The following is a 72,089-nucleotide window of genomic DNA, read 5'->3' on the forward strand; positions in this document are numbered from 1 at the left end:
AATTTTATAAAGTTTTGTTGACAAATTTTTGTCACCCCAAAATTTTTATTTTCAGAAAATTGTACGTGGATGTGAATATCTTCAAGAAGTTTGGCTCTAGGAAGAACTCCAAGGGTGTTATTGGGGAGTCTTCTGACAGTGATCTCCACCCTCGGAGCTTGGCGGAGGTACGGCTATGCGAATGGCTGCACACCCCGTTCCTGGAAGAGGCTGAAATTCTTTAGGAGGTCATGCAATATGTTGCAAATGCCGGCCTCACCGACTTCATCACAGATGAGTGTGACTAGCACCAAATCCTCACAAATATCTTTGTTTAGAGTTTTACTTTCGTGCCTAGGAATAATCCTCCTGAAGTGAGCTTCGATTTATATGCTAAAAACCATCAGATACCACTTACTGAATTTTGTGATATATGCTTGATCCCTTCTGATGGGAGCTTAGCCGAGCCTAGGCCGGCTAGGTTTGATGATTTTTATCGCACTTTGATAGTGGGAGATGAGAGAGGGGTGTCAGCCACTACAGCTACTAGCATACACTTTCCTGCCGTACATTATTTTGCTTTATTTGTTGCTAAGTGCTTTCTTGCTAGAAATAAAGTGGGTGTGCTCAGTGCACCAGACTTTGCTGTTTTACACCGAGCACTAGAGGGCGACAACACTCATAGCTTGGGAGCTATTATGGCTCGTCTCCTCCATCTTAATAAGTCACAGGGTGAAATACATGGTGGGATTTTTGCTACTCATTTGGCGGCTCACTTCGAGGTTGAGATACGCCCTCATGATTACCCTCTGACCAAGGTTTACCTAGACCGGGAAGCCATGGAACACCATCATTTTCTTGCACAAGATTATCCCGATATCCCCATTCCTTATAACCTGGGTTTTAGTGTTAAAACTCGTGATATTATTCCACTGCCTGCACCTGCTTTCTTTGATTCTGCTGCCAGGGGCAGATATAGGATCATGCCTGCGGACATCATCACCTACCGGAACGCTCAGGCTGCTGCGGAAGCGGCACAGGAGGAGCCTCCGCACTGGGATGACTGGATGCCCGCTCTTCAGCACCCCTACTACCCTCCAGGCTACTGACCGACTACCAAGTTAGGCCAAAAGCCTAAGCTTGGGGGAGTACGTGTTTCCACCAACTTTACATTCTTGTCTATTTATTCCATTTGTCGGAGTCCACACTTTTTCATTGTATCATCCATGCTTAGATTTATTTTCTTGCTTTATTCTTGTGTGTTTGATAAACTTTAGGAAAAACCAAAAAAGTTATAGTTAATTTACTTTCTATGCATGCTTAGTAGTATTATTAAAAAGAAAACCCAAAAGATTTCCTTGTTCTTCTTTTGCTTGTTGGGAGCTTTCTCGTGTAAATAGATTTTTCTCTTTTATTTGCTTGTTCAAGAAAACCAAAAACTCTAAAAATATTTCAGTGTGTTTCTCTGAATTTCTTTTCTTTTTCTTTGAGTTGTACCAAGGAGAAGACCACAATGAAAATTTTGAGTGGCTCTCATTTGAATAATTATTGAACTAATAAAGACCACATTTTACCTTGTCTTCTCCTGTTGAATAAAATGTTTGCAGATTCCAGCTTAGTCCACGGCACTCTTGCACTATTATTATTATTATTATTATTATTATTATTATTATTATTATTATTATTATTTTCATATCATTCGGTCTTGCAAGTGAAAGGCAATAATGACGACATTCGATGAACTGGCCATGGCAGAGAGAAACTGGTACGAACTCGACTTGTTCTGTCTGTGTAAATATGTTTAACCTAGTATCCATGATTCAACCCATTATGATTAAACATGTTTGCAGTGACAATTATAGATTATAGCTTCCCATGCCATGCATAAGTAGCTGGGAGTCGATAATGATTTATCTTGGATATCAACATTGTGTTAAAATGATTGTGATGTAGTATGATGATATGGTATCCTCCTCTGAATGTTCAAGTGGCTTGACTTGGTACATGTTCATGCATGTGGTTGAATCAAAACCAACATAGCCTCTATGATATTTATGTTCATGGTGTTCATATCCTACTCATGCTAGTGTCTAATGTTACATGCATAATGCATGGTTATGATCGTTGTTGCTCTCTAGATGTCCGCTTCTCAATCTAAAATAGCTAGCCTTCGCCTGTACTAAGTGGGGATTATGCTTGTACATCAAAAACCTTGAACGCAAAGTTATTCTAGGTGAGTCCACCATACCTACCTATATGCGGTATTACCCTGCAGCCCCAAGTAAATTTGCATGTGCCACCTCTAAAATCTTCTAAAAATATCTGTTTTGTGTGCCTGGATCATTCATGGAATGACAGGAGGTGGTCGGTATCTTCCATTCTAAGCGAATTATTCTTAGGTCGAGTGTTTATTCGCTCGCCTTCGCACGATAAAAGGGCGGTAATAGGGATGCCCAGTCCCAAACTGCAAAATACCAAGAGAGTTAATCGCTCGAATAATCAAACAAAAAAGTCCCAATTGAGTCAAAACCTTTACTTCTATCGCTTGGGAACCGCCACTAGCTTGTTGAGCACGGATGATATTGATAACTGATAGTCATGAAGTAAATGAGAAGGGTGCATGTCCCAAAATAATCATTTACCTCTGTTTTAAAAATTGAGCTCTGGCACCTCTGCAAATCACTCTTCCCTCTGCGAAGGGACTATCTATTTAGTTTTATGTTGTGTCATCACCTTCTAAAACAAGCGCTAGAAACTGAGAAGAGCACATTTGTCATGATTTATGCATTGTGTGTAGCTAATGTTGGGTGCATAATGACTGGATCTTTTCTACCATGAATTACAATGTTTAGTCGCTGCTTGAACTTTGGAGGTGCTCTGCATTAATGTTTTGCGGTCTAAGAAATAGCTAGCGAGATACCACTATTGTCATATTATATCATGGTTGTTTTTACGATGTGTTGCCATTTGTGATACCTTATTATTGCTCGCTAGCTAATTATGTCATTGATATGAGTTATTATAGTCTTTAAGAGTTATTGTCGACATGGTTAGTTATAATGTTCGCTGAAAACCTGGGTGTTGTTTAAGCTTATTTATGCAAACAAGAGCAAAAGAGTTCGTAAAAGTTTTTCTTTTTCACTTTCAGTTTATCAACTGAATTGCTTGAGGGCAAGCAAAGGTTTAAGCTTGGGGGAGTTGATACGTCTCCAACATATCTACTTTTCCTAACGCTTTTCCTCTTGTTTTGCACTCTAATTTGCATGATTTGAAAGAAACTAACCCCGGACTGACGTTGTTTTCAGCAGAACTACTATGGTGTTGTTTTTTTGTAGAAATAAAAGTTCTCAGAATGGAACGAAACTTTGCGAGGATTTTTTATATTTATAATTAGAATTTCTAGAGCCAAGACCTGCCGGAGAGGGGCACCTGGGTGGGCACAACCCACCAGGGCGCCCCCCTCTCCTGGCGAGCCCAGGTGGGTTGTCCCCACCTGGTGGCCCCGCTGACCCTGAAACCAACGCTATAAATTCCTATTTTCGGAGAAAAAATCAGGGTGAAAGAATTATCGCGATCCATGAGACGGAGCCGCTGCCAAGCCCTGTTCTTCCTCGGGAAGGTAGATCTGGAATCCGTTTGGGGCTCCAGAGAGGGGGATCTTCATTCTTCGTCATCATCAACCCTTCTCCATCACTAATTCCATGATGCTCCCCACCGGGAGTGAGTAATTCCTTCATAGGCTCGCTGGTCGGTGAGGAGTTGGATGAGATTCATCATGTAATCGAGTTAGTTTTGTTAGGGTTTGATCCCTAGTATCCACTATGTTGTTAGATTGATGTTGCTATGACTTTGCCATGCTTAATGCTTGTCACTCTCGGCCCGCGTGCCATGATTTCAGATTTGAATCGTTTATGTTATCATCATTATATCCATGTTCTAGATCCGATCTTGCAAGTTATACTTACCTACTACGTGTTATGATCTGGTAACCCCAGAGTGACAATAACCGGGAATTCTTCCAGTGATTACCGTAGTTTGAGGAGTTCATGTATTCACTATGTGTTAATGCTTTGTTCTGGTTCTCTATTAAAAGGAGGCCTTAATATCCCTTAGTTTCCAATATATACCCCGCTGCCACGGGAGGGTACGACAAAAGATGTCATGCAAGTTCTTTTAATAAAGCATGTATGACTATTTATGGAATACATGCCTACATTATATCGATGAACTGGAGCTAGTGCCGAATAGCCCTAGGCTATAACTGTCAGATGATGAATATCATCCAACAAGTCACCGATCCAATGCCTACGAACTTTTCTATATTGTTTATGCTAAGTTACTACTGCTATCATCACTGTTACGCTTGCTACAAAATTACTGCTATCACTGTTATTGTTACTATTGCTGATGTCACTACTATCAAAACTATCAAACTACTTTGCTACTGATCACGTTCCTGCAGATAATTAATCCCCAGGTGTGGTTGAATTGACAACTCAGCTGCTAATACCTTCAAGTATTCTTTGGCTCCCCTTGTGTTGAATCTATAAATTTGGGTTGAATACTCTACCGTCAAAAACTATTGTGATCCCCTATTCTTGTGGGTTATCAGACGTCATCACCTCGGCTAGCATGGTAGGTTCGTTCAAGACCATTCTCGACTCAACTAATAACATCATTACAAGAAACCCAAGGGTCCAGGAGCGGTTTGATCTCCCCTATCTTCTTCACCGTGACCCTGATCACTGGCGCGGGGATGACAGAAGCCTCGCCTTGTGCAGTTGATGCCGCTTGATAATGATACATGTGATGTTAAGACGCCATCGCTTGAGCATAAGGCTTGGGCAGGTGCAAATGGAGATTGGGTTGTTTATATTGGGTACAACTGCGAGTGGGAACTTGTGAATGTCTACACTCGTCACCGGGTTCCACTTCCAAAAATCTCAGACTGCCCTGAAGTTGAGCACACCGGTATTCTACGTACGTTCAAATATGATCATGGTGACAGTCATCTACGGAAGATAGCAATTTGTCCAGTTCCCAACCGCTCTTGGGATTACACGAACTATGAAGTTGTTGCTATCTTCGACAAGCTTGTTGCCATCCTTGCTTCCACGACTCGATGGATATTGCTAAAAAAATCAATTTTTGTACACAGATGAGTACTGTGATGCAATTCAATACGAGAGTCTTGTGTTTGCTGCCACCACTCATGGCGCTGTGTTTGCATGGAATCCTTATGGTTCCGGTACGTTTGTCTTCCAGCGTAATTATAATTGTTTCATCCACATGCATGCATGTTAGCTAGCTAGTTTCCCTTTACTAATTAACCTTCTTGAGTTTCCAAGGTCCTGTGAACATTCCACCACCTATACTTTAAAAAAATATAACTAAGGGGGAGATGACGATGGTGATGATCACGAGCATGAGGACGAGCAGGACCCATATACTCAGTGGCGCCTAGCAACTTATTCCGATGGATCACCTCTTCTTGTCTGTATACAGGGCACTGATGATGTTACTAAGGAAGAAGGTGTTGTCTCGCATGGTCGCACTCTCTGGACCTATTCCAACATCCATTGTAGGGTATTCGGGATGGATACTAGTGTGCTAGCGCCAACACCTTCTCCCTAGTTCAGTATTGATAGTCTTGGAGAAAACTCGCTCTTCCTTAGACAAAACTATCCAATGACGGTGAAAGGCGATCCAGCTGCTGCTGACACAATGTTACTACCATTTATGAGGAGCAATTGTATCTATACCTCGGACATTGCTATGCTTCCCTACCGTGGCTATCACAATATGGGTATTGAAATAGGACGCTTCAGCCTGGATGATCAGTCCTGTGTTGGTCTCGAGATTGACAGTAGCTGGCCCTTCCCAAAGAATCACTTCTGGTTCAAAGAAAGTGTTTCCAACACCGACGAGTGGTTGAGCTGAAGTTCATTTCATCGCTTTCTTATTTGTTGTGTGAGAAAAACTTTACTGTACTAGAATGTTTTGTTGGAAATGATCTATAATCCAACATGTATCCTCATTGTCGTGTGGGTTGATGACTTGTTGTATGTAATCAATGGTACATTTGCATATGCGTCCAACAACTCACACCTACTAGTGGTGTCCATATGAACAGTGCTAGCGATTTTAGTTGCAAAAATTTGATAGTGCTAGTGATTTTTAGCTACATATTTTGACAAATCGCAGTGTTACGAGGTTGACAAGTGGCAATTTTACTAGATAAACAAATGGAAACATACCCAATATGACAGATGCAAATCTTACCCAATTGTTTCTACGTGGTTACACACGGGTCATCCAAAACAACCATTTGCATTGAAGGGATGCACAAATCCTGCACTGCAAATTTTCCCTTGACTTAAGGGGGAAGACCATAGCTCTCACTTTGCATACCGGTGTTCTATCTAAAACGTTTGCGATCAAGAGTTGCACAAATCCTGCTCAGCACATTTTTTTGACCTTGGAAACTGCAGGGCTTACACCCCACGGCATTTTATTAAAGCTGAAGCAAAAGATACAAAAGGTTCCTCAAGGAGAGGAACAAAACAAAAATAAAGGGCTATACAAGACAGGCTATACTAATCTAAGAAGAAGAAAAGCACTAAAGTCTAAAACAAAGAAAAATATACATCTGAGGAGCACCTCAAGGAGGTAAAAATCAATCCACTTGAGCAGAGCATCCCTGTATCTGGTCTTGATCCTATGGGAAAGGAGGGTCATGTCATGAATAAACCCATTCCCCCACTGCCTGAAAGAAGGGCTGATATGTCTGAAAGCCCTGTCATTCCTGACTTTCCAAATGTTCTACCAAGCAAGGAAAACCACTTCTGAGAAGAAAGGTTTATTAAAATCTTTCTTGACGTGTAGGGCAATTTGTACCATGTCATTGATGTCAACCAGGTGACTTGTAGGTAATTCCAAATTCTCATAGTAAAGTTGCATTGGAAGAAAAGATGGTTCCTGTCCTCAAGCACTCCAGCCAGGCAAAGAACACAGCTAGGTCCATCATTAATTTTCCAATGTCTACGCTGGATCATATCCTTGGTGTTAACTCTGTCCATAATGACCAGCCAAACAAACATTTTAATTGTCATGGTGCAGCAACTCTTCCAAACCCAACTCAGTATGGGATTGGCAATAACTGGTTGATGAACAAAATCATAGAACTTTTTTGCTGAGTATTCAGACTTCTTCCCATGCCTCCAAGCCCAGATGTCATTGCAACCATTGTCCAGAGAAATCTCAGCCAACATGCTTGATAGTTGGTTGAACTCCTTCAAAGCCAATTCAGACAGAGGCAAAGCAAACATGTGTTGTAAATTTCCTGCTTGTAACACTTCCATGACAGAGAGATTTTTCTACAAACAGAAAGATAAGAGCCTTGGAAATCTGTCTTGAACAGGGATGCAGGACTTGTCAAACTTCCAATGATCTGACCAGAAAAGCACAGAATCTCCTCTGCCAACTGTGATAGAAGTAACAGCCCTAAATTTGTCCATTAATTTGCAAATATCCCTCCATCAGAAAGAACCACAGAGGATAGTATCACGAGGAACTCTCTAGAAGTAGTAAGGATCCCAAATCAAATGAACCCATGGAAAATTTATTCAGATATTTAAGAAGCAAAGCATCATTTTGGAGTCCCAGATTTAATATTCCAAGTCCCCCTTAAGCTTGGGTCTGCAGACTAGAGGCCAAGTAGCCAAAGAATGCCCCTTCTCCTGGCCATATTTCCTCCACAAACACTGTCTCTGAATTCTTTCTAACTGCTTGAGGATACCTTGTGGTATTGATAGACTACAGAGGAAAAAAAATAGGCAGTGAGGAGATAACAGAATTTACCAGCTGCAGCCTACTACCTTGTGGCAGAAACCAAGAGCTTGCAGTTAGCCTTCTCTCCATGCAGTCTACTAAAGGTAGTAGATCAATAATTTTGGGACGAATGGTTACCACAGGAAGTCCCAAATATGTGAAGGGCATTGAGCCTAACTGGCAACCAACCTAACCAGCAAGAGCAGAGGCAACAGAGGTTTCCACATTAATTGGATACATTGAAGATTTGTGGAAGTTAATTTGCAAGCCAGATGCCAATGAGAAAGAATTCAGAACTGTTTTGAGAGCCTCCAATTGAGCTGAATCAGCAATCACAAATAGCAAAGTGTCATCAGCATACTGCACCACTGGATAATCAGGATCATGTGTTGTCAAAGGCAAGGTTAGCAAGCCCTAACGCAGGAGATCATTAATCATAGTCTGCAAAAGATCAGCAGAAATTACAAAGAGTAAAGGAGAAATAGGATCTCCTTGCTTCACACCACATTTACGCTTGAAGTTCTTTCTAGGTATACCATTCAACAGAATGGAAGAAGTTGCAGATGATAACAGTTGTTGAACTCAGGTGATCCATTTGGTGTCAAAACCTTTTGCCACAAGAATCTTTATAATTGTCTCATGCTGAATAGAATCAAAAGCCTTTTCAAAGTCAAGCTTGAGCAATATGATTGGCTTCCTTGATTGGTTGCACTGATGAATATATTCAAAGGTCCATGCAATACAATCTTGAATTGTTCTTGACTTAATAAAGCCATACTGATTCTTATGAACACATTTGGTGATTTCATCTTGAAACCTATTAGCTGCCAGTTTAGTAAGAAACTTCAGCCCCACATTGGTTAAAGAGATTGGCCTGAAATCTCCAACAACCTCAGGTGTTTGATTTTTTGGGATCAAAGTAATGAAGGCCTCATTGAGATTCTCCAAATGAGTAGTTCCTGCATGAAATTCCTTCACCAGCCTAATAAAATCACTAGAGATGCTAGGCCAACACTTCTTCATAAAAAGGCCATAAAAACCATCAGGCCCTGGTGCCTTATCAATGGGTAATTCCTTAATGACTTGTTCAATTTCTTGCACCTCAAAAGGTTTTGTGAGCACCTCAAGCCCCTGCACTTTTGGAATAATAGAAAGAATGTCATTGCCCAACAAAATTGGCTTAACAGTTCCCATTCTTCCCTTGAAAGTTTCCAAAAACTCCTTGGCCATTTCCTCATGATCTAAAGAAATTGTACCATCAGACAGCTGCAGCCTAGCAATAGAATTCTTCCTATATCTCTTTGTTGCCATGGCCTGGAAGAATTTTGAATTTTCTTCTCCCACTTTGATATATCTTATTGTGCATCTTTTCCTCCAGTACAAAAATTGCAAGTGCAAAAGGTGCTCATGATGCATCTTTATCACCTTCCTCAAATTAAATTCAGGTTTAGATAAGGGCCTCAAATCCTCCAAATTATCTAATCATAAGATTGCCCAATTGCACATCTCGATCAGTGTTTTGATATGTGACAGTCCCTTCTGCCATTTCTTGAGTGCAAACCTCAAGGATTTCAATTTGTCCACAATAACTCTAGAGATATGAGTTTTATGAGAAGTTCTGTTCCAAACCTCCTGCACACAATCCATAAAACCAGGTTGATGAACCCAATAGTTTTCAAATCTAAAAATATGAGATTTTGGGATGTTGGTGCTGATAGATATTAAACAGGGAACATGATCTAAAGCAGTTCTAGAAAGAGGTGTAACTTGCGTCATGGAATACTGACGGATCGAACTAGCAGAGGTGAAAAACCAATCCAATTGTTCAAGGAGTGGAATATCCTGCATGTTTGACCAGGTAAATCTTCTACCTTTTAAAGGGAGTTCCAGCAGTCCCAAGTGTCCTATGATCTCATTGAAGATGAAAATATCATTAACATCTCAACCAGGAAGATTTTGATTATCCATGGATCTTATGAAATTAAAATCTCCCAACAACATCCATTTCTGCTCAGGTTCTACCTGAAGATTGTAGAGCCAATTGACAAACTCATCCCTCATTACACCTTGACAAGGTCCATAAACATTTAGTAAAAAACACTAATCACTATTATGCACCGATGTGAAACTGATCACAATACCAAAGGCTTTTACTTCTATTAAAGTACCCCTAAAAACATCAGAATGCCACACAGTCAGAATACCTCCTGAAGCTCCCCTTGAAGGAGATTCAATGAACTGGTCAAAACCCACAGGGAAAATGCTCTTAACTAAAGAACGAGGGCAATCTGAGAGCTTAGTTTCTTGCAAGCAAATGACTGCACACTGACTTTGAGTAACTTTCCCTCTAACAGAACGCTGACGTGTTTCAGAATTTAAACCACAAACATTCCAATAGAGCACCTTCCAATTTTGCATGAGCATTCGATTCATAGAATAACCAAAAACGAGTTTAGCAGAAATAGCATGACACACAATACCATACATCCCATGTCATAGCAGACAAAATGCACCCAGTTTGGACCATACTTCATAGGTTTCAGAAAGACATAAAAGAAAGCAAACTTGACAGGCTCGCTACACCTAGATAAAGTTCTAAACATCAACATTTAAACACTAGAGGAGGAGGAGTCATCCTTGGGGTTAGCCATAAGCGTATCCCTAGAAAGCAGGTTGGGGTCGACCTCCAGCTCCACTCCAATAGCTTGCAGCACTTTGAGAGGCGTGTGTGGAGGAACAACTTCAGACTTGTCATTGCCACCAGCATCTTCAGTATTGGGTTGGGCCTTCGCTTCTATGGGCTTGGACCGAGGATGCCTTTTTGTGGGCTGGAGGGAGAGTTGTTCAAAGCTCATAGGTTTAAAACCATCCAGCTTTGCCATGCTTCTTGTACACCTCCTCACTGAAGTATCCACCAAAGGGGCAGCAGTCTTCTTTCTTCCTCTCTTTTTCTTTTCCTTGGCCTGCGAGTCAGCTGCAAAAACCACAGAAGAGGAAAGAGATCCCAAGTCATCAAGCACAACATCTTCAGTTACCGTGTCACCTTACACAGCAACTCCAGACACACCATCATCATTAGTAGACAAAACATCCTCAAGTGGACGGTCGGTGTCAAAACCGGCGGATCTCGGTTAGGGGGTCCCAAACTGTGCGTCTAAGGTGGATGGTAACAGGAGGTAGGGGATACGATGTTTTACCCAGGTTCGGGCCCTCTTGATGGAGGTAAAACCCTATGTCCTGCTTGATTGTTCTTGATAATATGAGTAGTACAAGAGTTGATCTACCACGAGATCGGAGAGGCTAAACCCTAGAAGCTAGCCTATGGTATGATTGTATGTTGTCCTACGGACTAAAACCCTCCGGTTTATATAGACACCGGAGGGGGCTAGGGTTACACAAGGTCGGTTACAAAGGAAGAGATATACATATCCGTATTGCCGAGCTTGACTTCCACGCCAAGTAGAGTCCCATCCGGACACGGGACGAAGCCTTCAATCTTGTATCTTCATAGTCCAACAGTCCGACAAAGGATATAATCCGGCTGTCCAGATACCCCCTAATCCAGGACTCCCTTAGTAGCCCCTGAACCAGGCTTCAATGACGATGAGTCCAGCGCGCAGTATTGTCCTCGGCATTGCAATGCGGGTTCTTCTCCAAATTTCGAATGTTTGTTAAGCAGTGTCCGGCCCCATAAATGTTGTACCTCTTGGCTTCTGCGCCCAATAAGGGCTATCTTCCACGCGTCAAATGAATACGAGGCGCCAGGGCGTTTTTACATTCACCCCCCTAGCTAGATAAATAAATTGTCTATTAAAGGGATGGAGATTCTTAGATCCAATCCATATCATCCTTCCCCAGCGAGAATCCATCGGAGCGCACTTTGGAAAAATCCACTCCAACATGGCCGACCTCCGCAGCTCCTCCTCCCGCCCCCGTAGCCCTAAGCCCGGTGATTGGGAGAGGTGTTCAGTCCCACATAGTGGATTAGTCGAACTGCAGACTAAGGGATTTCTCCCTCCAGCGTATATGGTTCCCGTCCGAGCCGGGCTCGCCACCTACAATGGCGGGGAGCAAGCGGAGAGCTTCCCAAGCCCCTCTACGGGGGAGCAGGTATGCCTTGTTCCTTATTTATTAAGGGGACTCGGATTTCCAATTCATCCATTCCTCCACGGGCTCCTGGAGTTTTACGGCCTCCAACTGCATAATTTCACCCCTGCTTCCATATTACACATCGCCGGCTATGTTGCCCTCTGTGAGTTATTCCTGGGCTGTGAGGCTCATTCCGAGCTGTGGAAAAGGTTATTTTGCCTCGTCCCCCACACACAGGAGGGGTCACTTTATCAAGTGGGCGGAGCCGAAATATGGCGCATCGCCGAAACCGGATACCTGTTCGGTACTCCGAAGAAGACATCCGAGGACTGGCCTTCGAAATGGTTTTATATGGAGGACGTCCCCCTTCCGAACCCTGTTCGGCGGGGTCTACCTGAGTTCAATAATGCTCCTCTGAAGAAACGCCGAAGCTGGCGCCCGCGGAGCCCGCAGGAGGAAGATAATGGGGAAGTACTTTACCTGATAAACCGGATTAAAGCGCTGGCTCAATTAGGATTGACAATAATCGAGGTTATGTCAATATGCATAATGCGGGGAGTACATCCACTTCAATATCGAGGGCATCCCCTGTGGTGTTTTAACGGGGAAGACGATGCCACCCGTTGCAGGTGCAAGGGTCTGAACAACGCTGCTGCTTTAGCAAAAAACCTGTCCGAGCTATTCAAGGGAGAGGAAGAGGAGTTCATCCGCATCAAACCACGGGATGGATTCTCCATGTACAACCCTCCAAGCTGGGTGAGTTATATCTCCTTACTCCCATTCTTCCCGCATTCTTTGTTGCAGGTATTCACCTTGCCATTTCACGGCAGGAACTACGAAAAGCCATAAGGGAGGTCAACAGCCCATCCCCACAACCAGAGGACCCCGACCGGGCCCTCGGTCCCGGACTCGAAGAAGATCCGGACATATTCGTGGAGCTGATAGACCGGCAGTTCTATCAGTTGAGCTGTGATGACGCCATGGTGGCCATTACGGCCGACTATCCCGGACTACTCCCTGCGTCTCTCGTAAGGAAAAACAAAATCCCAACTCCGAAAACTAGGATCCCCTTTTAGATACTTCACCTACCATATACATATGGTGTTTTACAGGGAAGGCATTTGGGACGCCGTGCTGAACCCGCAGCAACTCGCCAACAGGAGGCGCCGAGGCCGGGTAGGCCAAAAAGGAAGGCGGTCAGGACGGAGACCCCGGCACAGAGGTATGACAAAAACCCCGCTCCGTGGTTGTCATCTTTCTCAAAATGTAATGACGTCCATGTTTCTTTAACAGAAAAAACGCTCGCCGGAATATGTCCGGTGAGGCTGCCGATCATGCTTCCACCAGTCGGGCTCCAGGACCGGACATAGAGGCGGAAGCCGACATGGGGCGTACGCTGGATACTCCCCCTACAGAGCATGCAGATAGACTATCCGCTACAAATTCAGAAGTGGAGAGCGCCATGAATCATAGGCGTCGCCGGGCCGTACTCAATGACGCTTGCTTCTCATCAGAGGCATTTGATACCTTCAATTCTGGAGATGCGTACTATCGGGGATATACCCCGCGGCGTAAACCGGCCGGAAGTATAACCTGGCCGGACTAGGCGTTTCATTGGTAAACCGCCAGAGGATTGGCGGTTTACGTGATTGGCGGTTTACATGTCTGGCGGTTCATGTGTCTGGCGGTTCACTGGTATGACGATTCACGAGCCTGAAGACTCATTGGTGACCCAGCGCGTGTTCCAGATGGATGACAAGGCCCAACATGCCGGTTTATGATAATGGTGGGCCGGTTTAAGAGGAAAGGCATGAAGAACATTTATATTACAAGGAGTTAAGACCTGGACTTGTATCCGGTTTGTATTAGAGATAGACTAGTCCTAATCCTAATAGGACTCTACATGTAACCCGCCCCTCCAACATATATAAGGAGGGGCAGGGCTCCCCAAAAGGGACAAGATTCACAAGTTCCACAAGTTGGACAAGTTAGGTTTAGACAATAGCTCTCAAGAGAGAGCACTCTTGTAACCGTGATCATCATCATCAATAATGAAGCAGGATGTAGGCTTTTACCTCCACCGTGAGGGGCCGAACCTGGGTAAAACATCGTGTCTCTCGTCCCGCTCAACCCCTCTCAAGCTACCACATAGATGTGTTGGCCTCGTGACTAAGTCCTAACACTAAGTACATCTGCCGTGACAATTCCACGACAGTTGGTGCCCACCATGGGGCCTGCGCACGGTGGTGTTAAGTTCTTGGAAGGCGCCATCTCAGGCATTGAGAAGCTCCGTCCGGCTCAACGAAAAAGTTCTGGTCGGTTTGTCGGAGAGTTCTAGCCGGCTCGCCGAAAAAGTTCCGTCAGGTTCATCGAAACGTTCCGCCGGTTCGTCGGAAATTGCCGGCCGGATCATTGAAAAGTTCCGACCGTCTCGACGAAATGTTCTGTCTGAATCATCAAAAAGTTCCGATCGCCTCGACGAAAATTTCAGTCCGAATCGCCGAAGGGTTCCAGCCGCATCGCTGAAAGGTTCTGTCCGAGTCGTCAAAGAGTTCCGACTTCGGCTACAGAAAAGTTCCGAATTATCAAATACTTCCGGATTAGCAAAAAGTTCCGGCCGGATTATCAAGAGGTTCCAGCTCAAAAGATTCCGGATTATCAAAATTTCCGGTTGGATTATCGAGAGGTTCCGGTTCAAAGGTTCCGGATTATCAAAAGTTTCGACCGGGTTATACAGAGGTTCCAGCTCAAAAGGTTCTGGATTATCAAAAATTCCGGTTGGATTATCAAGAGGTTCCGGTTCAAAAGTTCCGGATTATCAAAAGTTCTGGCCGGATTATCAAGAAACTCTGGTTCCAGAAATTCCGGTTCAAAAAATTCCGGCCAGGCTATGTGGAGACCTCAGGCATTACAAGACACAGAACCAATCAACTCTTTTGTCAAAACAAAAGTAGCACTATGCATTATCCGGCGCCAGCATCCGGAAAAAAATATCAGGTGCTATCGTTTCTATGTATTTTATCAGTACATGTTAATTCATCCGACAACAATTACTCTGGCTGTAATATTTTTACGCAGGGCAACTATTAAAAGAAAAAGGGGTGGTGTTATACCACAGATGCACGTTCGGCTGTATCACGCGGCTTCACGGACAGGGTGTCGCGGTCCAGTTTACGTCAATGTACCGGCTGACTCGCTTGTCTGCACCACCTTACAACACCACGGACGACTCGCCCGTCCGCCATGGCCAGCGGTTCATGCGTCCACGCCGGCTTACAACATGGAGGACAACTTGCTCGGCCACACCGGATTACAACGCCGGGCCGACTCATCTGTCTGCTCCTACGGTTAACTCGGCCGTGATTAATTTTAGCATCACTGTGGTGATCATCAACTCGATGGCGGATAATTTCCGGCCTAGCACATCAGGTGATATCCATCTAAAATATATTTTATTAGCACATATTATTTTTGTCAAAGAACAGTTTACCTGTGCCTTGGTCTGCAATATTGTTTATGCAGGACAATTGTTCATTGCAAAAGCTATGGCTGTGTCATGGATGTATAAACTCGCGCAACCATTATGAATGCGCTAGTATCTTACCATGCCATCAAGCTCGGTGAATATATGTGCAAACCGCCATTCTGCAGACCGGTTTACATCAATATGACGTGGCTAAGTCGCCCGTCCACGCCAGTTTACAATGCCGCGGCCGACTCATCTGTTTGTGCCGCCTTTGAAAGCCGCGGTCGTCTTTGTTGTCCGTCTCTCACGACCTAGTCTACATCAACATATCGGGCCGCACCTGTCTGCATGAGTTGTTTATTGGGTATGAGCAAGTCACAGCTTGGGTAGCCCGGTTTTCTTTCAAATTGGAGACAAATTATCATCAACCGCCGTTTGCACTGGATGGTTCAATGGGCAGGCGCACAATTCGCCGCCACTATAGTTTTGATTAACTTCAAGTCGCCAGTTGGAAGGAACCATTGGCCGAGTTGCTGACACGGCTCATATGGGATCATTTACAACCCGCCGCAGTCACCTCAACCTTCTATGGATTCACATCGTGCTATCAACACCAATGATATACAAGTTATGCCGGTTTATATCACGGTCAAATATGGAGAATCTCAAGCCAACTCCTCGAGTCACCTTGAGACTTGGGGGCTACAATGATATGGCTTAGCAAATGTTGCCGGTTTTCAGTGAAGTCAAGAACCCCAATACGTTGGAGGGAAAGATAACCCGGTCCCGGATTCACATCGTGCTGTCAGAAGATTTCCGGATTAGAAAGTATATGATAGTTACAAAATCCCGGCTCAATGAAGAAGTTTCGGGTCATCAGAAAAGGATTCTGGTTTACAATCCGGTACAAGGGAAATTTGTTCTCCGACAAAGCTCTGAAGCTCTCAAATCCGGTTTAATAATTTACGGTTCAAAAAGGAATTAACTTCTCGCAAGTTCGAGTTTAAAGGTTGTCAGAAAATTTCCGGCTAAAAATGAAGATTCCGGTTTAAAATCCGGTTCAAGGGAAAGATGTCTCCCACAAAGCTTTGAAGCTCTCAATATCCGGTTCAAGATCCCGGTTCAAAGAAGAATTTATCTCTTGCAAAAAGTTAAAAATTGCCGAAGAGGACCTGCTGCCACGATGCGCGGTTCAAACATGGGTATCCCGCCTTACTAGCCTAACATATTATTGATCACATGGAGGCGTCTGCTTCATAAAGCGGGGTCTCTGTTCTTTTACGTCATGCGTGGTTACACGGAGTTGTTCTGTCTTAAAGCGGCCTCCGGTTTACCCCTTGAAAATTTTATAAACATCACTTGGGGGCTTGGTCGTGTCCGAACCGATGCAATACCTTTTGATAGGCGAAAGCCACCAGATCACTTGGGGACATGGTCAAGTCTGAACCAGTCACGCCTCTTGATCAGCCTAAGGCCATAGAATCACTTGGGGGCTTGGTCGAACCCGAACCATTGCCACGCCTCTTGATCGGCATAATGCCACGGTTTCATTTGGGGACCTGGCTGACTTGAACCATAGCTACACCATTGGGGAGCTTGGTCGTGTCCGACCATGGTAACACCATCTGATCGGCTCAATAAGCCTCTTTTTGCAAATGGTTTTATCATTGCCTTTGCTTCAATATTTTCCTTGATAACTGTTTCTGTTATTTTTGTTGCGTTTTTAAATTGACAATTCTTAAACCGGCTCAACTGTCAAATTACAAATTGACGGAACACGGTCAAATCTTAATCTGGAGGCTATCTGCCCGGTTTGATTTTCTGTTACCATCCTATTATGGAGTAAACCGGTGTTTATCAACCCGGCTCGGCTTTCAACTACAAGTTGTCAGTACAGTATCAAATCATAATCCGGAGACTATCAGCCCGGTCTGGTTTCGACTATAAGTCGCCAGAATTGAATATGGATAAACCGGTGTTTATCACAACCCGGTACAGTTTTATCATAAACCGGCACAATATGGAAGGAGTTATCAGTACTCAAGATTGGGGTTATCACCTTTACTACCAAAAGTTGGTAAAACCAACAATGTGATTCAATGTCACAGGTATGATATATTTCATATTTGATTATTCTTAAGTGCAGCCTTGGTTATAAACCCGGGTTATATGTTGGGCATTATGACCCGTCCGGCGGTAAACCGCCAGGACACTTTAAACTTGTTGTATGCAGAAACAGGTTTGTTAAACCGGCCTGGCTTTGGACTATAAGTCGCCAGTATATATATATATATATATATATATATATATATATATATATATATATATATTTGGATTGCGCCATTGGAATCATGCGCTTATAAATCATTGGGTTATATTATTCAAATAGCCAAACTTGGCTGAATTTTCATTATGATATTGAATGAATAAGGTTTTCACCGGATTATATTATCTTGAATAGCCAACATGGCTGGATTTTTATGGTTATTAATAACCGGTATTATTGAGTTTTCAAAGTCGCTTTAGCGCAATGGCTATTATTTTATCAAAGGATATGATTTATTCTACAATGGAAGGAATAGTCCCGAGTCGCTGAAGGCTTACAACCCGGCACTTGGGGGCTACATTATTCAAATTGAGATTACATGCAAGTCTCATGTCGCTGCAAGCATGCACCATGACACTTGGGGGCTAATGCAAAGTCATTTTTACTAGTCTTATTGAAGACCTGACTCATCATATTATAATGAGCCGGCCCTTGGGGGCTACCAATTGCTCCTATCAACAATTCAAGGTACACAAGTTTTCGTCCATAATATTGAAGGATCCATTGCTCAGTTGGTAAAGCACAAAGCTCTTAACCTTGTGGACGTGGGTTCAAGCCCTGCGATGGAAGCTACATTATAATATGTTATTTTCATTGAAGTATATATCAAGTCCCGGTTCAGTATTATCTTACTAAGCCGACCCTTGGGGGCTACACGTTGCTGTTCAAAGTTTACAAGATTATATTTACAAAGTCCCTGCTCATTATTGCATAATGACCCGGCCCTTGGGGGCTACACTGGTTGAAGTTTTTATGAGCATCAAGCAATTACAAGTCCCAGCTTGCTGCAAGCATGACAACCCAGCACTTGGGGGCTACATATATGGAGTATTTAGTTTATATGATTGAGATGAACAAACCGGATTTCTTCAAGGTTGAAACACTTATTGGAGCAAGTCTTAAGTTATCATTACGTTCTCCTCTTAAGACTTGGGGGCTACATGTATTATGCATATATAAGGAGGAACATCTTCATTTTATCAGTTTTGAGCAAATCAGGAAGATCAATTACATGACCCGGTGTCGAAAACAATTATGACCCGGTGCCATTAATATTTATAAACTCGCCATTTTGGTAATATTAAACCAGCAAGTTTTACATCTTCAAACCGGCTGAATATCAGATAAGTATTTTCAGACCCATATTTCTTAAACCGGCGCTTTGGGAGCTGAGTCAAAGGAGTTATTCTTCACAATATTTCTCAGTGACAAACCAATGTCGGCAAATTGATTATGAAGCTGGTCTGTTGACCCGGATTTCCCAGAAGGAGGAAATAACAAGGACTTAAGGATGATCAGGTACCGGTTTACAAAAATTCTTAACCCAGAGCATAACCTGTCAAATTTGTTCTTGTGTTTATTTTGCAGCATAAGTTTACCATGGATAAATCCAAGCTAAACTTGGGGGCTAATGTCGGGGATATACCCCGCGGCGTAAACCGGCCGGAAGTATAACCCGGCCGGACTAGGCGTTTCATTGGTAAACCGCCAGAGGATTGGCGGTTTACGTGATTGGCAGTTTACATGTCTGGCGGTTCACGTGTCTGGCGGTTCACTGGTATGACAATGCACGAGCCTGAAGACTCATTGGTGACCCGGCGCGTGTTCCAGATGGATGACAAGGCCCAAGGCCCAACATGCCGGTTTATGATAATGGTGGGCCGGTTTAAGAGGAAAGGCATGAAGAACATTTATATTACAAGGAGTTAAGACCTGGACTTGTATCCGGTTTGTATTAGAGATAGACTAGTCCTAATCCTAATAGGACTCTACATGTAACCCGCCCCTCCAACATATATAAGGAGGGGCAGGGCTCCCCAAAAGGGACAAGATTCACAAGTTCCACAAGTTGGACAAGTTAGGTTTAGACAATAGCTCTCAAGATAGAGCACTCTTGTAACTGTGATCATCATCATCAATATCAATGAAGCAGGATGTAGGCTTTTACCTCCACTGTGAGGGGCCGAACCTGGGTAAAACATCGCGTCTCTCGTCCCGCTCACCCCCTCTCAAGCTACCACGTAGATGTGTTGGCCTCACGACTAAGTCCTGACACTAAGGACATATGCCATGACAATTCCATGACACGTACCTCCGTGCTGCTCAAAGTGGTCTAGCCAGAGCCACGAACCAGTATATAAGGGATGTACGGGTAAGCAAATCTGATGATTATATGTATCAGTAGCCCCTGAGACTTGAAACAGTTAGCAGAACTGATTTAAGGATCATCTATTGTGTAGGTTCTTACAGAGAAGAATACTCGACTGTCACAGGAGCTGGATGAATGCAAGACCCAACTTCGGGCCGCCGTTGCCGCATTGAAGGAACCTAAAAAGTCCCCAGCTGGTAACATTTGTTTGAAAGAATGATAGGTACCATATAGCGTGCGGCGTGGCTGCAGATCTAACAATAGGTACCATATAGCGTGCGGCGTGGCTGCAGATGAATCCAGAGAGAATCCGGAGGACCGGCATGCCGTACGACAGCTAAAGGCTGGCGAACGTGTGCTAACTGAGGTCAGGCGGGAGAAAAACAATCTCCAAGACGCCAATACCAAGCTGAGGGTGGAACTGAAAGATGTTCGAGCCCAGCTTGCGGACTCTGAGAAGGAGAATAAGCGGCTTCGATGCGGCATTTTCAGTAAGTGCTTGAACGAACCCTTAAAAAGGTGGCGGCGGAGAAGTCGGCTAACAGAGTTATGTCTGCAGGTATGCTAATGGGTCGTCCTGCGGAGGAGATGCCCGGGTCTGCAGGTGATCTTCTATCCGAGCTCTCACAACTTCATGAACAAGTTCGGCAGGTGATGCAAGGTATTGCCCAGGCCTTGTGGCCATCCGTCTCCCTGCCAGAAGGCATTGGAGAGCTTGCGGAGAAGCTCAAGGGAGCACGGCGGTGCTTCCGATTATGGAAGATATCGGCATGCCGTCAAGGTGCCCGGGAAGCCCGGGCCATGGTGAAGACACGGTATACCAAAGCTGACCCAAACCACATGGCCGAGGTCAGACCTGTGGGGCCCGATGGGAAAGAAATCCCCGTTAGCTTAGTTATGGGAAAGTAGAATTAGCCGCAAAGTATTCCCAACAGGATTGTAGGCTAGACAGCCTGTTGGATGGTATAGAAGAGTAATTTAGTCAGTCTACATGACTATGTAATTAAAGTGACATGTATAATGCCTTCTAGCCGGATTGTAAATCATTTGTCATGGCGGACCTTTTCGCTTCAACCTCGGGACCCGATAGTCCGGAGTGTTTCCGAATACCCGCTCAGTTATATAAGAACTGGGGTATGCGTGGAAACCAGGCGTAGGGGTCATTAGTGCTTGAACAGACAAGTACCCAACTAGTTATGTTATATTACATGGGTAGTAAGAAACATCTTCCAGGGAGAATAGTTCCGTTAGGGGTTCCTTTCCCTGGGTACGCATGCCCTAAGGTGCATGTCTGGACTGCGAGAGGAGATGCAGGAAAAAACATCTGGGGGCATATGTGGAAAATAAATAAAAATCATCTTTTGTTCGCCGACCAAATATTCCCTTAAGAACGCTAGCTTTCGGCTTCACCCAGTCTGAGGTACACATCCGGCTGACCTGGCAGTAACAATCGAGAGGTGCTCCCCTTATGCCCTAGCCGAATTAACGGGAACGTAGGGCATAAATACAAGAGCCAGGCAACCCAGCTTGGCCAAAACTTAAGTCATATCGATGCATGTAATGGCGAAGAAAAGGTACATGCGGGAGAATAACACATGTGCGGGGCATAAAGCCCAGAAATATAATTAAGCTTATGTGTAAGAAGCCCCCAGGAATAATGAGCGTGGATAGCGCGTCTATAGTGTGCAAGCGAGGCACAAGTTGGCCCTTGAAGGCCTTGAGAAAGAATAAAAGAAAGAAAGAGAAAAAAGACAGATAATGTATATGCAAAAAATGGAGAGAGGAAGGAGACGAACATAGAGTCCGGCGCAAGGCGTAGAATCTTCGGAGCCTAGCTGCGTTCCATGGGTTCGGCTCAAGTCGATTGTTCTATGCATCCCGCAGACGGTACGCTCCACTGGTCAGAACTTGGTCAATAATGAAGGGACCTTCCCATTTGGGCTCGAGCTTGGCCTTTTTCTTCTCCGGCAGGCGTAGAACTAACTCACCAACGTTATAAGTTTTGGCCCATACTTCTCTGCTTTGGTATCTGCGAGCGTGTTATTGATAGAATGCGGAACGGGCTTTTGCCACGTCGCGCTCCTCCTCCAGGGTGTCTAGAATGTCTTGCGATCAAGCTCGGCTTCTCTTTCTTCATACATGCGCACTCGAGGTGAGTCATGAATTATGTCGCAGGGCAGAACTGCCTCTGCGCCATACACCATAAATAAGGGTGTATATCCGGTAGTACGATTTGGCGTGGTCCGCAGCCCCCAGAGTACGGAGTCGAGCTCCTCTACCCAGTGTGTGTTAGACTCCTTTAAGGACCGCACTAATCTAGGTTTAATGCCGCTCATGATAAGACCATTTGCTCGCTCAACTTGGTCATTGGTTTGTGGGTGATAGACGGAAGCATAATCGAGCTTGATGCCCATGTTGCTGCACCAGAGTTTTACCTCGTCGGCCGTGAAGTTCGTGCCGTTGTCAGTGATGATGCTATGGGGGGACACCATAACGGTGTACAACCCCGGATATGAAGTCTATCACCAGTCCGGATTCGGCTGTTTTAACAGGTTTAGCTTCCATCCATTTGGTGAATTTATCCACCATGACCAGTAAGTATTTTTTTTCTTATGGGTCCCCCCTTTAAGGGGTCCAACCATGTCAAGCCCCCAGACTGCGAAGGGCCAAGTAATGGGATTGTTTGGATGGCAGTGGGTGGCATGTGGCTTTGGTTTGCAAAAAGCTGGCAACCGACGCAGCGTTGGACCAAGTCCTGTGCGTCTGCCCGGGCCGTCGGCCAATAAAAACCTGTACGGAAGACCTTGCTTACAAGGGCCCGGGCTGCGGTGTGGTGGCCGCCGAGTCTGGCGTGAATTTCTGCCAAAAGTTTCTGCCCTTCCTCTTCAAAGATGCACCTTTGAAGGACTCCGGTTGTGCTTTTTTTATATAGCTCTCCCTCGTGGACCCTGTAGGCTTTAGATCGCCGCACTATGCAGCGTGCCTCATTTTGGTCCTCGGGAAGTTCCTGCCTAGTTAGGTAGGCCAAGAATGGTTCTGTCCATGGGGCAATGACGGCCATTATGACGTGGGCTGAAGGTGTTATTTCGGTGGCAGAGCCTCCGATTATGTCAGAGTATTCGGTATCGGGCATTTTGGCCGGGTCCGGACTATTGTTACCGGTGTCCCCTTACCATACCACGGATGGCTTAAACAGCCTCTCCAAAAAGATGTTGGGGGGGACCGCATCACGTTTTGCGCTGATGCGGGCGAGGATATCCGCCGCCTGATTGTTTTCCCGAGCCACATGGTGAAATTCGAGCCCCTCGAACTGAGCTGACATCTTTAGGACGGTGTTTCGATAGGCCGCCATCTTCGGATCCTTGGCATCGAAGTCTCCATTTATTTGGGATATTGCGAGGTTCGAATCCCCATGCACCTCCAGGCATTGAATGCCCATGGAAACTGCCATCCGAAGACCATGTAGCAGGGCTTCGTATTCGGCTGCATTGTTGGAGTCTGTATACAGTATCTGCAGTACGTATTGAACTGTATCTCCGCTTGGGGATGTCAGGACGACGCCAGCCCCTAGACCAGCCAGCATTTTGGAGCCGTCGAAGTGCATGATCCAATTGGAGTATGCGTTGTACTCTTTAGGGAGTTCGGCTTCCGTCCATTCGGCGACAAAGTCGGCCAATACTTGTGATTTAATGGCTCACCGTGGTTTGTATGTTATGTCGAACAGGAGGAGCTCAATGGCCCATTTGGCAATCCGGCCCGTGGCGTCGCGGTTGTTTATAATATCATTAAGTGGCACTTCCGAGGCTACTGTAATCGAACACTCTTGAAAGTAGTGTCGCAGCTTCCGGGATGCCATGAATACCGCATAGGCTATCTTTTGATAATGTGGGTACCGTGATTTGCATGGAGTGAGGACAGTGGATACATAATATACCGTCTTTTAAAGAGGGAATTTATGTCCATCCACTTCTCGTTCGACGACGAGCACTGCGCTTACAACCTGATGAGTTGCCGCAATGTATAACAACATTGGTTCGCCAATGTTTGGCGCGGCCAGGATTGGGTTGGTTGCCAGTATAGCTTTTATTTCTTCCAATCCGGCTGTGGCAGCATCCGTCCACTCGAAGTGTTCGGTGCGCCGAAGGAGGCGATAAAGGGGTAATGCCTTTTCTCCTAAGCGGGAGATAAAGCGGCTTAGAGCCGCCACACATCCAGTTAATTTCTGGATTTGTTTGAGGTCTGTTGGGGTAGCCAACTGTGACAAAGCTCGGACTTTGGACGGATTAGCTTCAATTCCTCTACTGGAGACAATGAAGCCCAGGAGCTTTCTGGCTGGTACGCCAAAAACGCATTTTTCGGATTGAGCTTGATGTCGTATGTTTGTAGGTTGTCGAATGTGAGCCTCAAGTCTTCTATTAGAGAGTCGACGTGTTTGGTTTTGACGACCACATCATCTACCTATGCCTCTACTGTTTTACGATCTATTTCTCCAGACATGTCTGAATCATGTGTTGATATGTTGCGCCGGTGTTTTTGAGCCCAAAAGGCATTGTGTTGAAATAGAAGGGGTTGTATGGTGTGATAAATGTCGTTGCGGCTTGGTCGGACTCCGCCATCTTGATTTGGTGGTAGCCGGAGTATGCGTTGAGGAAATACAATGACTCGTGTCCTGCGGTAGCATCGATAATTTGGTCAATGCAGGGGAGGGAGGAGGGATCCTTTGGGCAAGCCTTGTTGAGGTCCTTGAAATCTACACATAGGCGCCAGGATTTGTCCTTCTTTGGTACCATCACCAGGTTTGCTAGCCAGTCCGGGTGTTTTATTTCTCTAATGAATACGGCCTCTAATAACTTGGCTAGTTCCTCTCCCATAGCATGTCTCTTAGGTTCAGAGAAATGCCGAAGAGCCTGCTTGACCGGCTTGAATCCCTTTAGGATATTGAGGTTGTGCTCGGCCAGCCTGCATGGGATTCCTGGCATGTCTGAGGGGTGCCAGGCGAATATGTCCCAATTCTCGTGCAGGAACTCTCGTAGTGCAGCGTCCACGGCGGGGTTTAACTGTGCCCCGATGGAGGCTGTTTTTGTAGGGTCCATTGGGTGGACTTGGAATTTGACTATTTCATCCGCTGGTTTGAAAGAGGTGGACTTGGATCTCTTGTCAAGTATCATGTCGTCCATGTCCACTGTGGAGCGTAGCGCAGTAAATTCCTTGGCCAAAAGGGCTTTGGATAATGCCTCGAGGGCCAATGCGGCTGTTATGTTTTCGACGCGGAGTGCTGTGTCCGGATCACTAGCAAGAGTGATGATTCCATTGGGCCCGGGCATTTTGAGCTTCATGTACATGTAATGGGGTATGGCTTGGAAGACCGTGAACGCCTCCCGTCCTAAAAGGGCGTGGTATCCACTACTAAACGGGGCCACTTGGAATGTAATTTCTTTGGACCTATAGTTCTCCGGCGTGCCGAATACCACATCTAGTGTGATTTTCCCAGCACAGCGTGCTTCCCGACTGGGGATGATTCCTCTGAAGGTTGTGCTGCTTTGCTCAATGCGGTTCCAATCTATTTCCATTTTTGAAGAGTTTCCTCATAGATGAGGTTTAATCCACTGCCACCGTCCATGAGTACTTTGGTGAGTCGAAAGCCGTCCACAATTGGACTGAGGACCAGTGCAGCTAGTGCTGGGGCTGTTCGGAATTTAGGTTCGTCACTGGCATTGAAGGTAATAGCCGTGTCACTCCATGGATTCATTGCTGCCATGTGGCAGATTTCGGCGAGGCTGTGGAGTGTTCGCTTGCGCCTATTATTTGATGTGAAGGTTTCAAAGACTGTTAATACCGTATTGTTATCCACGGGATGGTGCTCTGTGGCATTTGGGATGAGAAGATCCTCACCACTCTTGGCCACCTGCCAGAGTATCCAACATGCTCTAAGGCTATGTGTTGGTATGGTATCCGTTGTACTATGAATCTTGCAGGGTCTGTTAAGCCATCCCTCCAATACGGTTCTATGCCCTGTAGAGGGTTTTTGTTTCTTTGTAATTAACTCAGGTGTCTTATGATAGTGCACCCTTTTACTTCGGACTGGGTGTATATTCCGAGCCGGATAATCCCAAAATTTCGTTTCGGTTTTCCAGGCGCTTTTCATCGCATAGTACTTTTGTACTATGGACGCCAAGTCAGCAAAGCGTGATATGTCATGGCGACTTAAGGCGTAAGGATTCCCTTGTCCATGCAATTATTGCAGAAAAATGAGACTGCGTCTTCCTCGCGATAGTACTTAACCTTGTTCATCACAAGGAGGAATCTGGCCCAATAATGATGTACTGTTTCACGGGGCTCTTGCCTGATGTGGGAAAGATCGTTTATGTCTGGGTGGGTGGGTGGATTTGAGTCCGAACCCTTACCCGATCTGAGACCCAGGGGCCGAGGAGTTTCCAATCTTGGAAGCTCAGATTCTGGAGTGTTGCCCGATAAGTCTGGCCCGCTGCCTGACTCTTAGTTCAGGGCTTGGGTGATGTCCTTCCGTAAACGAGTATCCGGCTCGAAGAGCTCAGGAATCCGGACATAGTTAGTCCTCAAGATAGAGGAAGAATCGCCGCATTGTTCCTCCACCACCGCAATATGATGGGTGACCGGTGGAGAATTAATCTCCCTTTGATCGGGTTTAAGCCCAATCCGATCTTAGTCTGTAGCGACTCCCAAGGCGGCGATACGATCCAAGAGCTCGTTTAGGGAAGAGAGCTCCATTGGATCCATCTGCTCGGCAAATTCCGAGCCGGCGTGGAGGCTGTTTTTGATGATCCGAGAGGTCATCATCAGTGCAGCGGCCGAACGGGCGGTCATGATGAAACTGCCGAGCCGGAGAGTTTGGCCGACAGCCAGGGCTCCCCCGGCGGTAATGTTGTTTTTAACAACGAGACGAGGCATCCTTCCTTATGGCGATGGCACAGTGGAACTCTCAATGAAAGCACCAATGTCGGTGTCAAAACCGGCGGATCTCGGGTAGGGGGTCCTGAACTGTGCGTCTAAGGCGGATGGTAACTGGAGGCAGGGGACACGATGTTTTACCCAGGTTCGGGCCCTCTTGATGGAGGTAAAACCCTACGTCCTGCTTGATTGTTCTTGATAATATGAGTAGTACAAGAGTTGATCTACCATGAGATTGGAGAGGCTAAACCCTAGAAGCTAGCCTATGGTATGATTGTATGTTGTCCTATGGACTAAAACCCTCCGGTTTATATAGACACCGGAGGGGGCTAGGGTTACACAAGGTCGGTTACAAAGGAAGAGATATACATATCCGTATTGCCTAGCTTGCCTTCCACGCCAAGTAGAGTCCCATCCGGACACGGGACGAAGTCTTTAATCTTGTATCTTCATAGTCCAACAGTCCGGCCAAAGGATATAATCCGGCTGTCCGGATACCCCCTAATCCAGGACTCCCTCATGGACCTCCAAACAAGGCTCTGGCAACTGGGCGTTTAGCCACAATAGTTTTTCTCAGAGGCAGAATGCTGGGCAAGCTTGGCACCAACAGAGACATCTTCTGGGAGTCATCAAAAGCAATGGTCCACGTGCGCTTAGAGTATGTAACTGTGCCCAAGGGCTTAAAGAAAAGGGCTTATTCCATCTATGCCCCCAATTCCTTAGTTGTGCTCAGTTTTCCCCATGCTTCAAACTTTTGATCACTTTTCCCCACTCCCTTAGCTGAAACTCTCACAAATGTTCATAACAGACGTTTGCCATCTTGGCCGTTAACTGACTTGTGGGGCCACGTTGGACTCTGTTGACTGTGGCTGTGGCTTCGCTGGTTGGGCCTTGTTTGTGTTCATAGGACGGGCCCATTAGTTTCTTGGTAATAAATTAAAAAAGCCTGCTATCGATGGATGCATCCTGCTATGCATGCCCGGCTTTGGCATCGATGTAGCCCGCTATGCATGCGAACACCGCCACGCACGCATCTAGTGACCTAGACCTAATCGCATGCATGCACGCTGACATGCACGCATCGATCCGTGCCACACGGTTGCTGGTGGATTCAGTCGCTCCGCAGAATCGTTTCACGCGTCGCAGGCATACGTGCCGGTGGTAGAAGGGGCAGGCTGCACGCACGCTCGTGTCCATATGTTGAGGCATTGGTTCACGCCACACAGCTATCGCTCGCGTCCATAAGTCGGTGGCAGAAGGGGCAGGCTGCACGCACGCTCGTGAATGGGAGGCAGGCAGCCGCCAACGTAGAGCACGCAGAAGGGGGAGGCAGGCAGCCGCCAACGCAGAGCACGCAAAGCACGCTCGCATCGATTCACGTTCACATATTGATGATCGCATCGGTTCACGCACGCACTGAGTCATGATCTACGCCGTTTGCCCGTGTACCCACTTCGTCTCCCTCGGCTATTTAAACTGCCCTTCATTGCCTCTTCTTCTACAGATCCATCTGCGCCTCCCACTTCTCTTCTTCCCCCAAAAGCCAAAGCCGTTCCACTCAGCGAAGCGAGCAAGATGCAGTACAATGGGCCGACGTTCCAAGAGCCGCCCACCGTGCCGGAACGGCGGTACCCCGCCAATGTCGTCGTCGAGGCATCGCTCCGCGTGTGGGCGTTCTCACGCTGGAGGGGTAGCACTGAGCTTGCACGGTGGTTCCTCCGTGCGGGCTTCCACCACCTCCCGGCGGGCTCGCCGCCCATGTTCAACCTCATGGAGCAGCGTCCCCACGCCAACGCTCCAGTGGTAGGGCTCGTCGTCCACTTCACCAACAGGTTCGATGCCTACTACCTTCTCGGCAAGGTGTATTGGTGTGGGTGCGAGTTCATCACATTCACCACCTATAACATCTTCACCGACTTCGAGAGCGTCTTCCCCGCTCGCAACCGCATGCACAGCCTCCCGTACTACCTTGGGGACAACGGCCTTAAGGAGGAGCAGTACTGAAGCCGGCGGCGAAGAAGATGGTGAAGCCGGCGGTTAAGGTGAAGACGACGGTGAAGACATGGCGGTGTTGCCCTAGCTACCCTATCTACTATGTAGTGTGAGTTTGGTGTGTGTGTTGCCCGAGCTAGCTACCCTATCTATGTAAGGTTAATTATTATTATCTACCGGTGTCGTGTTATATGTAAGAACTTATGTTGCCCTAACAACCCTATCTAAGTTAAGTTATGTGTGTTATATTAATGCTTTGTTATGTTTGTATTTTGTTTGTCCCAATTTTAGACATGGCTAATTGGCATGGGAAAAATTAACCAAACTAACTAAAAATGATGTGTTTATAGATGCCTTCTAAAAATAAGAACATATTGTACATTTGTACACAGCTTTGGTTTGAGAGCTCTGTATTTTTTAGGTATTCCAAGAATACTTTGGTTTTCAGAAATATTGAAGTATCAAATACTTTGAGATGTTTGGCTTTAGTCAAAAGTGTAGTTTTAACTACACTATGTTTGAAGTATATAAAAAAGAGGGTTGGACCTATTTTTTCAATCATGAAGTATTGGTTCGCTAGGCATAATAATACCGCGGTTTGCAAATACTTTGATTCTAAAAAATGAAGGGACCCATAAAGGAAAGCCAAAAAAATTCCTCAATGAGATAGAAGAGATTGGGCAATCAAATTAATGAAAAAAGCAATCAGAAACAAAAAATAACAAAGAAATCGTTCCTAAAAAAAAAGAAACATTGCTTGTTTCTGGGCCTCATTTATCCTTTGTGGGCCTATTGCAGCTTGATTCTCTTTGGGCCCGCGAACTAGGTTTTTTTTCTAGCAGAACTGACGAACTCGAGGACAAAAGTTTGGCAAGTGCGAGAGAGAAGAGATGAACTTGATGTATATCCCTTGTGCTGCTCAAGTACTGCTTACTGTCATCTGACGAGCTAGGGTATGATCCAACACTCGAGGTTATTAGCTAACAAAATAATCCTATCACTGAACTGGTAGTTGTCTTCTGCCGAAACTGAAAGTGTCGAAACTTAACAGTAAACTGCATACATTTAGAGATCGACAGTTGCACTAAACAGAGTTGCATTTGAGATAAACAGACTTGGATTTCTAAACAGTGGCAACAACAGTAGACAAACATCTCTAACGAGAGATGGCCATCAAGTAAAAAATTCCTAGAGCAAGTATTCCTAAAGCTATCAGATTGGATTGCTTCTTCAACTCAATCAGCTGCTTGAAGTTCTTGTTCATCTTCTTCAATTCCGTCTTCAGTTCGACATCTACCACCGTCGGGTATTCCGGACGCGCTGCTGCTGCCGGAGCGGCACTGTCATGGGGCAGATTGAACTGGCGGATTGCATCCCCCCTCGAATCCAGCAAGCTCAACCCTTGAAGCCTCTGGATGTAATCATCCATCCACTCGAAATGGTGGTATTTCTTCACGATCTGAAAACGAAATCATGTAACCTAAATCCAAATCTGACAGATTTTTTGAGAAATTAGAGATAAAGGATGCGACGAAAACTCAAATCTAACCTGCCCCTCCGGCTTGCTCTCGCATTTGACGAACTCGCGCCCAAAGTTCCCATTCTTCTCCTCCTTCGAAGTCAACCGCTTCAGTGGCGCAGTCCATGGGCAGTCAGTGCATCGAGTCATCGGCACTGGACCATACACCGGCCACGTGGAACGGGGGGCTGACGAGGAGGTCGACATATCGCCCGAGAGGAAGAAACAGAGGAATTGCTCGACAGGAAGAAGAACGAGAAGATGGGGGAAAGAAACAAAGGAATTGCTCGATCTGCTCGATGCCTTTGTCTATCAGATGGAGAAGAGGAGAAGGGGAAGCTATATTGACGATTTGCCACATTGTATTTTGCATTTTGAATATTTGAACCAACTCTTAACACTGACATGTAGTGGTCATGTGCGAAAAATACAATTTCATATGTAAAGTGGGGCTGATCGTAAAAACCCGAGAAGGACAGTGTAGTAGCCAATCAGGATGCATCACGCGGATCGCGCATGCCTGCCCCACATCTGACGGGTGGTGTTTGGCGCTTGGTAGGATCCGACGGCGGACGTTCGACGCTAGGGTTTGGAGCATTTCTGCGGGGTTATGAGCGAGTCAACGGGGTTATTAGGGTTTGACCAGATTTCAAATGGCCATAACTAAATTAGAAAAAATCGCAAAAATATAAAACAAACGTACTTCATCCGTTTATGATACCTAGTTACCATAAAAAATATAAACTAGGTATAGGGGCGTTTTTTTTTTGAAAAATCATTTTTTGAAGTGATATGTCGAAATCAAGTTCAAATGTTTTTAAAAAAATCAAAATGTTGTAATTCTTGTGCACATAGCCGTCATATGTGACAAGGTTATGAGAAAAAAATATAAACTTGGTGTAGGTCATTTTCATGAAAAAAAGGCTTCACACAAATGAGCTATCACCAATGAACATGTTCGGAGTTCGTAGAATAGGGAGAGAGGGTTTAGGATTTGAAAAAAATCAAAATAATTCAAAAAAATTAGAAAAATTTCCATAGCTTCATTTTGGAGTGAATAAGAAGGATTTGAACTTACTTTTTGATTTTCATATCTAAAACGTGTTATTTGACGGTTTTGAACTAAAAGCATATTTTTTCAAAAAAATGTAGTAATATGAATATTAATCAATAAATAGTGAGACTTCATTTTTACCCTATATATATGGAACAAGTGTTAATAAAAATATATATGCCTCATTTAGGCAAGGTCAAAAAAACTTGATTTCAAATAGGGCTGTTTACCCTAGCTTTCGAGCTCGTTTCTAGCACATTTCTCATTCGGACTGTTCACCTATGAACATTGGACTTCAGATGCTCGATCAAATACACCGCATAGAGCAATGAACCTCCAATGTTCAACTTCAACTTTGGCTCGAATCCAAATTTTGGCCAAATTCAAATATTGATTTAAATTCAAATTTTGATGGAAATTTGAATTCTGACTCAAATAAGAAACCAAAGTAGAAGCAACATAATTACAACTGATAAGTTTTCACAGTAGCTCAAATCTACCAAGTTTTAAGATGCCAACATCTTAATACAAATCTACCAAGTTTTAAGCGATCGACTCGCCCTCAAATTGACAACACAAACATTTCCCAGCAACTTAATTCAAATTTTCGACTTGCCCCTTGTGTTTGCAGCTGGCTTCACCGTCTTGCTCCTGGTTTCCCTAGTTGAGATGCTCTTTTCTTTCAGACTCTTGTTCCTTTTGATCTTGGGCTTTACTTCGGGTTTTCCCCGTGGAGGTGCTGATGGAGTAGTTCCACTCGCCAAGCACTTGACGACCATTTGACGGTCATCTATGGGTTCAGTAATCTTTAAAGGCACAATTGGAAAAATTTCCCCCTCCTCTTCCTCTCTTATAGCTTCAAAACCATCAAAGGCCATGGTTTCAAAATCTTCTGCTTCTTCATCTCTTGGCCTTTTCTCCCTAGAGCTGGTAAATAAAATTATAAGCCATAGGCAAAAAAGAGAACAAATGCAAACAAAAGGGTAGCTGCATTCTACAAATGCAAACACATACCAAGATGCTTCATTTGCTGCTGCATTCTCCACTGCTTCATTTGCTGCTGCATTCTCCACTGCATCTTCAATCTCCATTGCTGATGCATTCTCCTCAGCATTGGCTACTGTCCATCTTTCCTCCTCTCCAAATGATGCATCCACTGCATTGGTACAAAGCCTAGCAATATGCCCCAGAACTCCACATTTTTTGTAAGCATGCTTCTTTGGTAGACGACCGTCCTCACCTGCTCTAATCCTCTGGTTCCTTGGTCTTCCTGGTGATCTAGTAATGACAGGAGGGTGGATTTTGAACCCTGGATCTACTATGTTCCATTGATCTTTCCCCAATATTGCAGGCACATTGTCAGCATAAGCAGCCATAAATTTGGCAACAGAGAAATACTCAGAGCAATATTGATCAACTTCACCATCTGCACCCCCGATAACGGTCATCAGATGTAGGGCATGTATTCATGGCTTCCCACGGATCTGCCATTTCCTACAAGTACATTCTCTAGTACTTAGGTTCACATGATACCTCCATACCCTATTTTTAGTGTCAGTATAGGTAACCTCTCCCTCATATGTACCAGATCGAATACATTTCATCTTCAGTCCTCTTGGCTTCAAGTGCAATGCCTTAATCAGTGATGGGAGCATTTGATGACCAACATATTGTGTTTCTGCAATTCTTTTGCGAAGAGCCATCTTTATCATGATCATTTGCCTCATCTTGTCAAATGCTTGCCACAACAAGAGCCCTTTCACTAACTTGAACTTTGAATTGAAGCATTCTGCAAGGTTACTGGTCACATAATCTACTTTGCACATTTCATTGAATTTGCTTCTTGACCACACCTTGCCATGATGTGCATCCATGTACTCCTTCACAAGAGGATTTTGAGCATACAACACTCTCAAATGGTGTTCATGCTTCCTTTTGCTGCATGTGTATGATGCTGGCCATAAGTTCTCATCATAAACTTTACCTTTGAACTTCTTTTTGAAATTATGCGCTAGGTGTCGCATACATTCCCTATGCTCCACTCCAGGGAATACAATTTCCACTGCACTCTCTAAACCCTTGCAAGCATCTGTGTGTATAGCTAAACCTGGGGGTGTGCCTATAATGTTGCGCAACTGCTATAGAAACCAGACCCAACTTTCCTCATACTCTGCCTCCACCACACCAAATGCAACTGGGAATAGCCAGTTGTGTCCATCAACTGCAGAAGCTGCTACTAGTTGTCCTCTCCATATTCCAGTCAAATGTGTAGCATCTACAGCCAAATAGGGCATGCAACCATCTAGAAACCCCTGCCAGCAAGCCTTGAAACAAACAAAAGCCCTTCTGAAGCACTCCTTCTGAAATGACTTCCCTTTTATTTTGAATGGAACTGTATGCTTGTCAATCTCTACAACACTCCCTGGACTTGCCATCTCCACTTCATCTTTGAAAGTGTAAAGCAGTTGAAAACTGTCATTCCATTGACCATTAATTATGTCAAGAGCCTTTTCCCTAGCATTGAAAATTCTCATGTAAGGAATTTCTATCTTGTACTTCTCAAAAAGCTTCCCATGGAGTGCTGTTGGACCAAGTCCAGGTTCTTCTCTCAGCCAATCCAATATAGCATCTGCCACCCACCTAGATTTTGCTAGCTTGGTTTTGGCCTTCCCCCCTCCCCCTCCAGGTGGACAGGTGTGCTTGTGTGGGTTTTTCTTTATCTGAAACAAAATAAAAGGGTAAAAACAGTTAAGAAACCTTACTCAACGATCTGAAACTAAATTACTAACTGAACTTGGATTACCTGAATATATTTGCTCTTTCTCATACGAGATGCATGCAACTTCCACCTACACCTAGGATATGGACAAAAAATAGTGAACCTTGCTGGCTCACTCCTTTTAATCTTATAGGTGTTTTCAGATATAATGCACCATGTTGTCACTGCATTCCGACAGTCCACCATTGATTGGAAAATGGTACCTACACTAAGCTCAGGTTTTTCCCTATTCCACTCAATTGTTGGCATGTCATCACCATCGTATTCATCCTCGATTAAGTTGTCCATGTTCTCCACCTTCTCTTCATCGTCAGTGTCATCAAACCTAGCTTGGCTGATGGGCTCCTCCATATATTCGTCATCCACTGCTTGCTGACTGGCTACATCGACCAGTTCAGGAAACATCATCTCGTCTTCATCATCATTTGTAGGCACTGCCTCGTCAGGTTCTGCATCTTCTTCTACACCAACTGCAGAAGGTACACGAGAAGCAGCAGCTGCATCAGATCCAGAATTGGAAGCAGGCATGTTGTGGCTCCATGAACCACTTGCTTTACTTGGTGTCGACCTACAAGGAGTGTCGGGGTGCTGGCTATTAGCACAGACAGATGATGTCTGAACTCCCTTCCCCTTCGCCCGTTCTGCGCGTGGCTAAATCAAATCGATTTGGAGTTTACCGAATCGGCAGCCAGCAATCCCAGCAAAAAGCAATGGCATATGATCGTCGCAAGTTAGTGGGAGAAATCTTTGCTCATCACTGCTGAAGTAATTCAGTTCAACAGCATTGGCATCACTGCAGGGATAGGTGTTTCGGAGCTCTCGCAAATCTTTGAAAGATATGCTGGTTTCTACCACTTTGGGATAGAAAAATGATGAAATCAAATGCGGTTTAGTACCACGCAGCACACTAGTTTCCATTCTAATCGCCAGCTGAAAAGCCAGCGCGGGATCAATCCTATTTTGTTGGGGGAAGGAAACAAAGGCTTCAATTAGCCGGGTAAAATCGAGCACAAATTCAAACGATTCAAGCAAACAGTAGTCAAATACGGCCTACAATATGGCTTAGAACGTCAATTCGAGAGGAAACAATGCTTACCCAGGTTTAATCCATGAATTATCTGCCGCGGATTCGACCCAATCCTCTCCACAGTCGACTGCATTCCAGGCGTCCTCACTCAACATCGCTATGTAATCCCATATGGGGAGGTGGGCAATATCTGGCGCAAACGCAGCGTCGCCAACGAACGGAATAGGGCATAGGGTGGAGGAAACAACTACGGTGGACGCGGCATGATGCCGGTGGAGGGGGCGGGGTGGCGCGGTGCAGTGCGGCCTGTCTAGATCTGTTTCACATTCAGACAAGCTGCCCAATACGTGTCTCCTTGTGGTCCCACCCATCAGCAAGCAACAGTTAGACGAAGACTCGGCCCCACTCGTCGGCAATAAACGGTCAATGGACGGTCAAGACGGCAAACGCCCGCTATGAGCATTTGTGAGAGTTTCAGCTAAGGAAGAGGGGAAAAGTGAGCAAACGTTTGGAGCGTGGGGAAAAGTGAGCACAACTAAGGAACCAGGGGCACTAATTTAAATATCCCTAAAGAAAATAGATCTAGGCACATCTTTGACAGAGAAATCCGGCATCAGGTTTTCAAATGATCTTTTCCAGACCATCTCAGGAGGAAGTGGTGGCCCAGCCACAATCTACGCCATACCAATGAAGATCCGGTGTTGCTGAATGATAGGAGGCTGATATGGAACAATCGCCAAAGGATTTTCCAACACAACAGGCTGCTAAGGAACCTATAAGTGTTGCTCAGGCATAGGCTGGTGCTGTTGTTCAAACTGAACATCCACGTGCTGCTCTACAGATCCAGAACCCCTCTGGCTGATCAATAATAATGGAAACTTGATCTTGTTCCGGCACTGCAGGTTGTGGTGGATGATCGGGCTCTTCGTCATTGTCACCCCAGTGTGCATTTCCCCAGCCAGGATCCACAATATTTTCAGGTGGCGGTGGAGGAGGGGCCACAGGCGCATCATTCCATCCCAGCATCAGATATGGAGGGAGAACAAAAGGCATATTATCATGCAGCAAATGTCCAGGCATAGGGTGAGGGTTGCCATCCAAAGGCATCGGATCCTCATCATTCGATATCTGGTCAGCGAAGTCCGCCCCTAGAACATAATAACCAGCAGTCCAAGAAACTTGAGCGGCCCCCCAATCAGCATAATCCCCAAAGACCACATCTCGTGGCACCAACGGTGTGTCCGGAAAGCTAGCCTCCACCAAAGTACGAACCATGTACGGGTCCTCACTATCCCAAGAATGAAACATCCCAAACGTGCCTACCACTTGTGATATGAACTCCGTTGTGCGATAGTCTAGTGGAATACCAATAAACATGAGCCAACCCTTATGGAAACCATGATTTCCCTTGAAGTTTTCTTCCTCATCATGTTTCATGAATCTAACGAAACGATCATCGCCCAAAGGAAATGGAGCATGACGAATCAACGTGTATCTGACTGAAGGATCCCTGACTTGAAATAAACCAACTCCATGGAACCAAGGCTGAGCAGAGCGGACCATAGTACCTCTGTTCTGAAGAAACTGCACGATCTCTTCCCTGACTGACCCGAGCGGTCCCTCCGGAGCAGGAATGACCTCTGCGACCATGTAATCTTCATGGCGGCGAGGAGGACGAGCTGCAGGCATGAAGAAGGTGCATGGAAGACGCCTGTCCCCACCATCGATGATGTGGTGGCCAGCCGGCACAAAGTGATGTCGATCAAGCTCAAAGTTCGCCATGGCCGACGGCAGCGGAGAAGAGTTGGGGTTTTCTTTGGAAGGACGGGGAGGGGATTGGAGCAATGTGGGTGGCGATGATATGATTGGGCAAGCTATCCCAATAACTCTGGCTCCCTTCCCATGACCGGCAGAGGTTTCTGATACACGCGTGTTTTGTTGCAGAGAAATTGGCCTCCAAACCAATCCATTGGAACGCGCGAAATCATTACAATCTTTTCTAGAGTGACCCATGCGGGAGCAAGCCGAACAGACCGCTCGCATTCCACAAGTGACTGCCAGGTGGCCCCTTTGAGAGCAAACAGTACAGGTTAAAACACGGTCCACCATGTCATCGACCATGGCTTCAAATTGTTGCGCAACCTCTTGTGAGGTGGGAATTTCCTGCGAGAGGGTTATTGGGCTTGGAGTAGGAGTTCTATTCTGCCTGTCAGAAAGTGGGCTATTCTGAGAAGAAACAGGCCCAACCGCCCCAGAGCCGGAATTTGGCCCATCAGTAATTGAGCAATCCTGAGTCACTGGGCCAGTGGTCCGACAGTCATACGAAAGTGATGGGCCAAACCCCGAACTGCCGATTTGAAACGAAGAAATTCCCGCCTTCGTAAATCGTGCGTTAAGATTACCAGAAACCACGGGCCGCGGATCCACAGGTAGCAAATTATGTGTCGGCGACGTGGTCGACCGATGCAACTCCGGCAATGGGACAACCGTACCAAAAACTATAGGTGGTCGAGCCACCATCCAATGTAAATCCAATGGGGGGATTGCCTAATAACAACACGCTCATGAGCAGATAGATCATATCCCCCATCCATGATAGTATTAATGCGGTTTTGAGATGCCAGGTATCTGTACCCTTTGCAAGCAGAATATTGTTCAAACGTGGGAAAAGATAGTTTCTTCCTTACAGTGCTAGCTGACTTAATAGAAGATCTAACCGGAGGCTTATGCATGGCCAATAAACCTAATGATGATCTATGCTTGGTTGGACTAATCAAAATCCATTCAGCATCACACTCCTTATGCCAGATCTTAAGTTCCTGAACCCAATTAGGTCCTCCATTGCCCCAAAGATTAAAAAAGCATTTGAACAGATCACAAGCAAAAGAACGAAGATCCATAATAAGAAAACCAACTTGCTTGCATGAGACTTGGAAATAAAAAACCTTGGCCTTGACATGATCAACCCGAAGATCGATGGCCGATCCATCGATCGCAGCCTCCAAAGCCGCCACCACAGAATCTTCCGACAACCAGAATGCATGGCGGCTAAAAGATACAATCAATGTGAAAGCCCTCCTTCATCCCATTGGATGGATTGTTTGACCAGTAGATCTGAAAACCTCCTTAGAGAAAACCCTACCCTTGGAGAAATCCAAGCCAAGGGTAGATCCACCAAAGGAACCCATAGGAGATGGGTATTGCCTTGATCCAGAGGAGACGCCGGAGAAGATGATCGGAAGATATCCACAGATTAGTGGAGGAGGATGAAGATCACCCAGATGAGGTCAGCGTCGTGGTGGGAGGTGGGAACACCATCTTCCTTATGGAGAGTAATGACTTCACCTGCTCGCCACATTTTCCCTTGGCTTCCTGGGGAAGTTGTCAGTTTGCATACGGGTGTTCTAACTAAAACGTTTGTGATGAGTGTTTTATATTTAAAAACCATTATCGTTATTTTCAAAAGAAAATCGTTTGATAAGTCTGTACATTAAGAGAGAAAATGTAAGTTCGTTCAAACCATCTCTTTCATTCAGTCACACTACGAATTTATATTCATATGATCGAGAATTCGAGATACAGTATTAAAACCCAAAAAACTATTTCCGGCGGTGGCGGAGGCGGCGTGCCGCGCCATCGTTGTCGTCCTCCGGGACGCCGTTGTTGAAGTCTTCAAGGCAGCACAAAATGTTCTTCACTTGTAAATCAAACATCATGTCATCGCGCGATCGACGGGCGGGGCGTGGGAGGACGGCAATTGGCGCCGCTGAGAGTTAGCGGTCGACGACAACATGCCATGCCGCTGAGGGGGGTGTGCGCACGGGGATGGGCGCGGTGGGTGCAGCCAAACACACGAGGACCGGTGCCGCGGTGGGTGGAGGGGCATGCACGGGCAGGGGCATGGGCGCGGCAGGTCCAACCAAACGCATGGGGGCCGGCGCCATGGTGTGTGGAGGGGCGGGCGCTGGCGCTGGCATGTCCACGAGCTCACGCGGGTCCGTGGAGACCTCACTGACACCCGCGGCTTCTAGCTCTGCGATAGTGCTCGGCGACCAGCCCATCAATGCTACGAGGATGGTCGCTGGCGTGGGTGCGGGGATGGGACCTGGGATGGGAGCGGGGGCAGCAACCACCACGGCCAGCTCGTTCAGGGCCATGTCCATGAGGCCCCATTCCTCCTTATTTTCTATTACCTTCGACTCGGAGTCGACTTCACCAAACTTGAAGACTAGTGGCAAATGATCATTCTATGCCATGGCGTTGGTGGAGGTCTGCGTGTTGGGGAACGCATAATTTCAAAAAAAAATCCTACAATCACGCAAGATCTATCTAGGAGATGCTTAGCAACAAGAGGGAAGACTGTGTCCACGTACCCTCGTAGACCAAAAGAGGAAGTGTTAAGTAACGCGGTTGATGTAGTCGAACGTCTTCATGATCCAACCGATCAAGTACCGAACGCACAACACTTTCGCGATCTGCACACGTTCATCTCGATGACATCCCTTGAACTCTTGATCTAGTTGAGGCCAAGGGACAGTTTCGTCAGCACGACGGTGTGTTGACGGTGATGATGAAGTTACCGACACAGGGCTTCGCCTAAGCACTACGACAATATGATCGAGGTGGAAATCTGTGGAGGAGGGCACCGCACACGGCTAAGATCAACTTGTGTGTTCTAGGGTGCCCCCTGCCCTCGTATACAAAGGAGCAAGGGGGAGGCCGGCCGGCCCTCATAGGTCGCGCCCAAGGGGGGCAATCCTACTCCAAGTAGGAGTTGGATCCCCCCCTTTCCTTGTACTACTAGGAGAAGAAGGAAGGAGAGGGGAAAGAGAAGGAAGGAGGGGGCACCGCCCCTCCCCCTAGTCCAATTCGGACTAGGCCCATGGGGGGCGCGTGGCCAGCCCTTGGCTTCCCCTCTCTCTCTCCCCTAGGCCCAATAAGGTCCATTACTTCTCTGGTGGTTCCGATAACCCTTCCGGCACTCTGATATATATCCGGTGACCCTCAAAACTATTCCGGTGTCCGAATATAGTCATCCAATATATCAATCTTTATGTCTTGACCATTTCGAGACTCCTCGTCATGTTTGTGATCACATCCGGGACTCCGAACAACCTTCGATACATCAAGTCACATAAACTCATAATACCAATTGTCATCGAACGTTAAGCGTGTGGACCATACGGGTTCAAGAACTATGTAGACATGACTGAGACTCCTCTCTGGTCAATAACCAATAGTGGAACCTGGATGCTCATATTGGTTCCTACATATTCTACGAAGATTTTTATCGGTCAAATTGCATAACAACATACGTTGTTCCTTTTGTCATCGGTATGTTACTTGCCCGAGATTCGATCATCGGTATCATCATACCTAGTTAAATCTCGTTACCGGCAAGTCTCTTTACTCGTTCCGTAATGCAACATCCCGCAACTAACTCATTAGTCACATTGCTTGCAAGGCTTATAGTGATGTGCATTACCGAGAGGGCCCAGGGATACCTCTCCGATAATCGGAGTGACAAATCCTAATCTCGATCTATGCCAACTCAACAAACACCATCGGGGACACCTGTAGAGCATCTTTATAATCACCCAGTTACGTTGTGACATTTGATAGCACACTAAGTGTTCCTCCGGTATTCGGGAGTTGCATAATCTCATAGTCATAGGAACATGTATAAGTCATGAAGAAACAATAGCAACAAACTAAATGATCATAGTGCTAAGCTAACGGATGGGTCTTGTCCATCACATCATTCTCTAATGATGTGATCCCATTCATCAAATGACAACACATGTCTATGGCTATGAAACTTAACCATCTTTGATTAACGAGCTAGTCAAGTAGAGGCATACTAGGGACACTCTGTTTGTCTATGTGTTCACACATGTATCAAGTTTCCGGTTAGTACAATTCTAGCATGAATAATAAAAATTTATCATGATATAAGGAAATATAAATAACAACTTTATTATTGCCTCTAGGGCATATTTCCTTCAGTCTCCCACTTGCACTAGAGTCAATAATCTAGTTCACATTGTCATGTGATTTAACACCAATAGTTCACATCTTTATGTGATTAGTTCACATCTCCATGTGACTAATACCCAAAGGGTTTACTAGAGTCAATAATCTAGTTCACATTGCTATGTGATTAACACCCAAAGAGAGATCATGTTTTGCTTGTGAGAGAAATTTAGTCAAGGGGTCTGCCACATTCAAAGCCGTATGTATTTTGCAAATTTTTCTATGTCTACAATGCTCTGCATGGAGCTACTCTAGCTAATTGCTCCCACTTCCAATATGTATCCAGATTGAGACTCAGAGTCATCCAGATCGGTGTCAAAACTTGCATCGACGTAACTCTTTACGATGAACTTTTTGTCACCTCCATAACCTAGAAACATATCCTTATTCCACTAAGGATAATTTTGACCGATGTCCAGTGATCCACTCCTGGATCACTATTGTACCCTCTTGCCAAACTCTTGGTGAGGTACACAATAGGTTTGGTACACCGCACAGCATACTTTATAGAACCTATGGCCGAGGCATAGGGAATGACTTTTCATTCTCTTTCTATTTTCTGCCGTGGTCGGGTTTTGAGTCTTTACTCAACTTCACACCTTGCAACACAGGCAAGAACTCCTTCTTTGACTGTTCCATTTTGAACTACTTCAAAATCTTGTCAAGGTATGTACTCATTGAAAAATATATCAAGTGTCTTGATCTATCTCTATAGATCTTGATGCTCAATATGTAAGTAGCTTCACTGAGGTATTTCTTTGAAAAACTCCTTTCAAACACTCCTTTATGCTTTCCAAAAAATTCTACATCATTTCTGATCAACAATATGTCATTCACACATACTTATCAGAAAGGCTGTAGTGCTGCCACTCACTTTCTTGTAAATACAGGCTTCACCGCAAGTCTGTATAAAACCATATGCTTTGATCACTTTATCAAAGCATATATTCCAACTCCGAGATGGTTGCACCAGTCCATAGATGGATCGATGGAGCTTTCACACTTTGTTAGCACCTTTAGGATTGTCAAAACCTTCTTGTTGTATCATATACAAGTCTTCTTTAATAAATCCATTAAGGAATGCAATTTTTATATCCATTTGTCAGATTTCATAAAATGTGGCAATTGCTAACATGATTCGGACAGACTTTAAGCATCGATACGAGTGAGAAAATCTCATCATAGTCAACATCTTCAATTTGTCAAAAACCCTTTTTGACAAGTTGAGCTTTGTAGATAGTAACACTACTATCAGCGTCCGTCTTCCTCTTGAAGATCCATTTATTCTCAATGGCTTGCCAATCATTGGGCAAGCCCAACAAAGTCCACACTTTGTTCTCATACATGGATTCTATCTCATATTTCATGGCCTCAAGCCATCTGTTGGAATCTGGGCTCATCACCGCTTCCTCATAGTTCGTAGGTTCATCATGGTCTAGCAACATGACTTCCAAAACAGGATTACCATACCACTCTGGTGCGGAACTTACTCTAGTTGACCTACAAGGTTCGGTAGTAACTTGATCTGAAGTTTCATGATCATCATCATTAACTTCCTCACTAATTGGTGTAGGCATCACTGGAACTGATTTCTGTGATGAACTACATTCCAGTTCGGGAGAAGGTACAGTTACCTTATCAAGTTCTACTTTCCTCCCACTCACTTCTTTCGAGAGAAACTCCTTCTCTAGAAAGGATCCATTCTTAGCAACGAAGATCTTGCCTTCGGATCTATGATAGAAGGTGTACCAAACAGTTTCTTTTGGGTATCCTATGAAGATGCACTTCTCCGATTTGGGTTTGAGCTTATCAGGCTGAAACTTTTTCACATAAGCATCGCAACCCCAAACTTTAAGAAATGACAGCTTAGGTTTCTTGCTAAACCACAGTTCATACGGTGTCCTCTCAACGGATTTTTAGACGGTGCCATATTTAACGTGAATGCAGCTGTCTCTAATGCATAACCCCAAAACAATAGTGGTAAATCGGTAAGAGACATCATAGATCGCACCATATTTAATAAAGTACGGTTATGACATTCGGACACATGATTACGCTGTGGTGTTCCAGGTGGCGTGAGTTGCGAAACTATTCGACATTGTTTCAACTGAAGGCCAAACTCGTAACTCAAATATTTCGTCTCCGTGATCAGATCATAGAAACTTTATTTTCTTGTTACGGCGATTCTCCACTTCACTCTGAAATTCTTTCAACTTTTCAAACGTTTCAGACCTGTGTTTCATTAAGTAAATATACTCATATCTGCTCAAATCATCTGTGAAGGTCAGAAAATAATGATACCCGCCGTGAGCCTCAACACTCATCGGACCGCATACATCAGTATGTATTATTTCCAATAAGTCAGTGGCCCGCTCCATTGTTTCGGAGAACGGAGTCTTAGTCATCTTGCCCATGAGGCATGGTTCGCAAGCATCAAATGATTGATAATCAAGTGATTCCAAAAGTCCATTCGCATGGAGTTTCTTCATGCACTTTACACCAATATGACCTAAACGGCAGTGCTACAAGTATGTTGCACTATCATTATCAACTTTGCATCTTTTGGCATCAATATTATGAATATGTGTATCACTACGATCGAGATTCAATAAACCATTTATATTAAGTGTATGACCATAGAAGGTTTTATTCATGTAAATAGAACAACAATTATTCTTTGACTTAAATGAATAAGCTTATTGCAATAAACATGATCCAATCATATTCATGCTCAACGCAAACACCAAATTACATTTATTTTAGGTTCGACACTAATCCCAAAGGTAAAAGAAGTGTGCGATGGTGATCTTATCAACCTTGGAATCATTTCCAACACACATTGTCACCTTGCCCTTAACTAGTCTCTGTTCATTTTGCAACTCCTGTTTCGAGTTACTAATCTTAGCAACTGAATTGGTATCAAATACCCTGGGGTTACTATGAACACTAGTAAAGTACACATCAATAACATGTATATCAAATATACTTTTGTTCACTTTGTCATCCTTCTTATCCGCCAAGTATTTGGGGTAGTTCCGCTTCCAGTGACCATTCCCTTTGCAGTAGAAGCACTCAGTTTCAGGCTTAGTTCTAGATTTGGGCTTCTTCACAGGAGTGGCAACTTGCTTGCCATTCTTCTTGAAGTTCCCTTTCTTTCCCTTGCCCTTTTACTTGAGACTAGTGGTCTTGTCAACCATCAACACTTGTTTTTTCTTGATTTCTACCTTCGCCAATTTTAGCATCGCAAAGAGCTTGGGAATCATTTCCGTTATCCCTTGCATATTATAGTTCATCATGAAGTTCTAGTAACTTGGTGATAGTGACTAGAGAACTCTATCAATCACTATCTTATCTGGAAGATTAACTCCCACTTCATTCAAGTGATTGTAGTACTTAGACATTCTGAGCACATGCTCACTAGCTGAGCTATTCTCATCCATCTTGTAGGAAAAGTACTTGTCAGAGGTCTCATACCTCTTAACACGGGCATGAGTCTGAAATACCAATTTCAGCTCTTGGAACATCTCATATGCTCTGTGGCATTCAAAACGTTTTTGAAGCCCCGGTTCTAAGCCATAAAGTATGGCGTTGTTGGAAATATGCCCTAGAGGCAATAATAAAATGGTTATTATTGTATTTCCTTGTTCATGATAATTGTCTATTGTTCATGCTATAATTGTATTAACCGGAAACTGTAATACATGTGTGAATAAATAGACCACAACATGTCCCCAGTAAGCCTCTAGTTGACTAGCTCGTTGATCAATAGATGGTCATGGTTTCCTGACCATGGACATTGGATGTCATTGATAATGGGATCACATCATTAGGAGAATGATGTGATGGACAAGACCCAATCCTAAGCCTAGCACAAGATCGTATAGTTCGTCTGCTAAAGCTTTTCTAATGTCAAGTATCATTTCCTTAGACCATGAGATTGTGGAACTCCCGGATACCGTAGGAATGCTTTGGGTGTGCCAAACATCACAATGTAACTGGGTGGCTATAAAGGCACACTACGGGTATCTCCGAAAGTGTCTGTTGAGTTGGCACGAATCAAGACTGGGATTTGTCACTCCGTGTGACGGAGAGGTATCTGTGGGTCCACTCGGTAATGCATCATCATAATGAGCTCAATGTGACTAATGAGTTAGCCACAGGATAATGTGTTACGGAACGAGTAAAGAGACTTGCCGGTAACGAGATTGAACGAGGTATGGGGATACCGATGATCGAATCTCGGGCAAGTAACATACCAATAGACAAAGGGAATTGTATACGGGATTGACTGAATCCTTGACATCGTGGTTCATCCGATGAGATCATTGTGGAACATGTGGGAGCCAACATGGGTATCTAGATCCTGCTGTTGGTTATTGACCAGAGAGATGTCTCGGTCATGTCTGCATTATTCCCGAGCCCGAGGGTCTACACACTTAAGGTTCGATGACGCTAGGGTTATAGGGAAAGTATGTACGCGGTTACCGAATGTTGTTTGGAGTCCCGGATGAGATCCCGGATGTCACGAGGAGTTCCGGAATGGTCCGGAGGTGAAGATTGATATATTGGACGAAGGGTTTTGGAGTCCGAAAGTGTTCCGGAGGTACCGGGTGATGACCAGCATGACCGAAAGGTGTTTCGGGAGCCCCGGCAAGTGTTGGGGGGCTTCATGGGCCAAGGGAAGGTGGCAAACCAGCCCACTAAGGGGTTGTGCCCCCCCCCCCTCACCTATTCCCACGTGACTAGGGGGTTTGGGGCGCCCCATCTAGGGTTCCCACCTCCTGGCTTGGGGGCCAAGTCACCCAAGGGGGAGATCCCATCTGCCCTGGCCGCCCCCCCCCCTAGGGGAAACCCTAGGGCGCCTCCCCTTGCCCTTGCCCCTATATATAGTGGAGGTTTTTGGGCTGCAGACGACACGAGTCTCTCTCTCCCAAGGCGTAGCCCTACCTCTCTCCCTCCTCGTCTCTCGTAGTGCTTTGTGAAGCCCTGCTGGAGTACCGCGCTCCTCCACCACCACCACGCCGTAGTGCTGCTGCTGGATGGAGTCTTCCCCAACCTCTCCCTCTCTCCTTGCTGGACCATGGCATGGGAGACGTCACCGGGCTGCACGTGTGTTGAACACGGAGGCGCCGTTGTTCAGCGCTTAGATCGGAATCAACCGCGATCTGAATCGCTACGAGTACGACTACCTCATCCGCGTTCTAGTAACGCTTCCGCTTAGCGATCTACAAGGGTATGTAGATGCACTCCCCTTCCCCTCGTTGCTAGATTACTCCATAGATTGATCTTGGTGATGCGTAGAAAATTTTCAATTTCTGCTACGATCCCCAACAGTGGCATCATGAGCTAGGTCTATGCGTAGATTCTATGCACGAGTAGAACATAAAGCAGTTGTGGGCGACGATTTGTTCAATTTGCTTACCGTTACTAGTCTTATCTTGATCCGGTGGCATTGTGGGATGAAGCGGCCCAGACCGACCTTACACGTACGCTTACGTGAGACTGGTTCCACCGACTGACATGCACTTGATGCATAAGGTGGCTGGCGGGTGTCTGTCTCTCCCACTTTAGTCGGATCGGATTCGATGAAAAGGATCCTTATGAAGGGTAAATAGCAATTGGCATATCACCGTTGTGGTTTTGCATAGGTAAGAAACGTTTTTGCTAGAAACCCATAGCAGCCACGTAAAACATGCAACAACAATTAGAGGACGTCTAACTTGTTTTTGCAGGGTTTGCTATGTGATGTGATATGGCTAAAAGGATGTGATGAATGATATATGTGATGTATGAGATTGATCATGTTCTTGTTATAGGAATCACGACTTGCATGTCGATGAGTATGACAACTGGCAGGAGCCATAGGAGTTGTCTTAATTTATTTATGACCTGCGTGTCAATGAAAACGCCATGTAATTACTTTACTTTATTGCTAACCGTTAGCCATAGTAGTAGAAGTAATAGTTGGCGAGGCAACTTGATGAAGACACGATGATGGAGATCATGATGATGGAGATCATGGTGTCATGCCGGTGATGATGGTGTTCATGCCGCGCCTCGTAGATGTAGATCAAAGGCGCAAGATGATATTGGCCATATCATGTCACTTTATGATTTGCATGTGATGTTTGTCATGTTTTTACATCTTATTTTCTTAGAACGATGGTAGCATAAATAAGATGATCCCTCATTAAAATATCAAGAATTATGTTCCCCCTAACTGTGCACCGTTGCTAAGGCCCGTTGTTCCGAAGCACCACGTGATGATCGGGTGTGATAGGTTCTAACGTTCGCATACAACGGGTGTAAGCCAGATTTACGCACACAATACACTTAGGTTAACTTGACGAGCCTAGCATGTACAGACATGGCCTCGGAACACGGAAGACCGAAAGGTCGAACATGAGTCATATAGTGGATACGATCAACATGAAGATGTTCACCGATGATGACTAGTCCGTCTCACGTGATGATCGGACACGGCCTAGTTGACTCGGATCATGTATCATTAGATGACTAGAGGGATGTCTATCTGAGTGGGAGTTCATTAAATAATTTGATTAGATGAACTTAATTATCATGAACATAGTCAAAAGGTCTTTGCAAATTATCTCGTAGCTTACGCTTTAGTTCTGCTGATTAAGATATGTTCCTAGAGAAAATTTAGTTGAAAGTTGATAGTAGAAATTATGCGGACTGGGTCCGTAAACTGAGGATTATCCTCATTGCTGAGCAGAAGGCTTACGTCCTTAATGCACCGCTCAGTGTGTTGAACCTTGAGCATCATCTGTAGATGTTGGGAAACATCTGACATACACGTTTTGATGACTACATGATAGTTCAGTGTGTAATACTAATGGTTTAGAATTGTGGCACCAAAGACATTTTTGAAATGTTGCAGAACATATGAGATGTTCCAAAGACTGAAATTGGAATTTCAGACTAGTGCCCACGTCAAGAGGTATGAAACCTCTGACAAGTTTCTTAAGCCTGCAAACTAAGGGAGAAAAACTCAATCGTTGAGCATGTGCTCAGATTGTCTGAGTACTGCAATCGCTTGAATCGAGTGGGAGTTAATCTTCCAGATGAGATAGAGATGGTTCTCCATAGTCACTGCCACCAAGCTATTGGAGCTTCGTGATGAACTATAACATATCAGGGATAGACATGATGATCCTTGAGCAACTCGCGATGTTTGACACCGCGAAAGTAGAAATCAAGTAGGAGCATCAATTGTTGATGGTTAAACCACTAGTTTCAAGAAGGGCAAGGGAAAGAAGGGATACTTCATGAAATGGCAAATCAGTTGCTACTCTAGTGAAGAGACCCAAGGTTGAACCCAAACCCGAGACTAAGTGCTTCTATAATGAGGGGAACGGTCATTGAAGCAGAACTACCCTAGATACTTGGTAGATGAGAAGGCTGGCAAGGACGACAGAAGTATTTTGGATATACGTTATATTAATGTGTACTTCACTAGTACTCCTAGTAGCAATAGGGTAATAAATACCGGTTCGGTTGCTAAGTGTTAGTAACTCGAAATAAAAGGCTACGTATGGTTAGATGGCAATATGTTGGAAGTGTTTCCAAGGTTGATGTGATCAAACATCACACGCTCCCTCTACCATCGGGATTGGTGTTAAACCGAAATAATTGTTATTTGGTGTTTGCGTTGACCATAGACATGATTGGATTATGTTTATCGCCATACGATTATTCATTTAAGGAGAATAATGGTTACTCTGTTTATGTGAATAATATCTTCAATGGTCTTGCACCTAAAATAAATGGTTTATTGAATCTCGATTGTAGTGATACACATGTTCATGCAAAAAGATATAAGATAGTAATGATAGTAACACATACTTGTGGCACTGCCATTTGAGTCATGTTGGTATAAAATGCATGAAGAAGCTCCATGTTGATGGATCTTTGGACTCACTCATTTTTTAAAAGATTGAGACATGCGAACCATGTCTATTGGTAGATATGCATGAAGAAACTCCATACAGATGGATCATTTGGACTCACTTGATTTTGAATCACTTGAGACATGCAAATCATACCACATGGGCAAGATGACTGAAAGGCCTCATTTTCAGTAAGATGGAACAAGAAAGCAACTTGTTGGAAGTAATACATTTTGATGTGTGCAGTCCAATTAGTGCTGAGGTATGCAGTGGATATCGTTATGTTCTTACTTCACAGATAATTTGAGTAGATGCTGAGTATATTTACCTACTGAAACACAAGTCTGAATTATTGAAAGGTTCAAGTAATTTCAGAGTGAAGTTGAAGATCATCGTGACAAGAGGATAAAATGTCTATGATATGATCATAGAGATGAATATCTGAGTTACGAGTTTGGCACACAATTAAGACATTGTGGAAATTGTTTCACAACCAATACCGCCTGGACCACCATAGTGTGATGGTGTGTCCGAACATCATAACTGCACCCTATTGGATATGGTGCATACCATGATGTCTCTTATTGAATTACCACTATCGTTTATGGGTTAGGCATTAGAGACAACTGCATTCACTTTAAATAGGGCACCACACAATTCCGTTGAGACGACACCGTATGAACTATGGTTTAGAGAAACCTAAGCTGTCGTTTCTTAAAAGTTTGGGGCTGCGACGCTTATGTGAAAAAGTTTCAGGCTGATAAGCTCAAACCCAAAGCGGGTAAATGCATCTTCATAGAATACCCAAAAATAGTTGGGTATACCTCCTATTTCAGATCCGGAAGCAAAAGTGATTGTTTCTAGAAACGGGTCCTTTCTCGAGGAAAAGTTTCTCTCGAAAGAATTGAGTGGGAGGATGGTGGAGACTTGATGAGGTTATTGAACTGTCACTTCAACTAGTGTGTAGCAAGGCACAGGAAGTTGTTCCTGTGGCACCTACACCAATTGAAGTGGAAGCTTATGATAGTGATCATGAAACTTCGGATCAAGTCACTACCAAACCTCATAGGTCGACAAGGATGTGTACTACTTTAGAGTGGTATGTAATCCTATCTTGGAAGTCATGTTGCTAGACAACAATGAACCTACGAGCTATGGAGAAGCGATGGTGGGCCCGGATTCTGACAAATGGCTTGAGGCCATAAAATCCGAGAGAGGATCCATGTATAAAACAAAGTATAGACTTTGAAAGAACTACTTGATGGTCGTAAGGCTGTTGGGTGCAGATGGATTTTAAAAGGAAGACGGACAATGATGGTAAGTGTCACCATTAAGAAAGCTTGACTTGTCGTTAAGATGTTTCCCGACAAGTTCAAGGAGTTGACTATGATGAGACTTTCTCACTCGTAGCGATGCTAAGAGTTTGTTGGAATTATGTTAGCAGTTACTGCATTATTTATGAAATCTTGCAGATAGGATGTCAAAACATTGTTTCCTCGACTATTTTCTTGAGGAAAGGTTGTATGTGATACAACCAGAAGGTTTTGTCAATCCTGAAAGATGCTAACAAGTATGCAAAGCTCCATCAATCCTTCTAAGGACTAGAATAAGCATCTCGGAGTTGGAATGTACACTTTGATGAGATGATCAAAGATTTTGGGTTTATACAAAGTTAATGAGAAACTTGTATTTCCAAAGAAGTGAGTGGGAGCACTATAGAATTTTTGATGAGTATATGTTGTTAACATATTGTTGATCAGAAATGATGTAGAATTTCTGGAAAGCATGCAGGGTTATTTGAAAAGTGTTTTTCAATGGAAAACCTGGATTAAGCTACTTGAACATTAAGCATCAAGATCTATAAGGATAGATCAAAAACGCTTAATAGTACTTTCAAATGAATACATACCGTGACAAGATTTTGAAGGAGTTCAAAATAGATCAGCAAAGAAGGAGTTCTTGGCTGTGTTACAAGGTGTGAGTATTGAGTAAGACTCAAGACCTGACCATGGCAGAAGAGAGAGAAAGGACGAAGGTTGTCCCCTATGCTTTAGACGTAGGCTCTATAGTATGCTATGCTGTGTACCGCACCTGAAGTGTGCCTTGCCATTAGTTAGTCAAGGGGTACAAGAGTGATCCAGGAATGGATCACATGACAGCGGTCAAACTTATCCTTAGTAACTAGTGGACTAAGGAATTTTCTCGATTATGGAGGTGGTAAAAGAGTTCGTCGTAAAGGGTTACGTCGATGCAAACTTTGACACTAATCCGGATGACTCTGAGTAGTAAACTAGATTCGTATAGTAGAACAGTTATTTGGAATAGCTCCAAGTAGCGCGTCGTAGCTGCATCTACAAGATGACATAGAGATTTGTAAAGCACACATGGATCTGAAAGGTTCAGACTCATTGACTAATAAACCTCTCTCACAAGCAAGATATGAACAAACCCCATGGGTGTTAGATTCATTGCAATCACATAGTGATGTGAACTAGATTATTGACTCTAGTGCAAGTAGGAGACTGTTGGAAATACGCCCTAGAGGCAATAATAAAATGGTTATTATTATATTTCCTTGTTCATGATAATTGTCTATTGTTCATGCTATAATTGTATTAACCGGAAACCGTAATACATGTGTGAATAAATAGACCACAACATGTCCCTAGTAAGCCTCTAGTTGACTAGCTCGTTGATCAATAGATGGTCATGGTTTCCTAACCATGGACTTTGGATGTCATTGATAACGGGATCACATCATTAGGAGAATGCTTTGATGGACAAGACCCAATCCTAAGCCTAGCACAAGATCGTATAGTTCGTCTGCTAAAGCTTTTCTAATGTCAAGTATCATTTCCTTAGACCATGAGATTGTGGAACTCCTGGATACCGTAGGAATGCTTTGGGTGTGCCAAACGTCACAACGTAACTAGGTGGCTATAAAGGCACACTATGGGTATCTCCGAAAGTGTTTGTTGAGTTGGCACGAATCGAGACTGGGATTTGTCACTCCGTGTGGCGGAGAGGTATCTCTGGGCCCACTCGGTAATGCATCATCATAATGAGCTCAATGTGACTAATGAGTTAGCCATAGGATCATGCGTTACGGAACGAGTAAAGAGACTTGCCGGTAACGAGATTGAACGAGGTATGGGGATACCGACGATCGAATCTCGGGCAAGTAACATACTGATAGACAAAGGGAATTGTATATGGGATTGACTGAATCCTTGACATCGTGGTTCATCCGATGAGATCATCGTGGAACATGTGGGAGCCAATATGGGTATCCAGATCCCGCTATTGGTTATTGACCAGAGAGATGTCTCGGTCATGTCTGCATTATTCCCGAGCCCGTAGGGTCTACACACTTAAGGTTCGATGACGCTAGGGTTATAAGGAAAGTATGTACGCGGTTACCGAATGTTTTTTCGAGTCCCGGATGAGATCCCGGACGTCACGAGGAGTTCCGGAATGGTCCGGATGTGAAGATTGATATATTTGACGAAGGGTTTTGGAGTCCGGAAGTGTTCCGGAGATACCGGGTGATGACCAGCATGACCGAAAGGTGTTTCGGGAGCCCCGGCAAGTGTTGGGGGGCTTCATGGGCCAAGGGAAGGGGGCAAACCAGCCCACTAAGGGGTTGTGCGCCCCCCTCACCTATTCCCATGTGACCAGGGGGTTTGGGGCACCCCATCTAGGGTTCCCACCTCCTGGCTTGGGGGCCAAGTCACCCAAGGGGGAGATCCCATCTGCCCTGCCCCCCCCCCTAGGGGAAACCCTGGGGCGCCTCCCCTTGCCCTTGCCCCTATATATAGTGGAGGTTTTGGGGCTGCAGACGACATGAGTCTCTCTCTCCCAAGGCGCAGCCCTACCTCTCTCCCTCCTCGTCTCTCGTAGTGCTTGGCGAAGCCCTGCTGGAGTACCGCGCTCCTCCACCACCACCACGCCATCATGCTGCTGCTGGACGGAGTCTTCCCCAACCTCTCCCTCTCTCCTTGCTGGATCAAGTCATGGGAGACGTCACCGGGCTGCACGTGTGTTGAACGCGGAGGCGCCGTTGTTCGGCGCTTAGATCAGAATCGACCGCGATCTGAATTGCTACGAGTACGACTACCTCATCCGCGTTCTAGTAACGCTTCCGCTTAGCGATCTACAAGGGTATGTAGATGCACTCCCCTTCCCCTCGTTGCTAGATTAGTCCATAGATTGATCTTGGTGATGCGTAGAAAATTTTAAATTTCTGCTACGATCCCCAACAGGCGCACTAAACTATCAAGTAGTCATCATACCGAGCTTGTCAGACGTTCATAACGTCTGCATCTGCTCCTGCAAAAGGTCCATCACCTAGCGGTGCATCAAGGACATAATTCCTCTGTGCAACAATGAGGATAATCCTCAGATCATGGAGCTAGTCTGCATCATTGCTACTAACATCTTTCAACATAGTTTTCTCTAGGAACATATCATAAATAAAACGGGGAAGCTATGCGCGAGCAATTGATCTACAACATAGATATGCAAATACTATCAGGACTAAGTTCATGATAAATTTAAGTTCAATTAATCATATTACTTAAGAACTCCCACTTAGATAGACATCCCTCTAGTCATGTAAATGATCACGTGATCCATATCAACTAAACCATGTCCGATCATCATGTGAGATGGAGTAGTTTTCAATGGTGAACATCACTATGTTGATCATATCTTCTATACGATTCACGCTCGACCTTTCGGTCTCAGTGTTCCGAGGCCATATCTGCATATGCTAGGCTCGTCAAGTTTAACCCGAGTATTCCGCGTGTGCAAAACTGTCTTGCACCCATTGTATGTGAACGTAGAGCTTATCTCACCCGATCATCACGTGGTGTCTCGGCACGACGAACTGTCGCAACGGTGCATACTCAGGGAGAACACTTATAACTTAAAATTTAGTGAGGGATCATCTTATAATGCTACCGTCGTACTAAGCAAAATAAGATGCATAAAAGATAAACATCACATGCAATCAAAACATGTAACATGATATGGCCATCATCATCTTGTGCCTTTGATCTCCATCTCCAAAGTACCGTCATGATCTCCATCGTCACCGGCATGACACCATGATCTCCATCATCTTGATCTTTATCAATGTGTCATCACATGGTCATCTCGCCAACTATTGCTATCGCATAGCAAAAAAGTAAAGCAATTATATGGCGCTTGCATCTTATGAAATAAAGAGACAACCATAAGGCTCCTGCCAGTTGCCGATTACTTTAACAAAACATGATCATCTCATACAACAATTTATATCTCATCACGTCTTGACCATATCACATCACAACATACCCTACAAGAACAAGTTAGACGTCCTCTAATTTGTTGTTGCAAGTTTTACATGGCTGCTACGGGCTTAGCAAGAACCGTTCTTACCTATGGCATAAAAACCCACAACATGGTATAGTGATTGCTTTTTGATCTTCAGAAAGAACCCTATTCATTGAATCCGATTCAACTAAAGTTGGAGAAATAGACACCCACCAGCCACCTGTGTGCAAAGCACGTCGATAGAACCAGTCTCATGAACACGGTCATGTAATGTCGGTCCGGGCCGCTTCATCCAACAATACCGCCGAATCAAGAAACAAATAGTTACAGAAAGCAATATGTATATACCCACGCCCACAAATCCTTTGTGTTCTACTCGTGCATATAACATCTACGCATAGACCTGGCTCGGATGCCACTGTTGGGGAACGCAGTATTTAAAAAAATATTTCTACGATCACGCAAGATCTCTCTAGGAGATGCATAGAAACGAGAGGGGAGATTGTGTCCACGTACCCTCATTGATCGAAAGCAGAAGCGTTAAGTAACGTGGTTGATGTAGTCGAACGTCTTCGCGATCCAGCCGATCAAGTACCGAACGCACGGCACCCCCGCGATCGGCACACGTTCAGGTCGATGACGTTCCTCGAACTCTTGATCTAGTTGAGGCCGAGGGAGAGTTTCGTCAGCACGACGGCGTGTTGACGGTGATGATGAAGTTACTGACGCAGGGCTTCGCCTAAGCACCACGACAATATGATCGAGGTGGAAATCTGTGGAGGGGGCACCGCACACGGCTAAGATCAACTTGTGTGTTCTAGGGTGCCCCCTGCCCCCGTATATAAAGGAGCAAGGGGGAGGCCGGCCGGCCCTCATATGGCGCGCCCAAGGGGGGAAATCCTACTCCAAGTAGGAGTAGGATCCCCCCTTTCCTTGTACTACTAGGAGAAGAAGGAAGGAGAGGGGAAAGAGAAGGAAGGAGGGGGCTCCTGTCGGCGTTCTGGGAACGGGGGTCCCCAGACTTGCCTGCCTGCGGCCTGCGACGTGGCTCAAAGGGGGGCCCAGCACGGCCCGTCTTCACCAACACAGACCCAAGACCCTCGCGAGGGGCCAAGCCTCGCGGGGCGGACAACGCGGAGCTTCCTCAGGCACGGCCTCACCAGGCTGGCTCGCGAGGAGGCGAAGAGATCAAGGCGGGGTACCTCATGAGGTGCCCGTGACGCAAGCCATGACGACCAAGGGCGCCAGGCGGGCGCCAGCCCGCGCAGTGTCCTCCTTTCCTCTTTGGTGCAAAGGGAGCAAGCGCAGCCGCGGAGTACCGAGGCATCAGGCAAAGGTTGCCATTTCGGTGCAACAAGACCAAGACTAGGAGGACTGCAAGACGGAGGTCATCGTGGAGCCCAAGACGGCGTCACCACCAGAGCTTTGTGCAGGCGAAGACTACTTTTGTCAGGATAGCTGGTACTAGCTGTCCCCCTTCAAATTAGCCCGCCATTGTTGGCTCCCTTCCCGCTCGATATTTGGGAAGAGGACCAGGGCCTTTAAATAGGACCAGTCCCCCACAGGGGAGAGAGAGAATCAGGAAGAATGAGGAAGGATCGGAGAGGATCAGAGAGAGAGAGAGGTTAGAGGCTAGAGGGGGGCATCAACAATCAAAGAGAGAGAGAGAAGGGTGACTGAACTCCTCCCAGCAGTTCATCGCCCCAGCCAAGAGCAGACCCTCGCGAGGCTGTTCTTCCTTGTATTGTTCATCATCATTAGCCCAAGAGGCAATCCACCACGCCACACACCAGAGTAGGGTATTACACCACAACGGTGGCCCGAACCAGTATAAACCTTGTGTCTCACGTGTTGTTCTTTCCATAGCTTAGATCTTAGCGAGGCGGAGGGGTGCAGGTAGGTAGGAGGTGAAATCTCCGCGCGCACCCCAGTGTTCGAACCTCAAGGGTCTGCCGGAACCCGAAATCCGACATTTGGCGCGCCAGGTAGGGGTGCGCCGGAATCCACCTTCTATCGCTTCGCGCCCCGCCGCGTCGTCATCGCCATGTCCGGCGACCAGGCGGGCAACCCAGATCCATGGGCAACGTGGACCGCCCGCGCAGAGCCGCTCGCCTCGGGCGACCCCGTGCCCCAGGCAGCTCGCGGTCCGCAGGGTGCTGCGGGCCGCGAGCGACGCGGACAGGCTTCGACAGCTCTCACACCGCGGCAGGCGCGGTCGGCAGCAAGGGCCTCCAATCACGCTGCGACCACGGCACCGTACACCCGCCGGGAGCAAGCGAACTCAAGGGCCGCGCTCACGGTGGCCCGAGAGCTGCTACAGTGCAGGCTACTGGAGGGCGGCCATGACGTGCTGCTGGAGCGGGTGGCAGAGCTCCTGGGCTTCGCCGCCTCGGGGGCTCACCCCTTCTGCACCCAGCTCCCATCTCAAGCCCAGGGCGGCCCGTGCGGGGGCTCCGCGCGTGCCCGCGGGCTCCAAGGCTACTCCAACACCAGCGAAGCTGTCAGCACCGGACCGGCGGCGGCGTTGCCCCCGCTCCCGGTCCGCGAAGAAGAAGGGCTCGACGCGACCCGCGGCCCCAGTGGACAGCCGCGCTGCCACCCCACGGTGGGCGCGTCAGGCAGGACCGCGTGGCATGGGGAGCACTACGGCATGGCCTTCGGGACGACGGCGCTAGAGGAATACGTGCCCCTCATGATGGACCAAGGACACCCTCACGAGAGCGAACAAGGCTCGCTCCTCAGCCCAAGCTGGGGGGACGAGGCGCCAGAAGCTAAGCCCTTCCAGGAGTCCCGGGACGGTCCAGCTAGACACGCTGGAGGCAACGATTATCGAGTACCGCTAATTCTTCAGGAGTAGGCATACGCTAACCATGAATCGCAGGAGGTGCAGGTCGCCACAGCGAGCAGCTACCCCGCTCCCACAGTCTCCTACCCCTCGGGAGGAGGGCGTAGGGGGCTGCAGTAGAGGGGCCGAGATCCGACATCACCACCGCGGCGTTCGGAGCAAGGTGTTCCCAGGAGGTAGGCCCTCTGCTGGGGAGGTGCCTCAGGGCCTGCCCCTGGCGGAGGACCCGTGGTCGTCGGGGGAACCGCTAGCGACCGCTCTACCCCATCAGCGGCGTCCTGGTTTCCGGTCATCGTTGATGGCACTAGAGTGTGGCGCAAGGCGGGCCCTCATCTCGCGATATGAAGCAAGGTCGGTACCTGTGAAGAAGGCCCAGTGCCTGTGAAGCTCGCCGCCCCGTGACACTCTCACGTAATAATGAGTGGGGCTGTACACGCCCCGGAGTCTCAGGGGTGCCAGCCTCAGGCCCTGGGGCTCCCATGCCCAGTGGCAGCACTTAGCTCCACGCTGGTGAGAAGACGTCCAAGACTAGATTAGGTGCCGGACGCGGCCTTTTGTCTGCTTTCGTTGCTTTTCCCTTTGGTTGTCGCTTTCCCCCGCTGGATTCAAGTTGGATTCGAATTTGAGATTTGCGTGTGTTCGGGGAAGGGGTGCTTAGTCTCGTTCGAGCAATTTCTCGCATTTTGGTTACCACTTCGCCTCAGCTGCCTCCCCTCGTGAGCCCCTCGCGAGTCGGGTCAGGCCTAGCTTGCACGCAGCCAGACTGCCGCCGCCGCGTCCTCTCAGGAGGGTGTTTTACTGCAGGTCCTACGGATCCAATCAGGGAACATTCGGGACACCACAACCTCCCACAGGCTACCTCAGGGCCAGCACGGGACCAAGGTAAACTAGCCGACCAGCGCGTCGCTTAAGCCAACCACTTGGCGCGGGCGCATGGGCAATGTAGCGTCTACTAATACGATGAACACAAGTTTTACATAAGCGGCTCCCCCTCCAAAATTCTCTCACCACCATCAGGCCAAAACCTGAGTTCTATTCATGCAGGGTAAGGAAGTAGGAACGATGCACAATCAGCCGGAGTCCTCCCAATGCTTTGTTCCCCAATCATCAGCAACGTGGTGGTCACCAGGACCCTCATCGATGGCGGGGCAGGGCTCAACGTCCTGTCCGTGGAAACATTCAACAATCTCCAAGTGCCCTACAGCCAGCTTCAGCCAACCAAGCCTTTCTCCGGAATCACCGACGGCTCCACGGTCCCGATTGGGCAGGTCCACCTCCCTGTCACCTTCGGGGCACACGGCAACTACCGCACCGAGCTCATCGACTTTGACGTCGCTCACATTCGCCTGCCGTACAACGCCATCCTTGGGTACCCAGCGCTGGCCAAGTTCATGGCCGTAACTCACCACGACTACAACGTCCTCAAGATGCCAGGAAGTGGCGGAGTCATCACGATGCCCTGTGAAGAGAAGGACGCGGTGTGTTCACTGGAACGAGCCTTTCAGGCCGCGTCACTAGAAGACCCGGATCGCGGAAGCAGGAGGCTTCCCGAGACCGCCCCCAAGAAGAAGAAGACATTGTCCGGCCCGGCCCCTCAGGAGGCAGGCCCCTCTGGGCCCGTGCCTGCCCAGGGGGAACCTCCTTCCATCGCATAGGAAAGCGCGCTCGGCGCCCTCCTCAGGCAGGGCTCGGGGGCTCTCCCCCGGAGGGCCACCAACCTAGCTAGGGTCACGAGGGAGGCGCTTGGGCACCACATGGAGGCGTGTTTCGAAGCACGTTTCCCTCAAGAATGAGTAAGGCAAGGAGAGCCAGACCCTCAGGAGTTCGTCAGCAAGGCCATTCAGGAGCTACAGGAGTCAAGGGTCATGAAAGGCGGCCGCCTTCTACCAGCAGTGGCTCCCCATCCAGGCGAGGATGGTGGGCTGCGCATCTGCATCGACACACCAGGGCTCAACCGAGTCGCCTCTCTGGAGCGCCTCTGGCCCTCGCGAGTGGGGCGCTGCGGAGGTCCACCCCATAGCTACGTTCGCATGCCTTACGGCTTGCCGAACACGGCTGCCACGTACCAGCGCCTCATGAGGGGCATCATGGAGGCACAAGAGGCCAGGCGTTCCGCAGCCCTGGCGGAGATGGAGATGGTCCGCGGGGAGCTGCCAGCACCTCCGGAGCCTCCCGAGGCCCCCGGGCCTGGTGGCTCGTGAGGATCGGCTTCCGCAGCCCACCGAGTCTGCTACACCAACACCCCTTCGTCCTCAACGTCATCAGGTGACATCTTTCAAGTTTCACTTCCAGCTGGGAGTGCCCCCCAGGGCTGCATTATTCCCAGGCCGCGTGGGTCCGTCCCTGCGGCATGTATCCCTTTTATTTCATGTTGTTAGCTTACCTTGTTGGGAGCGCCCCTCGGGCTGCATCATCCCCAAGTCGCTCGGGCCTGACCCAGTGATGTCCGCCTTCCCAGCATCTATTTGGATGAATCCACTCCTTCGCGGCTAATGTGTTTGACCTAGCTGCCCGCTCAACTGACGCCAACTGATGGAACTGCTCTCAAACGGCACGACGCTTGCGCATGGGTCCGTCCCTGCAACGCCGACAAACCTGAATGGCTGAGCTCTGGCCGCGGCAGCCCCACATGGCGCCACCTCGTCAAGCCTTCAGTGCCTCGTTACCCCTCGGAAGCAACCAACAGCTGACTGTCAATTGTCATGGCAACCCCTCGTTTTTTCTATGATAGGTCTACAGGATCTCCTGAAGGAGCTGTGTCAGGCGAGGCCCTTGCGGTGTCTCCTTCACTCTCATCCGCGCGAACCGCTTGCACGTTAAAGGGGGGGTGCCTGAGCATCGCGACTCAGGGCTCCTACTGGCTCTCCAGCCCTCACCCTCTGGCCTTGTCCACGGCATCGCGACCTGGCATACCAGCGACGGCTGAGACTCGCTCGAGGGCCGGGACCCGAGGACATAGAGCAGAAAGGGGGGCAAAGGCGAGAGGGGAGGGACACGCGAGGACCTCGCCGAGCAACCTCGCGCCTGCCGATGCACGGACCCGGTGACACACCATAGAGCGGCCCCTGATTCTTGAGATAAGTCACCACCCGAAAGCGCCAGCTACCGTGGCACCACCCCCGCACCTAATGCAATCCCGTGTTAGCGACGCCGCTCTCCTTTCTCACCGAACGACGGCTGCTTGAGCACCAAAGGGGACCTCCTGAGCATCGCGACTCAGGGGCTCTTACCAGACTCCAGGTCACTCACCTCCTTGCCTTGACCACGGCATCGCGACCTGGCATACCAGTGACGGCTGAAGCCGCCTTGGGACTGGGACCTGTCGGCGCAGAGCACCAAGCCCTCGTGAGGTTCGAAAGGGAGGACTGAGCTAAGACGGAATGAGCAGCTCGCACAATTCTACGACAAGGGTTATATTAACAAAATAGGATCACAGGCACCTTACAAGCCCCCACGGGACACGTCTTTGATTCCTTGCAGGGAACAGATCCTAAAGGGACACTAACTACGTGTTCCCCTACAGAAGACGCCATCATCAACAGTGGGCCGTCAAGCACCGGCGCCAACCCCATCCAGATCAGAGTCGGCGGCGGCCTGACGAGCCCGCCCTGCTCCAGGAGCGGCGCTGGCTCGGGGGCTCGTAGCTGTCGTCGCTCGTCTCCGGAGTCGCGAAGAGCTCGCTGGAGTCGCTAGAACCTCCGACGCCTCCGCCGCCTGAGGAGCCGCCAAGGGAGAGGTCGGCGGGCCCAATCCTCGCCGCAGCAGGGTCCCAGCCACCTCTCCCGGGGCAGCACTCCAGCCGGCGCCCGTTCGCATCAAAGACCTTGAAGAACATCACTGAAGCACCGTCGTAATCCAAGTGGATCGCGAAGGCGCCCCTTGTCCTGCAAACCCGGGCGATTTCGCTCCAGCCCCGAGTCATGAAGACCTCGCCCGGGGCAACGACCACAACCTCTGCCTCGGTCGCGAGGGTGCTGCAGCCGGCGTGCTGCAACCAAAGCTCCAGGGGCTCTCCCTGCGGGATGATGGAGGCGAAGAAGGGAGGAAGCCGAATCCAAGACTGAGGAGGCATGGCGGCGTGGAACACGAACTCTCGGGAGGAGCCCTCAGTGTGGACCCCAGGGGGGACGACCCACACCTTCGTGACCCGTCAGCGTCGACGGCGGCGCCGCCCGTGGCGATCAGCATCAGCTCCTTCAGGGCCCTCGTTGTGGGCGTACAAGGGAAGCGGGAACCCCGGCGGTGCCCGCTCACACTAGGGCCTCAACACCACCTGATGAGCCCCCTCGTCCGGGCCGCGGAGGACGAGCCGTTTCTTCGGCGGGAGCGGGACTGGTTCCTCTCGGGGAGCCTTTTCCTTCTCTGCCATCGAGAACTGGCGGATCGGGGCCATCGCAGCAAGACGGAGCAAGGATCGGGAAGAAGGAGAAGAAAGAAGCGATGGACTGGAAGGGCGCGCACCGTTCCGTACTTATAGCCGGCGAAGGCCAACTTCCGACCTCCACGATCGCAGGTAATCATGACCCGCTTTGCATGCAGGGACTTGTCCAATCCGTGCAGTTGCCGAGGCACCATGGGGAAGTGGAGACGCCCACGTCCAATCAACCGCCACGCGGCGCCCAAGCCGCAGGCTGTTAGGGCCCGCGGCACTTCGCTCTTGCCCTTCCGCCTCCCTACACGGCCAAGTCCGGGCGCGCCTTAGGCCCGGGGGCTACTGTCGGTGTTCTGGGAACGGGGGTCCCCAGACTTGCCTGCTTGCGGCCTGCGACGTGGCTCAAAGGGGGGCCTAGCACGGCCCATCTTCACCAACACAGACCCAAGACCCTCGCGAGGGGCCAAGCCTCGCGGGGCGGACGACGCGGAGCTTCCTCAGGCACAGCCTCACCAGGCTGGCTCGCGAGGAGGCGGAGAGATCAAGGCGGGGTACCTCATGAGGTGCCCGTGACGCAAGCCATGACGACCAAGGGCGCCAGGCGGGCGCCAGCCCGCGCAGTGTCCTCCTTTCCTCTTTGGTGCAAAGGGAGCAAGCGCAGCCGCGGAGTACCGAGGCATCAGGCAAAGGTTGCCATTTCGGTGCAACAAGACCAAGACTAGGAGGACTGCAAGATGGAGGTCATCGTGGAGCCCAAGACGGCATCACCACCAGAGCTTTGTGCAGGCGAAGACTACTTTTGTCAGGATAGCTGGTACTAGCTGTCCCCCTTCAAATTAGCCCGCCATTGTTGGCTCCCTTCCCGCTCGATATTTGGGAAGAGGACCAGGGCCTCTATAAATAGGACCAGCCCCCCACAGGGGAGAGAGAGAATCAGGAAGAATGAGGAAGGATCGGAGAGGATCAGAGAGAGAGAGAGGTTAGAGGCTAGAGGGGGGCATCAACAATCGAAGGGAGAGAGAGAGAGAGAAGGGTGACTGAACTCCTCCCAGCAGTTCATCGCCCCAGCCAAGAGCAGACCCTCGCGAGGCTGTTCTTCCTTGTATTGTTCATCATCATCAGCCCAAGAGGCAATCCACCACGCCACACACTGGAGTAGGGTATTACACCACAACGGTGGCCCGAACTAGTATAAACCTTGTGTCTCACGTGTTGTTCTTTCCATAGCTTAGATCTTAGCGAGGCGGAGGGGTGCAGGTAGGTAGGAGGCGAAATCTCCGCGCGCACCCCAGTGTTCGAACCTCAAGGGTCTGCCGGAACCCGAAATCCGACAGCGCCGCCCCTCCCCCTAGTCCAATTCAGACTAGGCCATGGGGGCGCACGGCCAGCCCTTGGCTGCCCCTCTCTCTCCCCCTAGGACCAATAAGGCCCATTACTTCTCCGGTGGTTCCCATAACCCTTCCAGCACTCCGATATATATCCGATGACCCTCGGAACTATTCCGGTGTCCGAATATAGTCATCCAATATATCAATATTTATGTCTCGACCATTTCGAGACTCCTCGTCATGTCTGTGATTACATACGGGACTCCGAACAACCTTCGGTACATCAAATCACATAGACTCATAATACCAATCTTCATCGAACGTTAAGCGTGCGGACCCTACGGGTTTGAGAACTATGTAGACATGACCGAGACTCATCTCTAGTCAATAACCAATAGCGGAACCTGGATGCTCATATTGGTTCCTACATATTCTACAAAGATCTTTATCGGTCAAACCGCATAACAACATACGTTGTTCCTTTTGTCATCGGTATGTTACTTGCCTGAGATTCGATCGTCGGTATCATCATACCTATTTCAATCTCGTTCCCGGCAAGTCCCTTTACTCGTTCTGTAATGCAACATCCCGCAACTAACTCATTAGTCACATTACTTGCAAGGATTATAGTGATGTGCATTACCGAGAGGGCCAGAGATACCTCTCTGACAATCGGAGTGACAAATCCTAATCTCGATCTATGCTAGCTCAACAAACACCATCGGAGACACCTGTACAGCATCTTTATCATCACCCAGTTACGTTGTGATGTTTGATAGTACACTAAGTGTTCCTCCGGTATTCGGGAGTTGCATAATCTCATAGTCATAGGAACATGTATAAGTCATGAAGAAAGCAATAGCAAAAAAACTAAACGATCATAGTGCTAAGCTAATGGATGGGTCTTGTCCATCACATCATTCTCTAATGATGTGATCATGTTCATCAAATGAAAACACATGTCTATGGCTAGGAAACTTAACCATCTTTGATTAGCGAGCTAGTCAAGTAGAGGCATAATAGGGACACTCTATTTGTCTATTTATTCACACATGTATCAAGTTTCCGGTTAATACAATTCTAGCATGAATAATAAACATTTATCATGATATAAGGAAATATAAATAACAACTTTATTATTGCCTATAGGGCATATTTCTTTCACTGCGGGAGGGAGGGAATGGGAGGCGAACAGTAAGGCCGCCCGTATTAAACAGCGGCTCGGGCGCCATTAATGGAGAGGAAGGAGGGCGGCCATGGAAGTCAAAGGGCTCGCTTCCAAGTGAGCCTGCGCAGCGTACAACTCACATGCTTCCCGGTGAGCCTGCGCATTGGAGGACAGCTTGCACGCCTCTCGGTCAGCCTGCGCACCGGACTCCGCTCGCACACCTTCGTTCAGTCAAGCAGTTGTCCGCACGGCACCTCCTATAGCCATTAAAATGAAGACACATGGCGTCACATGAATGGTTAACAGAGCGCACACGATTTGAATTATACAAACGTTTGAGATATTAAAGTGGCAGCTATTTTTTCAAAATGCCTTTGTTGGTTGTTATTCGAGTGTGCCTTCTCTCAAAATTGACACGAAAAATACCACAGCATGTCGGGTGGCAGTCCATGATAGCATGCCAAGTTTCATGAATTTTAGACGAGTTTTGGATTTACTAGAATTTAAGAACAAAGTATCTCAATGTTTTACGGGAATCAACGGTGCCCTGGTGTTTGTAATTCATTCCCATTTCTTGCATGAGACCTAAGCATGCACCAAGGACACAAATTTGATTTTACAACCAATTTATATGCACTGGTGCATGTGCATGTAGTTCAAATTTGAATTATGCACATAAAATGCCTAGAAAACCCAGTTAATGTATAAAATTGTCCAAACGAACCCCGAAACATTCCAAATTTTAACACCACTCCTGTTGTTCTATGTTGACACTAGAAAATTTTTGAAAGCAATAAGAGGCAGCGGATATCATTTCGTCCCCAAAGGTGGGACGTTCCCTACCGAAACCATCAGGCTTGTTGTGACAAGCTCTGGTTTGTGAGAAACTTATACCCAAACCTGCCCCAAATGGGACAAAAAATTTACCACGGCATGTTGATGCCGCTCCATGATAGCATAGCAAGTTTCATGAATTTCAAATGAGTTTTGGATTTACAAGAATTTAAAAACCAGGTATCTCAATGTTTGCGGCCGAGTGACCGTGGCAGGTTGTTTGACATTCATTCCCATTTCTTGCATGGGACCTAAGCATGCAACCAAGGACACAGATTTGACTTTTCAACCAATTTATACGCGTTAGAGCATGTACATGTAGTTCAAATTTGAATTCTGCACATAAATGCATTGAAAACTCAGTTAATGCATAAAAATGTCCAAATGAACCCCGGAAAAATCCCAAAAATTGACACAACACTCCTGTTGCTCTATGTTGTCACGAGAAATTTTTTGAAAGCAATAAGAGGTAATGGATATCGTTTCGTCCCCAAAGGGGGGACGTTTCCTACCAAAACCATCAGGCTTATTGTGAGAAGCTCTGGTTTGTGAGAAGCATATCCCCAAACCCGCCCCAAATGGGACAAAAAATTTACCACGGCATGTTGATGCCGCTCAATGATAGCATGCCAAGTTTCATGAATTTCAGACGAGCTTTGGATTTACTAGAATTCAAAAACCAGGTATCTCAATGTTTGCGGCCGAGTGACGGTGGCAGGGTGTTTGACATTCATTCTCATTTCTTACATGGGACCTAAGCATGCAAGCAAGGGCATAAATTTTAATTTTCAACCAATTTATATGCATTAGAGCATGTGCATGTAGTTCAAATTTGAATTATGCACATAAATGCATTGAAAACTCAATTAATGCATAAAAATGTCCAAACGAACCCCGAAAAATCCCAAAATTAACGCAACACTCCTGTTGTTCTATGTTGACACGAGAAATTTTTTGAAACCAATAAGAGGAAATGGATATTGTTTCGTCCCCAAAGGTGGGACGTTCCCTACCGAAACCATTAGGCTTGTTGTAAGAAGCTCTGATTTGTGAGAAGCATATCCCCAAACCTGCCTTAAATGGGACAAAAAATTTACCACGGCATGTTGATGCCGCTCCATGATAGCATGCCAAGTTTCATGAATTTCACACGAGCTTTGGATTTACTAGAATTTAAAAACCAGGTATGTCAATGTTTGCGGCCGAGTGAAGGTGGCAGGGTGTTTGACATTCATTCCCATTTCTTGCATGGGACCTAAGTATGCAACCAAGGGCACAAATTTGAATTTTCAACTAATCTATATGCATTAGAGCATGTGCATGTTGTTCAAATTTGAATTATGCACATGAATGCATAGAAAACTCAGTTAATGCATAAAAATGTCCAAGCGAACCCCGAAAAATCCAAAAAATTGACACAACACTCATGTTATTCTATGTTGACACGATAAACATTTTGAAAGTAAGAAGAGGCAACAGATATCATTTCATCCCCAAGGTGGCACGTACCCTACCGAAACCATCAGGCTTGTTGTGAGAGAAGCTCTGGTTTGCGAGAAGCTTATACCCACACCTACCCCAAATGGGATGATATTTTTACCACGGCATGTCGCTGTCATTCCATCATATCATGTCAAGTTTCATGAATTTTAGACAAGTTTTCGATTTACAAGAATTTTAAAACCATGTATCTCAATGTTAGCGGCCGAGCGATGGCGTCGAGGTGTTTGACATTCGTTCTCATTTCTTGCATGTGACCTAATCTTGCAACCAAGGACAAACATTTGATTTTGCAACCCGTTTTTATAGACGGAGCATGTGCATGTAGTCCAATTTTGAATTATGCACATAAATGCCTAGAAAACTCAATTAACGTATAAAATGTCCAAACAATCCCCGAAAAAATCCAAAATTTAACACGACACTCCTGTTATTCTATGTTGACACTAGGAAAAAAATTGAAAGGAAGAAGAGGTGACGAATATTGTTTTGTCCACAAAGGTGACATGTTTCCCTAATGGAACCCTGAGGCTTTCTTTTGAGAAGCTCTGATTTGTGAGAAGCTTATACCACAACCTGCCCCAAATGGGACAATATTTTTTACCCCATGATTTTACAACCCATGTTGGTGCACCGGAGCATGTGCATGTGCTTTAATTTTGAATTGTGCACCTGAAATGGCTAGAAAACCAATTTAATGTACAAAATTTTCAAACGAACCCTAAATAATTCCAATTTTTTACGGCACACATATAGTTGCATGTTCACTGCAGATAAAAGGTCTAGCAATTCAAACACCGTCCATTTCCGCTGTGACCCCATTATGTAATTCAAATCAAGACGAAAAATCAAGTAGATCCCACATAGTTTATTACCACCAACCGTGTGAGATGCAGCACAAAATATCTTGGAGCACCGTCGGATTATAGTACGCATATGGCTTACGCGAGAATGTGCGACGGCTACAGTCGACAGCTCGGTCTGAATAAGGGGCCGTGTCTGATGACACTTTGCGCGCCAGTTTTTTCACTAAAGCGATTCCAAATTTTCGGCTTCCGCAGAAATATCTACCTCCCCGCCCCCCCCCCTTACCAAAAGCCACATTTCCCCTGTTTCCGCCTTCCTTTCCAAGTTCAAATCTTCACTCCTTGCTTGCAGTACCACCTCCTCGCCGGCAACCCTCCTTCATGTTGCTCGGCCTCGCCTATCCAGGCAGGTAATCCACACCCGACCCCCATCCTCCTCCTCCTTCCACATCCCGCATGCCCCGACCACCGGCGCGAGCGCGGCACCTTCCACCCAAATCACCGACCCCTCCACCAAATAAGCGCCGCCCTAAGCCATGGTGCACGCAGTATAGCCACGATCTCAAGGAGCATTTGGCAGCGAAGAAGCAAATCACGGTCTCACGCGCGGATGAGTTCGCGATGGCTGCCATTTGTGCCGACCCCCAGATCTTGGAGGAGCACCTCGCCGTCGAGGCCACCGTTGACACCTCACGCGCCAACGCTGCGACGCGGTTGGCTGCTTTAAACGACAGTTCATGGCGTTTTCTCGAGGCCACCGTCGGTGCCTTCGACAAAGATTACGAGGTGTTTTCTCAGCGTGCACATGCTTACCTCATATCGAGAGCCAGCAGGTTGGTGCCCGGAGCGGCTCAGGCAACTCACCACTACAACGAGGGCACCCACGATGCGGAGGCCTCGCCCTCTTTCCATGTCCAAGGAGCCAATTGTCATTGATATATCTAACAATGAGGAGTAGCTTGTCTTATTACCTCACTATAAGGACCCATGTTCAGTTTGCTAGCTATTGTCTTTCCTTTACAAATTCTACTGAATTGTGTTATCTACTTTTACCATGCAATCTTCTGCTCTAGTGTATATGTTCTATATGTCGTATAATGTGGTGTTCAGTTAACTGTTTGGTTCAATTCTGCAAATGTGATGTTCAATTCTTCAAGGTGCAATTTTCCAAGTTGTCAAGCATGCTTGGTTTGGTTAACTATCTGATCTCCTATTAGGAATATGTTGTATTGTGCAATGTGGTGCTCAGTTAAAGTTTGGTTCATTTGTTGTGGTGTTATTTAACTCTTTGGTTCAATTCTGCAATGTGATGTTCAATTGTTGTGGGTGCATTTTGTTATTGTATACCATGTGAGAAATAAATCGAATTGGGATGTACTAAATACATGAGAGACAAATACAATTGCTATATTTCCAAGTTGTTAAGCATGCTTGGTTTGTTTAACTCTCTGGTCGATCTTCTATTAGGAGTATGTTATATTGTGCAATATGGTGCTTAGTTAACGTTCGGTTCATTTGTTGTGGTGTTTAGTTAACTGCTTGGTTCAATTCTGCAATGCGATGTTCAATTATTGTGGGTGCATTCTATTATTGTATACCATGTGAGAAATAAATCGAATTTGGCTATACTAAATACATGAGAAACAAATACAATTGCTATATTTCCAAGTTGTTAAGCATGATTGGTTTGGTTATGTCGGCGTTCTGGGAACGGGGGTCCCCAGACTTGCCTGCCTGCGGCCTGCGGCGTGGCTCGAGGTGGGGCCCAGCACGGCCCATCTTCATCAACACAGACCCAAGACCCTCGCGAGGGATCAAGCCTCGCGGGGCGGACGACACAGAGCTTCCTCAGGCACGGCCTCATCAGGCTGGCTCGCAAGGAGACGGAGAGATCAAGGCGGGGCACCTCACGATGTGCCCGTGACGCAAGCCATGATGACCAAGGGTGACAGGCGGGCGTCAGCCCGCGCAGTGTCCTCCTTTCCTCTTTGGTGCAAAGGGAGCAAGCGCAGGCGAGGGCATCAAGCAAAGGCACCCGTTTTGGTGCAACGAGACCAAGACCAGCCCAACGGCAGGGAGGAGGTCATTGTGGAGCCCAAGCCATCGTCACCACCAGAGCCTTTGGCAGGCGAGGACCAACTTTAGTCAGGATAAGTGTACCGGATGTCCCCCTTTAAAATGGCCAATTGTTGGCGCCCTTCCCGCTCAATATTTGGGAAGAGGCCCAGGGCCTTTGCCTATAAATAGGACTAGCCACCCCCAGGGTAGGAGGAGGGAAAATCAGAGAGAGGATCGAGAAGAGAGAGAGAGAGAGAGAAGGGTGACTGAACTCCTCCTAGCAGTTCATCGCCCCAGCCAAGAACAGACCCTCGCGAGGCTGTTCTTCCTTGTATTGCTCATCATCATCAGCCCAAGAGGCAATCCACCACACCACACACTGGAGTAGGGTATTACACCACAACGGTGGCCCGAACTAGTATAAACCCTGTGTCTCTTGTGCTGTTCTTTCCATAGCTTAGATCTTAGCGAGGCGGAGGGGTGCAGGTAGGTAGAAGGCAAAATCTCTGCACGCACCCCAGTGTTCGAATCTCAAGGGTCTGCTGGAACCCGAAATCCGACTTTTGGCGCGCCAGGTAGGGGTGCACCGAAGTTCTCCCTTCCGCCACCGCCACGACCTGCCTCGCGATGAGTAGCGCGTCGCCCGCTCAGGCCGCCGGCGCCAGCACAGGGGCCAGGGGGCTCCGAGCCCTGGTCCCAGCCCTGCAACGGGTACGGTGGCCGGACAAGTTCAAGCCAACGATGCCGCCGTGCTACAGCGGCGCGACTGATCCGCTGGCCTTCTTGCTGGCGTACGAGGAGGCCATCCTCAAAGCTGGAGGTGATAGGGTCATGGCCAACTGGCTCCCCATGGCCCTCACCAGCGCTCCGCGCGCATGGCTGCTCCACCTGCCAGCAGCCTTCGTGGCCTCTTGGGAAGAGCTCCGCAGCCTCTTCCCCGCCCACCATGCTACATCAACACCCCCAGTCGTCGCGGCCCTCCTGGGCGGCTCGCAGGCGCCGCCTACAAGTCACCATGTCAAGTCGTTCATCTGTCGGGTCAGCGCCGCTTCCACGCGGCAGGGGGCTCTCCCGGACCGGGCGGCGCCCAAGGCCGGCCTGACCTTCAGCTCAGAGGACCACCCCTCCAACTCGGCCTGCTCGGGTGCGCTCCCCATGCTGTGCACCCCCACCATCTGCCAGGTGGCCGTCACCAGAACTCTCATCGATGGCGGTGCGGACCTCAGCGTGCTCTCGGTTGAGGCCTTCAACCTCCTCTGCATACCCCTGGAACGGCTGCAACCCAGCCGGTCCTTCTCAGGCGTTGGGGGCGGATCATCCAGCTCCTTGGGACAGATCCGGCTCCCAGTAACCTTCGGCACCTACAACAACTTCCGCACGGAGCTGGTCGACTTCGACATCGCCCCCATCGGCCTCCCCTACAACGCCATCCTCGGCTACCCAGCGCTGGCCCAGTTCATGGCCGCGACGCACCCGGCATACAACCTCATGAAGATGCCCGGGAGCAGCGGTGTCCTCACCGTGCACGGGGACACCGGAGACGCACTGCGAGTGCTCAAGCTCACCTTCAAGACGGCGGCGTCGGCACAGCCCGCCGACTCGGAGACCCCCGAACCCAAGGGGGCTGCACCCGCCAAGAAGAAACAGTTGTTCACCCAAGACAAGGCAGAAACCAAGCAGATACCCGTTGATGAGGACGGGTCCACCCATGCCACTTTCACCATAGGCGCCAACCTTGAGCCCGAGCAGGAGGAGGCCCTGGTCAGGTTCCTGCGCGCAAACAAGAAGGTATTCGCTTGGGAGCCTGACCAGTTAGCGGGGATCCCTAGGAGCGTAATCGAGCATCACCTCAACGTGTGCCCCAACATGCGCCCTGTGAAGCAGAAGGCAAGGCGCCAGTCCGCAGAAAAGCAGGCCTTCATCGTCCAAGAGACCCACAAACTAGAAGCCGTTGGGGTCATTCATGAGGTCCGATACCCGGATTGGTTGGCCAACCCTGTCGTTGTACCAAAGAAGGGAGGGAAGGAGCGCATGTGTGTCGACTTCACCAACCTCAACAAGGCATGCCCGCAAGATCCGTTCCCGCTCCCCCGCATCGACCAGATCGTCGATTCCACCGCAGAATGCGACCTGCTATGCTTCTTGGATGCCTTCTCTGGGTATCACTAGATCAAGATGGCGGTAGAAGACATCGAAAAGACAGCCTTCCTAACCCCGTGTGGGGTGTACTGCTACACGTGCATGCCATTCGGGCTGCGTAACGCAGGGGCGACCTTTCAGCGGCTGATGCACATCACCTTGGGCCCGCAGCTTGAGAAGAATGTTGAGGCTTACGTCGATGACATTGTGGTGAAGTCTCGGGAGGCCAGGACCCTGATACAAGACCTGGAGGAAACCTTCGCGAGCCTCAACGCAGTGAACCTGCGGCTCAACCCAGAGAAGTGTGTGTTCGGAGTCCCCTCGGGCAAGCTCTTGGGTTTCCTCTTGTCCCACCAAGGCATCGAGGATAACTCGGAAAAGGTCAAGGTGGTCGAGGACATGAGCCCGCCAAAGACCCTCAGAGAAATGCAGAAGCTCACTGGGCGCGTGACCGCGCTGGGGCGCTTCATCTCCAAGTTGGGGGAGCGAGCGCTGCCCTTCTTCCAGCTAATGAAGAAAAAGTGGCCCTTTGAATGGACTGAAGAGGCCGACAAGGCGTTCCAGGATCTCAAGAGATACCTGACCAGCCCTCCGGTCATGGTGGCCCCGCGCCCTCAAGAGCCCCTGGTGCTTTACCTCGCCG

General features: G+C 47.2%; 2 protein-coding genes across 2 annotated transcripts; both read right to left on the reverse strand.

Moving 5' to 3' along the window:
- Window positions 1–29,914: 29,914 nt before the first annotated feature.
- LOC147964655 (uncharacterized) lies at window positions 29,915–30,484 on the reverse strand. The gene is made up of 2 exons (XM_087528103.1): window positions 30,308–30,484; window positions 29,915–30,217 (listed from the first exon to the last, which is right to left on the reverse strand). Exons 1-2 carry the CDS (start codon window positions 30,482–30,484, stop codon window positions 29,915–29,917), a joined length of 480 nt encoding a protein of 159 aa, XP_087384229.1.
- Window positions 30,485–31,930: 1,446 nt separating this feature from the next.
- On the reverse strand, window positions 31,931–32,779 carry LOC147964656 (uncharacterized). Its single transcript, XM_087526838.1, has 2 exons — window positions 32,346–32,779; window positions 31,931–32,258 (listed from the first exon to the last, which is right to left on the reverse strand). The coding sequence occupies exons 1-2, from the start codon at window positions 32,777–32,779 to the stop codon at window positions 31,931–31,933; spliced, it is 762 nt and encodes a 253-aa protein (XP_087382964.1).
- Between the last annotated feature and the right edge of the window lie 39,310 nt (window positions 32,780–72,089).

This window comes from Triticum urartu, chromosome 6A (genome assembly GCF_056163025.1).
Source record: "Triticum urartu cultivar PI428250 chromosome 6A, HENAU_Tu73, whole genome shotgun sequence".
NCBI classification, from domain to species: Eukaryota; Viridiplantae; Streptophyta; class Magnoliopsida; order Poales; family Poaceae; genus Triticum; species Triticum urartu.

Coding starts and splice junctions, on each gene's coding strand:
- LOC147964655 (XM_087528103.1), bottom strand. CDS start 30,484: ATGTCGACCTCCTCGTCAGCCCCCCGTTCCACGTGGCCGGTGTATGGT. Junction 30,218..30,307: donor AGAGCAAGCCGGAGGGGCAG/GTTAGATTTGAG, acceptor TTTCGTTTTCAG/ATCGTGAAGAAATACCACCA.
- LOC147964656 (XM_087526838.1), bottom strand. CDS start 32,779: ATGACCGTTATCGGGGGTGCAGATGGTGAAGTTGATCAATATTGCTCT. Junction 32,259..32,345: donor GCAGCAAATGAAGCATCTTG/GTATGTGTTTGC, acceptor TTTATTTACCAG/CTCTAGGGAGAAAAGGCCAA.